We start from the raw sequence: 72089 nt of genomic DNA on the forward strand, positions 1-72089 counted from the left end.
TGATGGGAAACTCGTATCTAATCCCAGCAACGTATTTAACGACTTCTTTGTAAATCCAAGAATACAGGACTCAGCCTTGAGCTTAACGGAAGAGAATTTCGGCGACCATCCTAGCATAGCAGCAATTAAAAGCAAATCATACAACCTCGACTTTGCTTTTAAGGAAATCAACAAGAAAACCGTAACCAACTACGTATTAAAAATGAATACCAAGAAATCCACTGGCCCCGACGGTTTCTCTCCAAAGATTGTTAAACTTTCCGCTATAGCCGTGGCTACTCCGTTAACGTCTTTGTTTAATTACTGTATTCGCACGAGTACTCTGCCCAAAGAATGGAAAATGAGTAATGTCACCCCCATCCATAAGAAGGGCGATGTGACCGATAAAAACAATTACCGACCAGTCAGCGTTATCTCTGCAATCTCTAAACTATTTGAGAAAGTGCTGTTCGACCAGATGTACGCCTCCTTTGCACCAATTTTCTCGCCCAACATGTCGGGTTTTCTTAAGGGACACTCCTGCGCTACAGCGTTGATCAAATTAACAGATGATTGGAGACGCGCACTTGATGAAAAAAAAGAAGTGGGTGTAGTTGCTATCGATCTCTCCAAGGCCTTCGACTGCATTTGCCACAATCTGCTGCTAGCAAAGTTAAAAGCGTATGGCTTGCAAGAACCAGCCCTACAACTTTTAAGATCATTTTTGCATGACCGTAAACAAAGGGTAATATGCAATAATACGTGTTCTAGCTGGTCACTTTTACAGTGCGGCGTCTCCTTAGCCCCTTACTGTTTAACATCTTTATGAACGACATGAACGAATCTGTTTCCGTCTCTTCCCTCCGCCTCTACGCGATGATGGGAAACTCGTATCTAATCCCAGCAACGTATTTAACGACTTCTTTGTAAATCCAAGAATACAGGACTCAGCCTTGAGCTTAACGGAAGAGAATTTCGGCGACCATCCTAGCATAGCAGCAATTAAAAGCAAATCATACAACCTCGACTTTGCTTTTAAGGAAATCAACAAGAAAACCGTAACCAACTACGTATTAAAAATGAATACCAAGAAATCCACTGGCCCCGACGGTTTCTCTCCAAAGATTGTTAAACTTTCCGCTATAGCCGTGGCTACTCCGTTAACGTCTTTGTTTAATTACTGTATTCGCACGAGTACTCTGCCCAAAGAATGGAAAATGAGTAATGTCACCCCCATCCATAAGAAGGGCGATGTGACCGATAAAAACAATTACCGACCAGTCAGCGTTATCTCTGCAATCTCTAAACTATTTGAGAAAGTGCTGTTCGACCAGATGTACGCCTCCTTTGCACCAATTTTCTCGCCCAACATGTCGGGTTTTCTTAAGGGACACTCCTGCGCTACAGCGTTGATCAAATTAACAGATGATTGGAGACGCGCACTTGATGAAAAAAAAGAAGTGGGTGTAGTTGCTATCGATCTCTCCAAGGCCTTCGACTGCATTTGCCACAATCTGCTGCTAGCAAAGTTAAAAGCGTATGGCTTGCAAGAACCAGCCCTACAACTTTTAAGATCATTTTTGCATGACCGTAAACAAAGGGTAATATGCAATAATACGTGTTCTAGCTGGTCACTTTTACAGTGCGGCGTCTCCTTAGCCCCTTACTGTTTAACATCTTTATGAACGACATGAACGAATCTGTTTCCGTCTCTTCCCTCCGCCTCTACGCGGATGATACAACCGAATATATGGCGGACGAAAGTCCTCTTGTGCTTCAACACGTCTTAAATCAAGACATGGAAAAACTATCTACCTGGCTTAACTACAACTATCTTCAAGCCAACGGGGACAAGACACAAGCAATGATTCTTGGGAATTCAACATACAATTACGATTTGGAGTTTGATGGCACCTTAATCGATATCAAAGAACATTTAAAGATCCTTGGAGTATGTCTGGACAATAAGTTATCTTTCAAAGAACACACAAATGTAATGCCGAAAAGAGTATACGCTAAGATTGCCGCACTTCGTCGCCTCAAACGCTTAGTACCCATAGATATTTTATTACTTTTATACAGGAGCTTTATAATACCGCATTTTGAGTATTGTAATTCCTTACTGATTGGTATAGGTAAAACGCTCAACAAAAAAGTGGAAGACGCTAACTACTACGGTCTACGAACAGTAATGAACACGGGGAAAACTTCTAATTATGAGTCATTACTCAAACTGCTGGGCATGAGAACGCTAGAACATAGACGTATTGAACAATCTCTGATAATATTTTTTAAGTGTTTTAAAGAAAATGGCCCACGTTATATCACCAACTTATTCAAGCCCCGGGTCACGCCATACAATCTTAGAAGCAGCGGGCTAAACGTAGAACAACGCCCTTATAATAGTAGATTCTTCCACGGCTCGTATTCTTATATCATCTCTAGAATTTGGAATCAGTTACCGCCGGCAGCAAAAAATGCAGCAAACGTTCCAGCTTTTATCAATCATCTTAATACAATAAACTTTGGTGGCTGCCAATGCAGTTCTTGTCTTAAATGATTCCTTTACATGTTGTATTTTTATCGTTTTTTAATATTGTATTTTCAACGCATATTTTTTAAGATATTAATAGTATGATAACTTTGTATTTTTTAATATATAGTTTTTAAATCTTTTTTTTAACATGTATGTCAAACACTTTTATCATGAGCCCCTGGCTCGGGAGACTTGGGCAACCACTCCCCGTGTTCTTGACGTAAAATAAATTACCTTACCTTACCTTATGTGGACCCCTTTGTCGTAGACTTATTCAGTTCATAGGATTAAAAGCCTCCCATATTGCAGTCCCACATATATGCACATTCTTTACGCATCTCCTATACTGTTATTATCGACAAAGAAAGTAATTTAAAGCTATGGACTAAGGGAGACCAATTTTGTAATGTGCTTGCAAATTCTGGCGCGAAACCTCTGATCTTGTTTACAAATTTGCATTGCAAATTATTTCAAGAGCGCATGCCGACGCTGCTAATTATTCATCACAAGTTCAGTTTGCCACCACCTTCGCTAGTTCTTGCTTCGTTTATGTAACCACAATGGAAAGGAAATGTTTGCTGCTGGTTTGCTGTAAAAATGTGGGAAAATCAAAGACTGTTAAGTTAGAACAAGGAGGCAGATGAACCGCATGGTCAAGTATCGATATTGGAGCAAAACTCAACACAGAGGAGTAATTGTGACCCGAACTGGCCGTGGCGACAAATACACGTGGATAATTTTGGAGACTTGTTTTGAGCTTTGAGCTCATTCTGGTTGTGGCTCTTGACTGATTGGGAGTTTCTCAGGTTGGTAGAATATAAATGACTGCGCTAAACCTTAAGATTACCAATAGGCATGACATTATTGATATAAAATCGTATCTTCGCGCTCTTAAAAGCGGTAAATTAAGAGTGATAAACACACTATCAATCTATATTTCGAGGTTAAATTTATAGACTAAAGGCTTGCCAAATTAGTGTCACGTGCTTCTCAGAATAGACAATGATTTCACCCTTACCGCGTATCCTTGATTCACCTCAATGTTTAACTCTAAATCGCGTTTTTTGAGACGAGGTTTAACATTTTATTGCCATTTCAGGGATTGCAAAGAATCTGAGAGTCATGGCTTCACTTCGTTTATTTCTGTGACGTCTGCACCTTAAAGTGAGCATCCCTGAGCTCGTTTGCGTAAACCACTGTGATTACGCTCGCTTTTTCCATTTGTTACAGGAAATGGCTAATTTGATCATATTTTCTTTCTCAGGTGGACACAATAAAGTTTACGCATACAAGTGCTAAAGATCATGCAAGTCTTGCAAACAACAAGACATGGAGTTTGAGTATCAGGCGTTTTATGGACTAAAATGGTATGTGATAAAACGTTTTCTGTATTAATTTTGAAACGCAATTGAAAATAAAGAGTGTGTGTGGTATGACGGATTTTGGGATATAATTTTTGGAAATTTAAGCCGTGGAATACGCTAATGGGACATAACTTTTATAGAGCATTGCGAAGCGAAACAGTCATCTCTCTGATGACTAGCACTCAGTGAATTCGAAGACACGACTAAACAATAAACTTCCACTGGCGAGGGCAGTTCTTGTTAAGTTCTTTAAAAGAATCCAGTGCTACAATTTGTTTTAGTTCATAACACGACGATCAGATGGTAGTATCATCAGAAGGCTTAGTATTGGTAGACAAAGTTGGGATGTTTCAATATTCAAACACATTTAAGGTGGCACCTCTTTCAAAGGCTGAATTGGTTCAATTTTGTCAAAGGTCAATATTGAGATACAGTCTTATGATAATAATACAACGAGTCAAATATCCAAACATTTAAGGTGGCTCTGAAACTTCTCCACAGAAATTTCCTAAACTTTGCAAAATGTTGCATCTTATCACATTTATCACAATTTGATAACAAAAATGGAGCTCACCGAGCTCGTTTTCAAGTTTTAAGTGTTTGAAGCTAAAAGTAAGGGTGTTTTTAGGTTGTAATGTTGTTATGGTAAAGAATGACTCCGACTTGTTTACCAAAACAGTGGTAGTATTCATCCTTCAAATTATAGCTGTTAGAGAAGTGCTGAAAACTTTTGCCAGCCTCCTTAAGGGCTAATTAACCGATTTGTGCGCGCGCTGGCACGCGTTGGTAAGGAATTGAAAATTCAGTTCCCGTTACTTGCGTCAGCCTGAGCGCGGAAAATGTAAACAGTTCAACGGTTACATTTACGGTTACATTCGGTTACATTTAAGATATTTTTCTTTGTGTTTTACAAAATGCAAGGTATAAAAAGCACAAGCAAAACCGAAATAGGTGAAAAACGGAAAAAATGGTAACTTCCAGGGGGGAACTTCTGGTTTCTTTAAATGCTCAAGGAAATGCGGTTTTCCATTAAATCCAGCTTTTTACGACGTGTTACAATTTAACCAAAGTTGGAAACATGGCTATGCATTCCCTTAGAATCATCCTTTTTCCAGAAAATTACGAATTTGTCAAATTAAATTTTTCTGAAAATCGGACCTTGTAGAAATGGAACAAAATCTATGCACAGCGTAATAAAGATTAAAATTAAAATATTAAATCAATGAAAAGACCCCGATAAATTAATATGCTTGGGAGCCTTTACTTTTTTCAAAATTAATCACTGATTAAATGCCTCGTTGGCAAATAGTTATTACAAGTATTGTTTAAGGGTGTTTCATTGACGCTTATTTTTTTGCTTTATTTTTCCGTTCTATAGAGCAAGCATTGTTTATTTACAATAACGATTGAAAGGCCATCACTCACTTGGTAAGTTCATTGGCGTCTTTTTTTTTATATAAATCTTTGTTATCTAAATTTGGTTGGTGCCGTTCATAAGAAAAAAACTTGTTCGTCATAACAAAAGCTACCAGTTGAACATTGAAATTTAATGAAGACCAGCTATGATTTTTTGGCTTTGCTCGAAGTGTTTTGTTTCAATTACTTGGGAAACATGCCTAAGTATTTCAATCAGCACTTTAAAGAGTATTTCAGGCGGATCGTTATTAAGATTCTTCGTATTAATTCGAAATTAATGGTTACAGATTGTCTTTTGGTCACATGCATTTTTAGTTGAATCGGTGTCGCCATGACAGCAGTAAAGAGAACAGGTTGATTTCAATAAAACGCAAATTTTCCAAATTAAGATGCCATCACGAGGAGAAAGCGTTTCAAAAGCATTTCTAAAGTTTTCTTTCGAAAAGATTTGATTGAACACTGGTACAAGAAAATACAGTAATGCCAAATGTACCTTGGAGTTGATGTTTAATGCTCTGAAAATTTTGTCGATTATTTGACCCTATTTTACGAAAGACTTTTTCTCGATCAGATATCATTGGCGCCGGAACTCTGGGGCGCTATTTATTGTTTAATTTTGTGGAATTTGCCCGTAAGGAAAATCTGGAAGAGATATAGCGAATGTAATCAAACAAGCATAAACAAAATGTTGGAAGTGCGTTGAAAATCTGTCCCCATTCTTTGGGGGAATAACAATACAATTGTAATATCGTCTAATTAGAATAATCATGATTCAGTCTTTTTCTGCGTGTCAGTAAGAGAATCTTTGTTGATGTCATTGTTTACATTTTTCCCCACCAACACGTGACTTTGCGTGGAGAAGGCATCACGCTAGACACGAACTGACTACAAACATTTAATGAGTTTGCGAAACTTAGTAATTGGTGTGAGTTTTGGCTCTTTGGGTGTAATATTCGAGGAGAAACTGGCTTTCAAAAGCTGCAAAATTACTGGGTGGCAAAAGCGCTACATTCTTTTTTAAATTTTGAGTTTTTAAACCCGCGCCGTACGAAAAGCACATGGGGCTTAATTTCCTTGGGACAGATAATCGTGCTGTGACTTTTTTTTATTCAGAACTAATGTTTTTGTAGCTCCATCAGAAACTGTATCGCTTATGCTAATGAGGCACAAATTGTAAACAAAGATTCTCGTATATAATGCAGAATATTACATTTGTAAAAGGAAAAATAAAAGAGCAATGGTAAATATTTCCGCAATTTTTCGATTTCCCGATGTATTTTACTTACTACTTACTTCGAAGAGGTGCAATGTTTAATAATTTGTACTAATGTGTGTAGTCATTTAAATTTGCCGAATTTTTAATGTGTGGATTTCACCGGTTTGTTGAAATTATAGGCCACAAGTTAAACGGTGTATTTCATTTTTATTGTCGTACTGTGGATATGGAGTCTGCTTTGATTTTAACTAAGAATGGCATCCTACTTAATCCTGAACGCGCAACGTTATCCCAGATGGAACGTTTTAAGTCTTAAAAGGAAATCATCCAATCTCACTGCATTTTGTTTGTAGTCTTGTTATCACATTTAAGCAGTCTAAATTTTCACATGATTTTATAAAGTTCATTGTAAATCACTGTTTGTACACCTGTGGTCGGTTAACATTTCTAATGTTGTTTTCTTTTCTTGCAGGATTTGAGAAAGTGTATCGGGTTATTAAATCACTTTTGAAGTTGCCTGAAGCTGTCTTTGAGTGGTTTTTTCCATGCTAAATCCGTGTAAATATAAAGAACGGGAATGCTTGATGAATATTTGCCAAAGTGGAAGAACACTGAGGAGGAAAACCTCAAAGACTCTCGACGAGGAAAAAATTTAATAAACAAATTCTAAGTGTTTTGGCGGGAAATTATATGGCTTTAAAAGTGCCGAGTCTGAAACTGGGAAAAAAAACTATGTATTTTGGCGGGAAATGCTTTGCGCTTTTGAAAAGGACCTGTAGATAATTTAAAAAAAAACTAAGTCTTTCAGCGGGAAAAAAAGCTGGGCGTTTAGATGGAGTCGTGTAATGAGTCAAAAATAAGTCTTTTGGCGGGAAAAATCTGAACAGTTTGCAAACAGATTTCGCCCATCAAAAAACAGCATTTATTTTGATTTGTTACTAGACCCTGTTTAAAAGTTCAGAAATTTTTCCCGGCTCGGCAACCCTACATAGTCAAAAAATAGTAAAAGAGATAGCCTACATTCCGACTAGTTTCCAGGCCCCTTTCAAAAGCGCAAGTTTTTTTGTTTTTCGTGTAAATAAAGGAAGACTCATTTATTGATTACAACTGTTTGTTTATTTCAATTTTACTAAAATATTTGACTGATGTTAACTGGTTTACAAGTTGTTTCATTAGTTATATTTAAATAGAAATGAATTAAACTAAATACGCCATTAACAGAAGTCGCGTACAAGAAACTAAGTATGAAAATAAATATAACCTTACCGAATATTGTTTACCCGGTGATGTCATTCGACTAAAAAGTAAAATTTGTTCTAGTTTACAAGCCAAACTGATAACTAAGGAGACAGAAAACGTTGCTTCGATATTTGAACTAAAACGTTGTACTCCCCTTCTAGAAAATGTTTTGTTGAACTAATCAGCGAATTAAAAGCCCGTGCAATAAACGAAGTCGTGTAAATGTTGGTGAAATTCTGCATCAAGTGTTGATTTCATTAGTTTTGAAAAATACATCCGTCTAATTCTCGTTGCAAAAGGGCGACGTATTGATTTTTTAGCTATGTATAAAATAATGCGCACCCATTGATGAAAACCTGACAGAAATTAAGAACTGTAGGATGTAACTGGAATTGTGAACAGTAAACGTTGTTTTTGATATCCAATACCGTTTGCAAGGTACAGTGTAATAGCTTAAAACGTGTTTGAAAATACCTGGTGAATTCTTTCAAAGTGTAATTTGGTGTCACACGAATTAGAATGTAAACAAGGATCAAAATAATAATGTTTGACGCCTAAAAAATCCAAGCAATTGTACCGCAAAATAATCAAGATTCAATTGACTAAACGAAATTTCTTTCAAAGTTGTAATTTAGAATGTAAACAAGGATCAAAATTTAAATGATGTCTAAAAAGCCCGATAAAATATACTGCAAATGATCAACAAAAAGTGGAATCAATTTTGGCTCGTACTCTGAATAATTTAGCTATGGTTTACTGAAGGATTGGTGTGTCAAGCTGCAAAGTTCTGCTTCTAATTTGGTTTCACTCGAGTGACAAAATTTAGAAAAATTCCCAATTAATTGTTCTTAAAAATATTCAAGAAAGTTCCTTGAAGGAAAAAATCACAAAAAGTCAAATTAATTTTGGTAAGATTTCAGGATTCAACAACATGGGTGCGCACTTATAACTTAAAAAAGTTACTCTGTGTAAGTTCGATAGATAAAATCATCATTACTGGTTTCCGTAGAACCCCGGCTTTTAAAATTTGGTGTGAAAATATTGTGATAGATCAAGACAATACTCCTTTGTAGAAAATGTACTCCTCACTCGTCTGCGTGAAGATTTAGTAGGTGAAATGTTGCCACATTCGAAAGTGAAAGGCTTGCGTCTAGTACCTATACAATTCTCTATTGATATAAATTACTGTGCTTTACCTAAAGAAGTACAGAGAAAAGAAACGGAGGATCCAGAATCTACTTCATGCGCAAATTTAGCTATCTGTCGTCCATGATGAACCATGAGTATCCATAGGAATCCATGTGAGGAATCCGTAGCTGGGCAAAGAATGACTCTATGGAAAAATCAAGGAAATGCATCCATGAAATCTTTACTATCTTTTATTTTGCTATTGGTAGGATAAGCAAACATTATAATAGGAAAATTCCTTAAAATCTAGCTTTAAAGAATTAAACGTAAACAATAACAAATTTAATAACAAGAAGATCGAAAGTGGACGTGACATGTGGCGAAATAAATTATCCTTTTTCATGAGTAAATGTAAGCCATTTTAAGGAACCAAACTAGAGTCCAAAAAATAACTTGAATATATTATCCAAAATTATGATGCTATATAAATGAAATGGCTTTGAAATATTTTTCAGAACATTGAAGCCAAGATCGGAATCTTTCCGTTTTAAGCTAAAACGCGCTTATAAAATGGACTTACCCCCTAACTTCGATTGCCAGGGAAGCTTTGCAAAGGAAATTCTTACATAAAACGCAAAAGCGCACAATAAAAAGGATCTTCCCAGGGGCCAAGATTCATTTTTCAATCAACTGTGTAGGACACAATAGCTTGAAATTCGCTGAGAATACATACATTTTCCAAGTAAAGCTTTTGCAATTACTTAAGCCAAAGGATATTCTCAAACTCAAGTATAATCTCCGTAGTTTTAGTTCAATAAGCCCGGCAGACCGCTGGGCGAAATTCAAACTCATTCCCTTTAACGATTAGCCATGAGCTTACAGTCTGCAATATTGTTTGTTATATTCATTTTGATTCGCACATTTTAATTTGCTTTGGTTTCTGGTGCTACGAATTTTGAGGCAGCACAAAGTTTTCCCTCTAAATTTCCACGTGCCGAAATAAAATGCCAATTTTCGGTGTCAAAAGTTGAAGGAACACCGTCCTGTTTTATTTCAAATTCTCTGTAAAATTTTTTCCCGATTGATGCAGATTTAGGTAGATTGGTACGGTTATAAAAATTTTAAACCTGAAAACTGTTGAAAAACTGCGGCAGTACAATGATTGAAATAAGAAGGCAGATTTTTTCTGCATTGATTACATTGTTTTTGTCACGCTATTAGTTTACATTATAAAGCAAAAACCAAGGAAAAACGACCTTGCAAAGGTCATTCAAGGTCAGCCGAACTGCCAAGGTGTATTTTATCAGCGGTCGTTTTCTACGAGAAAATGTTTGTGTACGGTTGTGTCAGATGATATTTTTCATAGCCTCTTAGAGAGATTAAAAGTGATGAGGAAAAAAATTCAGACGTTTTCTCTAATACAAGCATTTCAAATTTCTTTACAGTAAAGAAAACCAAATAATTTTTTTTCATTCAACAACGATCAATGTCTCAGTCTCTTGTGGTTTGACAAATGAATATTCCATGACAAAATCCCTGTTAAAGCGCGCCTTTGCGTTCAAGATTCAGGAATTATGCGAGTAATTGACGGATTCGGCTAAAGTGAAAACATCCTTGTTGCGACCCAGTTAAGATCATATGATGATTTATTAAATCCATTTTGAAATCACTAGTTATCCTTGCAATCTGATTGGCTCTCAGTGATGCGATTTATTCACGAATCGCACTATTTTTTGCACTAAATCGCATCTTTTTCTCAGCCAATGAAAATGGGACAGTAAAACAAAACAACCAATCAGATCTCAAGATAAGTATAAAGTAATCAATGAAATTTTAGGAAAATTAAAGGCAAAAAGCCATTGTGTGGAGAATTTCGCAACTACTATTGCCAAAACTTTGTTGTTATTGTAGTTTTTTCCAAAAAAAAAAATTGACGAATTTAATTAATTACAGTTTCTGAATGGCGATTATGAGCTCCTTCAGGCAGAAGACCTACTTTAATGGAAGTTTCCAACTTTCAGTGTCCATTTTGACGAATAGTTTGGCGATTTTTCTTCAACATCTGCTCAAGATCCGTATGATACCGAGTCCAGTAAAACATAAACAAACGAAAAGCACACAACAACAAATTCAGAGCCATCTCAAGAAGGTAGATGTTTCCAGGTTTCCGGTAGTTTCAAACGAAGCAACAAAAGAGCTCAACTCTGTCGCTTTGAATAAACATAGTCTAAATACGACCGGCTCCACAAAACAGTGAATGAATGAATGTCTTCCGAAGCTGGTGCTAGTCCCGCCATCTTGGAAATATCTTGAAACAAATGGCGCCGCAAGAACTTGACAAGGTCCTGAGTATTGAGTCCTTCGCCGAGGTCACAAAAAGAAACGGAGATGATAACGAGCTGGACTCCCTCAAAATCATGCCATTAAACGGTATGAAAGAAAAAAAAAAACGTACCATCCACTGGGCATCGTGCACTTGAGGGAGTTTCACAAGTCAAAAGAAATCCATCGCAGAATTACGCAGGATGCACCTTCAAATTCCTTTCCCAAACACAATAAAAAGTCTCAGCCTCAACCACAGAAGAAAGAAAGACCTTCCATCATTGATTCAGGCGACGAGAATTGAACTTTTATACCTGAAGTAGACTATTTTCGTTCTGACTTCAAAACCGCTTGTTTCTTTGTCATGCTCGGATAAGTTTTCGTCACATGACATCCTTTTGCATACTAAATGAGACGTAAAAGCGTTTCCGGTTCCGTTTTTTTTTTTTTAACAAACCGGCTACTGGAACAATACACCAAAAATCTAAAAATTAAGGCGATAAAAATATGTGATTTCAAAATGGATCTAATAAAGTGGCAATTGAACTGAGTGGAGTGCAATTTGGTCTGAAATCATACTTGTGATTTTCAAATCACGCGTATGATTTCAGACCAAATTGCATTCCACTCAGTTCAATTACCATTATTTATTTGGGAGGTTACAATAGGCCATTTTCGTATTCTCGGTATTAGCGAATACTCCAAATAATAGCGGAGCTCTGGCGGCCCGAAGGGCCGCCAAGCGGAGCCCCATACTCATATAGGAAAGAAAAGGAAACCCATGAGTTGATTTTCTCATGGTTATCATGGCTAGCGGTATTGCTCGTGGGCGCGTACGCACGACGACGACGACGACGGTGACGGCGGAGTTGCCCAACATGGCGGCCATACTCCAAATAATAGCGGAGCTCCGGCGGCCCGAAGGGCCGCCAAGCGGAGCCCCATTCTCATATAGGAAGAAAAGGGAAACCGATGAGTTGATTTTCTCATGGTTATCATGGCTAGCGGTATTGCTCGTGGGCGCGTACGCACGACGACGACGACGGCGACGGCGGAGTTGCCCAACATGGCGGCCATACTCCAAATAATAGGTTGACAGGGACATGTAGCCTTGGTTTACCGTGTATTTCCTTGATATTGGACATCCATGTTATGATCAATTGACACATGTCAAAGCAAGGTATCCGCTGACCAGTATCACGTGACTATATCGCAGGCTCAAGTTTACAGCTCCTTGAGGTCACGTGATTTTTGAAGTTGACCGCTGACCAAGTGCTGGTTATCGATTGGATCGCGGGCTCATATAGCGTCAGCTTGTTGGAAACAGGGCAGGATTGTTCAGAAGCCGGTCTACGCTAACCCAGGATTAAAAGTTAATCGAATTATAAATTTTTCTTCTATACAAATGATTTTTGCTGTTTTGTTTTGTGTATATGGTAATTATCAAATCAAAACAGAAGGCCAAACAATATACAGAAACCTCACCGCAAAGTTACAAAACTTAAATCAAAATTCTATCTTTTTCTGGGTTAGCTTAATCGGGCTTTGAACAACCCGGCCCAGGAGCTACGCTTTTAGGCTGGCCTAAATCTATATACTAGGTTGACAGAGACATGTAACCTTGGTTTACCGTGTACTTCCTTGATATTGGACATCCATGTTATGATCAATTGACACAGGTCAAAGCAAGGTATCCGCTGACCAGTATCACGTGACCATATCGCGGGCTCAAGTTTACAGCTCCTCGAGATCACGTGTTTTTTTGAAGTTGATCGCTGACCAAGTGCTGGTTATCGATTGGATCGCGGGCTCATATTGGGTTAGCTTGTTGGAAACAGGGCAGGATTATTGGGTTAGCTTAATCGGGCTTTGAACAACCCGGCCCAGGAGCTACGCTTTTAGGCTGGCCTAAATCTATATATTAGACTGGAACTAGCTTGCAATGGAGGCTCATGCGGGGGAATGTCATTAAAAAGAGATTAAAGTCATTTGCATTTGAAAAGACTTCCCGCATTAGCCTCAGTTGAAGGCTAGTTCCAGTCCAATACCGAGAATACGAAAACGGTCTGTTGTTCTGTTTGTACATACTACCACGTAATCACTCGAGTGTAACAATTTCACAACTGCAACCTCCCAAATGAATCATCACGTAATCTGAACTGGGTAGCGACACGGATGTAAACACTTTAGCAAAATCCGTATGTTAGCATTCTAATACGAAAATCAACATGGCGGCTATCGTACACACGGCCAACTGAAGGTCATTCAAGGTTAGACAAGCTGCGACCGGAAGATTAAAAGCAGGCAGCGTTCACACAAGCGAAAATAAAATAGAAGGTTTTAGTCATTGTGTATGTAGAGGCTTTTTATACGATACAGAGGCAATTTTGTATAACAGGATTATAATATCTTTTTCCACATAGCTGCTTTAAATTTAACATCTTTGTCCATGCGAGACCGAGAAAAGTGACTTACAATGTACGCAGCACTTGACCTTTAAGTATTAAATTCGTCATCAAAAGAGTTTACTCTAAGAATATTGAACACTTTTTTAAGGAATTTTAGAATCACTTAATCAATACAAAAAGATGCATCAACTTACCACTTGCACGCCAATCTTATCAACATGTTAACAGATCAATAACCACTCCACTATGCAGCAGTCTGAGGAAAAAGAAACAAAATGTATCTAGAAGGGCAACTCACGAGCAATAACCGACGTACAAGGGGGAAGAGCGGCGAGGGGGTGGGGGGGGGGGTGGTGCTGCCACACACGAAATAACGTTTTCATAAATTTGAGAAGATACCTTATTTTGTGATGCTTTTTGTGAAACTTTCAGTAATGTGTCAACAATTTATCCAGGTCATTTTTCATTGTTATAGCAACCGCGTTTTGGTAACCAGGCTTAGCCAAATTTACCTTTTTAACACAATTTCGTTTCCTTCTAATTTTTTTGAGCAGCATTGAAGGATTCGAATTTTTTAACATCCCATTATCCCTTTGAATTGATTTTTCATCGATCTAATACGTTCTGTTCTTATTTTGCGAGAAGACAATGAAAACCAAGGTTACGTATTTAAGATAAAATAACCACATGTGACGTTGCTGAGGTCATAAACAACAAAAACATCTCATTTTGCAGAGCAAGCTGAGCTCCATCTATTAAAGGAAAAAATATTTTGATTGTCTTATTACAACGAAAACTCAAGGAGAGGTTCCATACACACCCTCTCCCTTGTCCTTGCACTAAGGTGGAATCATTGATTTCCTTGTCGTCGGGTTGTAGAATTGTTTAGTTATTTGATTGTCTCCTCCATGAAGAGAAAAATGGTAATAGCAGGAAAGGTTGATTCTTCTTCACGATGTAGCTTGTAACTACTTCAAAACGATAGAGGGGCCCATTTTATCATTTTATTACTTTAAAGTTTCAGAGTTTGTTTTATCACCTTGTATGTTTACTTACCATAGTTTTACACTGAAGAAATACTTATACCTTAATTTATTAAATTACTCTGACTTAATTACTAATAGCTAAGCGTTTCAATGTTACCTTATTAGTTTGAAAACCAAGATGTGAATTATTTTCCACTAGTGATGTGGTCTCATTTTTCCACGTTAAGATTGTCCCCTATCTGTGACAGGGGTGTCTTCAAAACCTTCCATACCCTTTGAGACGAAAGGATTACTGGTAACTCTTCTCCTTTCTTTCCTCAGTCTTCTCCCTCCCTTTCCCTCTCGCTCCTCTTCAAACCCTTGGTCTTCGCTTCCCACTGGATCTTGACTGTTATTATCTTCTTGTTTACGTATCGTATTGTCGTCTAGATACTTAAAAAAAAGGTATAGAAAGAAAAAAAAAATTAATTCAACACTTACCATCGTAGCCCACCAACAACCCTTGCCAGCGACGCAAGCCTCGTGCCTAGCTGTTTCAGTGGAAGCCTCCCTGAATGTTCATCGAAATTGCAGAATGTTTGTAGACTTTGTCAGCTTTGACCATCCCAGTAAAACAAGAAACAGAAAATTGAATCATATGACTGAAGAAGATTGGTGTTCATTTCTAACCACATTACAAGCAAATGTACAAGGACAAAGTAATTCTCACCATCAGCATTCTCATTACAGGTGTCGCAGAGGCCATTAAGAAATCGGTGAAGTGCCATCTCTTTTACTTTTGCGAAGGTCAACAAACCTGCAAATAACAAAAAAAAAAGGTAAAAACTTGAGCCTTATGGCGAGATTTGAAATTCTAAAGCTAACAGAACGCTTCAAAATTGAAAACGAATTATATACTCTCGGATTTTGCGATGTAGTATTTATTGTATTGCAGGCGACTCCAGTGGGAAATGTTTATTGCGGACGGGCATAAATATTTCGTCTCTCTTGAAGGCGGTCTGCCCTCAGCGTCATCGTATATCATGTCTTCAACGGAAAGAATATTTGCTCTTAAACTCCAACAGGAATGGGCAGCTTTTCTCAGAATTAGGATAATTCAAGCGATTCACAAACACAATACTAATTAGCCGTTAACAAACAACACTGCATCAACGAGCCACAAATATATGTACGGTAGATTAATGTAGGCACCGTGTACAGGAAAGTATAACGAACTTCCGTTTTAGTACTAGTTAACAGTTGTTTCTTTAACTCTACCAACCTGAAATATCATCCGACGAGTTTGTGCTAGCCATATTCCATCAATATTTGAGCGGGAATAAACCTCAAGAATTAAACACGTGTATCGCCTTTGCGCGCAGATTACTTGACTTTGTTTCACAGTCAGGATATCGTTGTTTCGGACAAATTGTCGGGGAATAACCATGGAGTTTGTGTAATGGCCTTCCCTTTCTGTGTAAAAATAAATTTTGTTTCCTCATGGAGACTTAAACGCAGCAAGAACTAGCGAGGTCGTTAGCAAACTGAACTTGTGATGAATAATTATGAACAGCTTGCGCTCTAAGAATAATTTGCAATGTAAATTTGTAACTGACATCAACTTCACGCCAAAAACAATTTCATTCCCAATTTTTTTTCATTGTTATCTTAAAGACCTGATGCGGTTCGCACACACGACATCCCAGATATCGGACGAGAGCCCAAACTTTTATGCACAGAGACTCACGGAGAACTGAAAAATGACATGATTTGCGTCCTGCATACTGCTCGCATTGACCAGCGATGTTACATGCATCATGTGAGGATATAAATAATGAAAAATGGTAGAACTTGAAGCTCGAAGGATAAACGTGACAGATAAAATGTTCGTTATGTCATTATTTGTGCTCTTTTCCTTGCAAAACCGGGTCTCTCACGGCTGGAAAGATTTTGACCCATGAAATTATCGAAACGAGATGTTTTGATCTTGAAATATAAGAGGTGGAAAAAGTTGGACTTTTCCACACCTCCCTGTTAAAAACCAATACATGTGTCCAGTAATTATTTGCCTCGCAAGGAAGTTTTAACAAGTTGCCAACAAATCGTCAGATTGCCCCTATAGCTTGAGAGAATAAGACAAAATATTTTCTCTATGCTAAAGTCTTGTCAGGGGTCTTTGGTCGGATATAGATTTTAACACAAGGCCGTATTACGCGTGCTCTAATGCTAATCGTCTTCTTACGTGTTTTGTGAGGGATTGATCGATCGATTCATTCAATATGAAAATTGATGTTGTTACTGTGGCGTTAAGATGTGGAACATTATGCCATGTCTTATGCCATTATGCCATATCTTATATCTTAAATATTCAACAGGACCAGTTAATTTAAGATTAAAGTGCGATATAAAACTAAATCCGAAAAATAACGTTATCCACTCCTTTTAACGCCAAGGAAGGGCATTCCTTTTTCGCTAGCTGTTCCTTGTTGTGGTAAGAAAACAGTAACGATCTTCTCCAGCATGCAAAATTTAATGACACAATCTGACAAACATTCCAGTATTTTTAACATTATCCTCGTATTTCCTTACAGCGATTAATTTTTTTAAATTTTCTTTCAGGTTGCTCCCTGGCTAATCAGTTTCTTTCAAATTCCAGGCGTTACTTCGAATTCTTCTGTTCCTCTTTTACAAACGCCATTCATTGCGGTAAACATGTCCCGAATGTTTCTTTTCCGCTTCCACATCTAAAAATTAACAAAGAACTTTGGTACACTTTTTGCTATATTGACCATAAATTGCCATGAGTTGAGAACTTTACTGCTTTGACATTACATACACGATGCATGACGCTTAGCTTAATTTCAATTCCACTGGTGTGGTGATTCTATCTGATCTTTTTTACCGCTAGGGGCAATTACGGTAAATTATCAGTAAGCTCACAATGAACAAAACCAAACGAAATTTTCATCACACAGAGAGTTAAACTAGGTAATAGAAGTCAAGGAAAAGTGTATATTACCGAGATGGCTGATCGCTTCCCAAATGGCCTGCCCATATTATAGGAAGGATTGCGAACTGCGTTTGTTGTGGGCAAGATGCACGAGGTTACGAACAAAACAGCGAACAAAAACAACTAGCGCCAGTTAATCAGTTGTCCAAAGAGGCGGTCCACATATAACTGACCATTTTTACCCAGACTGCAGCGTGGGAGTTGACATTACGCCACGACTATTCATAGCTTTATGTTAGTGGTGAAGGCGCCAAGCCCTTGTGCAAGAAACCTTAAGTGAATGGTGGAGTGGTGATTGGGAGGAAAGAATCAACTGAAGTAACGCAGGCGCAAAAGTTGAATTGAGTTTTAAGAGTGCCTGCCTGTAAAAATCAGACAAATTCTTAATTTCGCGGCAAGGGTCGAAAATTCGATTTCGCTCATATTCTTATGGTAGATAGGCTAGGGCATGACAAAAACCACGGGATAGTTTTTTTGGCAAAATATCCTTTTATTTCAAAGAAATATGCAAATTACCAAATGCCGTTAAAATCGTCATTTGACGCACCATTTTATTAAGCAAGTTTGAGAGCCTCGCATGCAAAACCACATCATTCTACCGTCTTTAAAACACTCAAATATTTTTGCGCAATGTTTAAATGTGTACTGGGTTGGTTTTAGGGAATGCTGCGTTGTCTTTTTGGGTGCACAATAATTAAATATCGAAGACATGTATTTCATTCACTTAAAAGTACTTCCTGAATATAATTGATTTTCACCATGTGCGAAACCTTCAAATGGATTAAGCTTCTGGTGGTTGAATCGCAGAAGGATGGTCTACAGATTCCTGTAAAAATTTCTTTGGGTAAATGATTGTGAGCGACGCGAGAGCTTTTCAAAGTACGTCAAAAATGCAAATATTTGACCATCCGTCGTCAAATTTCAATTTACGGGTTAGACGTATATTTTAGCATGCGCCACATGACTTGACCTATAATAAGCTGAAATAGACACAGAGCTGATAATTTCGACTTGTTCTAACCTCATTTGTTGCAAAAGGCAGGTCCAAAGCCGATTTGACGTGTTTCTAGTCGAGCTCTCACTATTCGTCGCACATAAAGCAGAAGTTTGCTTTTGTTTGCACAAGATTAACGTCCGATGTACATCTCCAACTGTCAACCTATTATTCGTCGAATACCAGGAATCTGTGACCATCTTTCTGCGCATATGAACATCACTGCATCTAAGTCAAAAACGGCTGAGTCATTTGTAGATAGTTGCTTGCTTTGCACCGCGCCAAAATGATAAGTTTGATCAATTGCTGACCATTGCTGATAAGCGTGTCGGCGCAGCACAATTTTGCAGCCGTTATTTGTTCGTCACGTAATGCTGTCACGGCATGTGCTGCACATTTTGATCTATTTTGTATAGAGCACTCTCAGGATAAATGAACGCCTGTACTCACTAGAATTTAAAAAAAAAAATCGCCATGAAACAAATTATAGATCAATGAAGCAAGAACTAGCTGAAATAAGAATAGGAAATCACAACGTGTCTAATTCGTGAGAAAAACAGACTAAGTTTAATTAGTAATTACGTGAGTAAATAGCCCTGGCCATGCCATTTTATTTGGTGTATTTTGTTTGCCTAGTGGTGAGGCATTGGTATGTTTGTAACAGAAAATAGAGGAGGACTGTTGTCAATACAGTCCAAAATTATTGTCAGTAAAATATTGTAAATAAAACACTTATTGACCGGTTACCTCCGCGGCCACCATTTGGTCGTTCCGATAAGGGTTTCATTATTGTCTTTACCCCTATTAAGCGGCCACCCAAAATTTAAAAACTTTGTTTTGGAAAGGGCGATGGCAGATAAGAGTGAAATTGAAGGTGCATGACGAGTGATAATTCAAATACACGTCTATCATGATTGTCTTGAATTGACTCCATGTTCACCAAGAAATTTATAACCCGATAGTGAAAAATTAAATATTCAAGGGTCAACAACCTCTATTTAAGCGGCTAGCCCCATTAAGCGGTCACCACCCATTTTCCCGGGGGTAGCCCACTGTATTACATGTAAACCAAAAATAATTGCACAGCGCGAAAAGACCTAGGTATGAGTTTAGCGTTACAGTATTACGCAGGGCATGTAGGTAGCGGTGGTCGAGTAAAAGATAACAACAGGGGCAATGGTAAACTATTCATTCTTTTCATTTCTTAATTTAATCTCTTCCTATTCAACACGATTGTGTGCTCCCAGTGGTTCCAAGCATTACGGAGCCTTACGTATTAGGATAGAAATTGCCCTACCGCTACCCCCCAAAATGGAATGACAGCATTGCGTGACGAACAAGGAACCGCAAGGATTCAAGCCATCAAACCATGATGATCAAACGTAATCTTTTGGTGTAGTGCAAAGCAAGCAACTATCTACAAATGACTTAGCCGTTTTTGACTTAGATGCAGTGGTGATCGTGTGTGTCGAAAGAGGGTCACAAATTCATGGTATTCGACGATTAAATAAGTTGACAGTTGGCGATGTACATCGGACGTTATGTAAACAAAAGCAAATTTCTGCTTCATGTGCGACGAATGGCGAGAGATCGACTAGAAACACGTCAAATCGGCTTTGGACCTGCCTTTTACAGCAAATGAGGTTAGAACAATTCGAAATTATCAGCTCTGTGTCTATTTCAACTCAACATAGGTCAAGTCATGTGGCGCATGCTAAAATATATATCTAACCCGTAAATTGAAATTTGACGAGGGTGGTCAAATATTTGCACTTTTAACGTACTTTGAAAAGCTCTCGCGTCGCTCACAATCATTTACCCAAAGAAATTTTTACAGGAGTCTGTAGACCATCCTTCTGCGATTCAACCACCAGAAGCTTAATCCATTTGAAGGTTTCGCACATGGTGAAAATTAATTATATTCACGAAGTACTTTTAAGTGAATGAAATACATGTCTTCGAAATTTAATTATTTTGTACCCAAAAAGACAACGCAACATTCCCTAAAATCAACCCAGTACACATTTAAACATTGCACGAAAATGTTTGAGTGTTTTAAAGACGGAAGAATGGTGTGGTTTTGCATGCGAGGCTCTCAAACTTGCTTAATAAAATGGTGCGTCAAATGATGATTTTAACGGCGTTTGGTAATTTGCATATTTCTTTGAAGTAAAAGGATATTTTGCCAAAAAAAACTATCCAGTAGTTTTTGTCATGCCCTAGCCTATCTACCATGAAAATATCAGCGAAATCGAATTTTCGACCCCTGCCGAGTTATTTTCCATTTTTATGGACAGGGACTCTTAAGGGGTAATACACAAGAGTACCGTAATGACTTGATTCAGCGCCTGGGGCGCTAAGATACGTTTGATAGCCGAACGGAGGGGGCTTTTTGGAGAGGGGCGCTTATTTCTTTTTTAACGTTTACATCTAAATGTTGAACAGTTCTTTCTGCATTGAAAACAGCAGATAGTTAGACTCAAGAACTGTAACAGTAGAGTTTCTTATAGTCATAATGTTCAATATTACGTTTAGATGATGAACTAGACTTCATATTTCCTTCGTCTAATCAGCCAGTGTCTTGCTTGCTGCTTTCATCTTAGCGGCGCTTGTAGGAAGGGGGCCCTAATTGGAATATCGAAGCTCATTAAGAAGCGGCACTCAATGTGGAGCGCTTATCAGAAAAAAGGACGCTTATTAAAGGGAGTGTGTTAGTTCGAAGCATTACCGTTTGCCATGGTTTACCAAAAAAACTTGATTCTTATTTGCATGTGGGCTTCATCTGGTTACTCTTTTTTTTGGAACTTATATCTTATTTGTGGATTCCTAAAAGAAAAAGAAGTTCATTTTAAAATCGGGATAAAATTGCGCAAGACATTCTTTGTTTTTTAAAAGATTTATAGCTATGCTAAAGAAGAAATGGATTTCTAATTGCTGGGTTAACAAGCTCTGACATACAGACAAGTAATGGAAGTGAAACATCTGCTCATTCCAAGAACAAAACAAGCGCTAATGTAATGCTAGGGAACGCAAGCAAAGCATAACAGCGGAGTGGGCTGTAATGATAGGGAAAAAAGATATTAAGAAGCACATTTTTTCGGTATGTGCGTTAGATGTCTTGGTACATTTCCCAGTTGTCAAAAAAAGATAAGTATGTGATATGACAAGATGCCTTTTTTAGAGTTCGATACTTTCAATTTCTGCTAGTGAATCGAAACATTTTAAATAATGTCATGTACTAAATGAATGTAAAAGAGAGTCTTTTTTAATCCGGCGTCGTCATCTGTTGTGGTTCATGCGCTTTAAGAGGGAGGTATTATTAGTTTCATAATATTATTTTTCAACGGAACTGAGATAGTTGAGAAACTGTTCGACAAACAGAAGCTTTTTTTTCATGGACAAGGTGTAAGAATGCCACGACGTAATTTTTTTCCAACGGCAAGAACTTATACGAATTCAAATATAAAGGTCTCTGTGTTTCGGTTTGCCTGTCAAGTTTTCTGATAAGAGGTTTCAGTTTTGAACCTGTTCGGTCTTATGTTAATTAAGAATGACTTTATATAGAATTTAGTCTCCACTATTATTCAAAATATAAGATTGCGTTGCGAAAACTCGTTCATAAATTTTCCCTGGAAATGTTAACCAAACTCTATTACATAGGTTTATTCACCTTACGCCGGAGGCTTGTCTCTGATCGGGTATAAATTTGAATCTACGGATATAACACACCTGCTTTAACGCTAATCAATCGTATGTTTATCTTTTTTGGTGAAGATTTAGAGATTCAGTCAATTTCATGATTTGTCTTGACTGCGTTGTTACGATATAGAATATTATGTCAATTTTATGCATCTAATAGGAAAAGTTAGTTAAAGGTCAAAGTGTCACATCAAAATAAATCGAGGAATTAACATTATCCGTTATTTTCTAACGTAGAGCATGCTATGGTCGCTAGGGAAAGCTTGTGGCAAGAAAACAGCGACGATCTTTTCCTGTATCACTTTGCGAACTTTAATGAAACAATCTGATAAACATTCCAGTAATTTTAATATTATAATAGTATTTCAAGGCGATTTACATTTGATTTTTTCTTTAAGTTTGCTCCTGGTCTAATTAGTTTCTTTTAAATTTCAAGCGTGGCTTCCAATCCTTCTGTTCCTCTTTTACAAGCGTCGTTCATTGCGGCACAGATGTCCCGGATGTTTCTTTCCCGTTTCCACATCTGAAAATTAGCAAAGAACTGTCGTAAGCTTCTTGGTGTATTGGCCACAAATAGGACTCTACTGTTTCGGCACCACATACAAGTTACATGTACATAATGCTTAGATAAAATAAAATTCCAATGGTTTGACAACTATATCTGATATTATTTTTCCACTGAGGGCAATTTACCAGTAAGTCCATAATGTACAAAACCAAGCGGAAGTCTGATCACATAAAGAATTGTTAGGTTTGAAAGTTAGGGAAAAGTGTATATTACCGAGATAGCGGATCGCTTTCCATTTGGCCTGCCCTTATTGTAAGCAGGGTTGTGAACTGCGTCTGTTTTAGGCAAGATGCAGCAGGTTACAAACAAAAGAGAAAGAAGCAGTACACACGTGCTTTTGTCCATAACTGATGAACACCCTGTATATCCAGCTCAACCAACGCTAGTTAATCAGGAGTCAAAAGGGGCGGTCCATATATAGCTGGCCATTTGTACCCAGACTGCCATGTGGCTATTGATAGTTTTATGAAGTGGTGACCGCGCAAGCCCTTGTCCAAGAAACCTTAAGTGAATGGTGGAGTGGTTTATGTGGGGCAAAGAATCATCTTGAAAAATGCAGGCACCAAAGTTGAATTGCGTTTTAAAGGAGTAATACATAGAGGTACCTTAATGATTCTATTTAGCGTCTGGGGAGCTATTCACTTTTGGTAGCTCAAGGGATGGTGCTCACTGGTAGGGTGCGCGTATTGGCCTGTTGAAAAGAGGGCGCTTATTGGAAGGTGAACGCTAAATCGAAGCTGGAACATTGTGGTGCTTTTCCAAAGAAAAAAAAAATTTTTAAGCATACTGCTTTTATCTGCTTACACTGTCTTCTTATTATAAGTTAATTTGTCGGCTGAAATCATGTGCGCGCCAAAGTTGAATTGAGTTTTGAAGGAGTAAGACATAAAAGTACCATACTGACTCGATTTATCGCCTGGGCTTCAATTTACTTTTGGTAGCTAAAAGGAGGGCACTTATTGGAAGGGGCGCCAATTGGAATAGGGGCGCTTGTTAAAAAACGGCGCTAAATGTGCAGCGCGTTTAAAAAGATGGCGCTTACCGGAATAATAAAACTAAATCGAAGTAGTAGCGTTTGTAATGCCTTTGCATAAAAGCTTTCATATAAAAAAAATTGTTTCTTATTTGCATATGGCATTCATATGGTTACATAGTCGTCTTATCCTTGTTTTTGTAAAGTCTTCTTTAATATCTAGAATCGTATAAGCTAAAGTTTTTTATATTAAAATGCAGATACAACGGCGCATGACGTTCTTTATCTTTATTTTAAGGTTTCTCACTATGCTAAACAAAAAAATGGATTGTTATTTCTGCGCTAACAAGCATCTACAGACAATTAATGGAACTGGAACATCGGTTCATTCCTAGAGCAAAAAAGCTCTTAAGCAAATGTTATGGAACTCAAAAGCATAGCGTCACGGCGGGGAAACTTTAGAAAAAACGATTTCATCAGCAGCACAAATACTCTGGATGTGCTAAGGTATCTTGATACAGTTTGGAAGTAAGCAAGAAAACTTTGTAATATGACAACATGACGTTCATTTTAGTGGATCGAAAAAGTTTGAAATACCAGGTAAGTGGAAAAGAGAGTCACTTCTTAATCGGCGTCTTTCTTCTATTGTGGTACAGACATACTAGCGGTTTTATTAGTTGTACAATTTTATTTTCCACGTAGCTGAGATACTTGAGAGACTACTCGACAGACAGAAGAAATTTTTGCATGGAGAAGGTGTAAGAATGTTACTACTAGGTATTTTTTTTAACTAACGGCAAGGATTTTATAGGAATTCAAATATAAATGTCTAAATGATGCATCAGGTTACAAGCAATAAAGAAAGAAGCAACACAAACGTTACGGAATTTAAGCGAAACATAACGGCGCAATAGTGATGCTCATTAAATCTTTATTCGAACACCACAGGGCACGGCGCCGTTATGCTTCGTTTGAATTGTTAAAAACGTGTGCTACTTCTTTCTCTATTTTCTGTTACATCATTATACGTTTATATTTGAATTCCTATAAAATCATTACAAGTGGCATCTAGCTAGATTGAGGACAAAAAGCAACTTAAAATAAGGAGACAGTGGAACAATATGCTTATAAGAAACAAGTTTTTTATTTAATTGTACGGGGTGGCCCATTCAGCTCGAAGACTGGTATCCATACTGGCGCTGTAAATATTTTCAAAACGTTCATTAAAAAGTTATGCGCAGCTTTAAAGAAATGTCCTTCTCCCAGAATAGAGCTTCACTTCTGGCAAAAAAAAGCCTTAAACTCTGCCTTGTGGTATAGTTATAAGGATTACAGTCATTAAAAGGATTACAAGACCTGCTTCGATTTAGCGTTCGCCTTCCAATAAGCGCCCTCTTTCTAATAGGTGCTACACATTAAGTGCCATTGTTTAATAAACGCCCCTGTTCCTATAAGCGCCCCTTCCTGTAAGCACCACAGGCGCTAAATTGAAGCATTACGGTACTGTTATGTATTACTCCTTTAAAACTCAATTCAACTTTGGCGCCTGCATTATTCCAGCTGATTGTTTCCCATAAAAACCACTCCCCATCCACTTGCACACTTGTTTCTTGCACAAGGGCTTGACGCCGTCACCACTTACACAAAACTATCAATAGCCACGATGTAGTATGGGTAAAATGGTCAGTTATATATGGACCGCCTCTTTGGACAACTGATTAACTTGCGCTAGTTGAGCTGGATATACAGTGTTTTCATCAGTGATGGACAAAAAGACGTGTATATTGCTTCATTCTCTTTTATTCGTAACCTGCTGCATCTTGCCTAAAACAGACGGAGTTCACAATCCGTCTTATAATATGGGTAGGCCAAATGGGAAGCGATCAGCTTTCTCGGTAATATACACTTTTTGACTTTTATTACCTAGTTTAACTCTGATTTGTGTGATGAAAATTTCGCTTGGTTTCGTTCATTGTGGGCTTACTGATAATTTGTCCTGAGTGAAAAAAACAAACAAACAAACAACAAAATAGAACAGATAGAACCACCAAACCACTGGAATTTAAATTTATCTTAGCGTTATGTATCTGGTATTGTTCATTGTTGGCTTTTTTTTCATGCACAAGGTGTAAGAATGTCACTAAGTAATATTTGTAAACGTCTCTGTGTTTCCGTTTCCCTGTCAAGTTTTTTGGCTAAAATATGTAATTTAGAACCCATTCAGTATTATTTTAAATAATTATGGCTTTAAAAAGATTTCAGCCTTGAAGTTCATTATATTATTCAAGATACATATTGGGCTATAATTTTTCCGGGTACATTAGCTAATGTCTGTTTTAGAGGTTCATTGTGCTTACACTGAGGGCTTGTCTCCATTTAGGTTCAAATTTAACTCCACGATCATATTAAACCTTGTCTAATGTTAATTTATCGCTCGCGTATCGTTTTTGTGAGGATTTGGCGAGTCATTCAATTTCGTATTTTTTGACTGTGGTGTTGCGATATAGAACATTACGTCAATTTTATGCGTTTAGTAAGGAAAAGTTAGGTTAAGATCAAAGTACGACATCAAAATAAATCCGGGAAATGTAAATTTCTTCTAAATGCAGACGTTATGACACAATCTAATAAACATTCCAGTACTTTTAATATTATACTTGTATATTAAGGCGATTTACATTATTATTTTTTTCTTTACATTCTGCTCCTCGTCCAATTAGTTTCTTTTAAATTTCCGGCGTTGCTTGGAATCCTTCTGTTCCTCTTTTACAAGCATCAGTCATTGCGGCACAGATGCCCCGGATGTTTCTTTCTCTTTTCGATATCTGAAAATTAACAATCAACTGTGGTAAGCTTCTTGCTGTTTTTGCCATAAATAGGACTCTACTGCTTTTGCATCACATACATGATACATAACGTTTAGATGAATCTAAATTCAAAGAGTGTGGTGATTTCATTTGAGCTTTTTACCGGTCAGTGTAAATATCAGGAAGCCCAAGGAACACTCCGCAAAACTAAACGGTATTTGATCAAACAGCACTAAGTAGGTTTGAAAGTTAAAGAGAAATTCACATTACCGATTGAGTGGATCGCTTTCCATGGGGCCTGGCATTAAACTGAGGACCTTGAACAGCGTCTGTTCTCGGCAAGATGCAGCAAGTTACGAACAAAAGATAGAGAAGCATAATACACGCCTTCATGTTCATAACTGATAAGCAATGTGTTTATCAAGCTTTACTTGTTCAAGTTGATCAGGTGCTGAGAAAGATGGTGCAAATATAAATGATCTTATTTACCCAGACTGCAACGTGGGAGTTGACACTACGCCACTACTATTGATAGTTTTATGTAAGTGCTGACTGCCTTTAGCTCTTGTGCTAGAAGCCTTAGGTAACTGGTTGAGTACTTTATTGAATGGAGGGCATCAGCTGACTTATTCAATGGAGTTTTAAAGGAATAATTAGTTTGTAATGCTTTCGCAACTTGAGTAAAAAAAGAAAACTTTTATAAATTGCTTTTTGTATGTGTGTTCAGCTGCTTCCATTGCTATTTTGTTCTTTTTTTTCCCCCTATATTTTAGGCTGATATATTTTTCCAGGGTTATAAAGCTACGGTTCCTAAAGAAAGAGATGCTAATTTTAAAATAACACATTCTTAGTTTTGACCCTTCTTACTATGATAAAGAAAATGTGAATTTCAACGGCACTGACTAGCATATACAGGCAAGTACTGGAAATGAAACATCCGCTTATTCCAAGAAAAAAGGCCATTGAAAAAATAACCACGGATTGGACTATGACTTTAGGAAAAGAGATGGTATTAGGCAGTACAATTGCTCTGCATTTTGCAAGTCGTCAAAGAGGAAAAAGTTCGGAACACATTTTCGAATAACAATTAGAGATAAAAAACGACGTTTCGACCTCTCTGAGATCGTTTTTTAAATTTTAAAAGTGATTAAAATTTTTGCATACATGAGTAAAATTATAACACGAGAATTTGAAAAGCGATAAACATAAGTGAATATGCACTAAGCGTTACAAAACGTTAGTGCCAAAACTCTAAAATACAAAAAGCTGGATGAGCCAATAATAATATGTTAAAACCTACAAATGATATAATGAATATTAAATATAAAATACTCTGCGCTGTAAAAATAGTTGCCCGGATAGAGTCGGACTTCATGTTCAAAGTTGACTCTAGGTCTTTTACAAAAAGCATCTCATAAATTGAGCAGTCAAGTTTGCTCTATCGAAACACCACGTTCATTTTCCATTAGTGGATCAAAAAACTTGAAAGTCTCTTTTTAATAGTTTTTATTGTGGTGTATGCACTGTAAGAGGCAGGTTTTATTATCTTTGTAATTTTAGTTTCCAAGGAATATACTCGAGAGGCTACTCAACAATCAGAAGAGGCTTTTTCTTAGAACGCCGCTATGTAAATGTATTCCCAAAGGCAAGGATCATATAAGCCTTGACATATAATCATCTGCGTGGTAAAGAAAGTTAGGACTGTCTCTACAAGTTGTAAAAATGACTTCAAAGATTGTCATTTATTTTTAAAGAGGTTTATCTTCGTACATCGTCTGCATCTTTTGCTAACTTCTTCGTGGGCGCTATATTAATCCTAAGGGGATTGTGTTTTTAAAAATTTCATAATTAATAGCCACATATCTAACTTGGCGCGGCTCATTTTTGTTTGAAGTCATTTCACTGTGGAAAAAAAAAGAAAAAGAAAACAACACGATACAGCCAATTTCTACGTTTAATCAAGAGTTCAAACCGCCGTGGTTTGTGCATTTCATTGATGGAGCCCAGTTTTTTTTAAGCTGCAGCTGGATCCCACTAATTCGACCTCGGTTACGTCGAATTCCCCGATACGGCAAACTAAAAACCATTTCCCTTGGTTTTGCTCTTCGGGCATTTACCATCGGCCATTTCGAGCTCCCACTATTTCGAACAATTTTTCGTCTCCCATGAGAGTTCGAAATGGCGGAGTTTAATTGTAATTTTAATAGACCTCGGCCTCTATAATGGTCGCTAAAACTACCTGCTTCTATCGTAACACACCCCTCCAGTAAAAACAAAATGTTGAGCACGTCACAAACCAGGAAAAATTTCAAGGGGAGCACGTATTAAATTCATTTTACTTCCTTTTTTATCGAAAGACACTCAAGAGACTACTAAGCAGCCTGATGGAGCAATCTTTGAACAGTTGTTCACAAGGGTTGTCACTTACTCTGAGGATGACTTTACTTTTGAACGCATTTCCGTTTTATGGTAATTGTGGGTGGCTCTTGAAAACTTTTAGCCTTCACTTTGTTATGACTTATAATGTTCCGTTGTTGAATCAGCCTTCTCAAAGTTATTAATTATTCATCAAGTTTAAACAAAGTAAATCATGACCGTGACGGTGTTTGGATATCTGATCTTAATTAGCAAAGATTTTACGATTTTAATTCTCCGTTTTCTTCTTAGTTTTAGTTTCGATTGAGAAGATATATCAAACACTCAAGAAGTGTTTGACCACATTTCCAAAGACTTCGAAGTTCGTCAAAAATCCAAACGTCTTTCGTGTTTGATATATTACTTGAAATTCCTCTCTTTATAGTTCATTTACATTGGAGTTTTGGCACTAAATACACGAAGAACCTTTTTTATAGTCTAACCGCTAGTAAAATAATCATAGGTATCTATTTTATCTGAGCCCAACCGGCCTAAGCTCATATAAACACAGAGCCTTTTACATTAAATAAACAAATGCGCCTAAAAGAACGTCTTGCGTCTAGACAAAAGGAAATTTTAAAAAAATTAGTCACATAATTTTATTTTTATTTTTTAGAGATATCGAATATAAAAAAAGTACTACCATCATCCACGGCTACAGGAACTAAACGTCCGAGTAAAAAATAACGCCCTGAGGCAGTAAAACACTTTAATATCCTCGGACCATTTTCAAATCACCTCAGACTCTTTGCAAATGCGCACAACTATATTACTTGTTCATAAAACATCAAACTGTATAAAGGGGAACAATGTTGCTTGATGTTTTGTATATTCCATTATCGTTCACTCCCTGAACTCTCTCTCTTCTTCTCTTAGAAAACATGTGCCGTGTTTCCATCGAGTTATGGAAACACGAGTAGAAGTTTGGGAGAACGAGAAACACAAGCCGACAGGTGAGTGTCTTCACAGCTTTTCCGAGTTCTCCCAAACTTCCACGAATGTTTCTATAACTCGATAGAACACGGAGAACATGTTATCTTTTAGAATTCACGGGAACTAAAAAAGAAAACAGCTTGTTTACTTTGATCATCAAAATGTAAAGTCTCTTTGTTCGCGTCATCATTACGCTAACATCTTCGAGTAATAGAAAAACGATCTTTAACCAATCAGCGCTCGTATTTCCTTACGGCTGTTTTCTAAGCATTGTTTGAACACAGGCAGAAGAGACAGTCTCTGCTCTCCTTCCTGGATTAAATCCCAAATAGATTTCGTGTTGCTGTGCGTCTGTACATTAATTGATAACAGATGACGTCATCATGTAGTGAGAACAAAAAAGTGGCACACGAGTCGATAGCTGAGTGTGTCACTGATGTTCTTACCACATTTTAAATGACATCTTCTGTGATCTATGACTGAACAGATGCACTGCAACATGGAATCTATCTTTATTACACAATCAAGAAACAAAAGCAAATGTTAATGATGAATGTACATGTCTTTCCTCCAATTGCTCATAAGTAAAAACCACTGAAAATGCGAGAAAAATTTGGCTTATTATATAAACTTAAATCGATACGTAAAAAGACCGGGAGTAGGACGAAGGAGATCGTGATTTATAGTTATGTAGAGGAAACACTTGAGAAGCGTTCTTTTGTTTCCTGTATTGTAAATTGCTGGCCGCTGATGACTCTGACTGTGTTATGTTTCGTTGTATTTATCATGAGAATATGTCCATTATCAATGTTCATTATCAATGGTTTCTGTCTAAGTTAGAATTCCTGGGAGGTGGGGATACTCCCTTATATGGGCTTTATAGGTATGTGTGGCCCCAAAGGGTAGGTTTTTTCAGCCGCTTTGGTCATAAATAGCGTATCGATTTTGGCCATTTTGGTCTTAAATAGGGTATGGTTTTAGCACTCTAGTCTTGAATTGGGTATATTTCTTGGAAGAAGATACTTTTTCATCATTATCAATACGACCGTCAACAAAAGCCCTTCATAACTTACTATTAGGGCAACTGTGCCGGCAGAAACGGTAATAAATAGGGCATCGAATTTTTGGCCAGGTCATAAATAAGGTAGCAAAAATCAAAGATTTTGGTCATAAATAGGGTAAGGGTTTTGGGAAGTGGGCCGCACACCCCCATCTAACTTTTCTAGGAGTAACCCCCCAGGTTAGAATATTGTTTCCTTTTTAAAATATCCACCTACGCCCTTGTCAAGTTATCAGGAGTAAGCTTTCGAGTGCGTCAATGCATAGAGACTGCAGTATTACAAATAACACGATCACGTTATCACATAAACTCTTGCTCTTAGGCCATCGTAGTTTGATTAAAAATTTAACACAAATAGCGGCGATAATCACTGCACATCAGCGCATGTGAAAATGAATGTTGCCTTGAATACGAGACATGCTGTTTAATCTTAAAATGAGTACGTTGGTGTACACTGTTTATAAGCGCTGTTTTTTTTTGTTATTTTTTTTAATAATCGCGCTAGTCATTGGAGGTGAGCCGATGACTTTCTGCAAATCGTTCAGACGCTAACCATGGCACTACAGGATCTAGAAACGAACCAGATCATTTACTGGGTTCATATGCGGCATACATTTCCTGCATGTTGTAGGTGTCAGTAACGTCGAAAGCGTCAAGTGTAAGTATGAATAAGATGGTAAATAGTCGTACTCTAGTAAGTACGCGTATTCAGTTTTTCAAGAGAATGGGACAAGAGAAACAGTATGATGACTATTTCTAATATCAAGGCACACTTTGAACTAAAATTCAGTCTTTCTGATAAAAATTAAATGTTGCGTCAAGAAATCTGATGCAAAACTACCCGACAATGCTCCTAATTTGAAATAAATCAAATTAACTTTTTGTAAAAATTTTAGCTTCACCTTCAGCTAGCGATAACTCGAAAATTAATTGTTAAGTAAACAACAAATGCCTTCTGTTTTAATAAAACAGCCCTTGTTCAACTAAAATTGCGATTTTTTTTGTTCGGAGTAGTGATCTAGTCTCGAGAAAAACATAATCTTAGCGTCATTAACAAATGTAAGGTGAAAATGTTTTAGAGTGTTGTCGCATTTTATAAAAGCCTCCCGTCTGATGTGATCCACGGGAGATAGCAAAGAGATTAAGCTTTAATCTACAACCTTTCACTGGTCTTGAAAAATCCAATAGAATAATAAAAACCTTAAAAAAAATGAAAACAAAACAGAAGATTTGGCCTTCAGGCAACTGACTTTTAATGCGGGCTCGAATGTTGATTAAACTTCATGTTCAAAATAAAGTTCTCAACTCAGAGATTCACATTTAAAGCTGTTTCGCATTCATTATTAATAAAACACACACAGTGACCTAAATGAGTGTAAATCACTGAAGGTGGGGGAAAATCATTGGAGGACAGCTACAAATGTAAACACATTTCCCCCTAAAGCGTATTAGTGTGGTATTGCACTTTATTCAGAGCCCTGTTGTGCTACTGCTTGAAGGGGAATTTTATCTTGGAATTTCAGAAAACTTTTAAGTGGCCGATTGCTTTTAATCTCAAAAGGATAAAATGTATCGTTTGTCGTATTTACTATTTCAAGGATTCTTTTTATTCGCGATCCATGATGAATTTATTCTTCATAATGGTAAGGCTTTCGTTTGTTTTTTCACTATTGAATGATCTTATTTTCTGCCATGCATGCTCAATTTTTAATATCTTTCACTGTACACTTCTATTTGATTAAGCTTGTGGAATAGAATTTGTAGCAGACTTTTTGGTCAGTCAGGCTCAGTCGTAGAAACAGTTTGAATCCATTGTTACTCTTCTTTCTTTACTACTTCCTTTGTCTTAATGAGAAAGGAAATTTGATTAAGAAAGTCTAAAGCACGGCCTTTTGCTACAGAGGCAACGAACTCATTGATTGACAGTTTCAATAGAATGGGCCAATGTACAACAGTGGCTTTCTAAAGCATATTTTCAAGGAATCGAAGTAGATGAATTCGCTTCGTTGCGCTGTGTATATTGCTGGTGACTGACGCCACAACTGAATTTAACACAATGCATCCCAGAGAAGTTATTGAACCTCTTTCACTCCTCATGTTACGCCAGCAAACACGCTGGAAACACATTGCTGTTTTTGCAAGAACGTATACTTTTGTCATACAGGTAAATCCCTTTTATTGTAGTAAGCAAGTCTTCGAATGAAGATGAATACAATTTATCAGTTATCTTGCAGGAGAAGTTATCTTGACTTTCTATCAAATTTCTCCAAAATTCTAACTCCGATTTAAAAGCCAAAGCCAACACTCTTTGCTTGTTTTGACTACACTAAGAATTTATGGAACCACAAATATATATGGCCAAATCCAGGAAAAATGTATCTGGGTACGAAACGTTGATCTTAACATAAAATTGCATTTGTACAACAAATAACAAGCAACCCTACATTTACATAACCATCAGATAAAAGAAACTCAAACATTTCTCTACCATACGTTGCATTGCATCTAAATTGGATTCGAAAATTACCACAAAAAACATTACGCCACTAATATGGAGATTGTATAATTTGCACGTTTACTGATACTGATGGATTTGTTGTCACGTTCGAGCTAAAAAAATAGTGGCGTTTCGCTTATTTGATCTGAGTTATAATTCTGATTTAGCTTAATGATATTCAACAAGTATAAACGTTAATAAGGACAAAACGTCAACTACAAAAGTTTTGCTTACCTCCTATTGAGAAAAATCTCAAATGGGACTTTTCTCGGTTTTCTGTTTACGAAGTGATATGATAGAACCAATGAACGAACTTCATTTAAACTTCTCTTTGAAGGATGGTCCATACCTCATCTAAAGTTAGAAAATGCACGTGATATTTCAAATCAAAATACCGTATTCATTTTTCAAAACAAATTACAACGAATATAAAACACATATTAGAAGGTGCGTCTCTGCTTAAATGTTTAATAGTAAAAATTGCAACAAAGGAAAATAAAATTGGACGCACTAATATGCAAGTGTGAAAACTGTAAAACCGAAATTTCATTAAACGTACTTATGTGTTGCGTGACATATCTTGTAAACCCATGTAAGTGTTTCAAGTTTGCTATTGTTCTAGCCTAACTTTTCTACTTTTCTGGCTTGCTTGCTTGCGTTCTTTCTCCTTTGTCTGTTTGTTGGTGATGATGCGTGAATGGACGCCTCTAAAATGTCACCGATAAGACAAATTAAGGACGTTCGCGCCAATTGTTTCTGCGCATCCTTATTGCGCACGCAAATTCACACGCCACCTCATGCATGAGAGCGCGCTAAGTAATAAAATGAACAATGATAGAGTAGATGGCCATTGCTATAGCTTTGGCTGGATTTAACGATCTCGGACGTTCGTTGACTCCTACTTTTCTTTCCAGAAACAGATTTTATTTACAATTATCTCCACATTGTCCAAAAATGAACAAAAAGTCAATGTGGGAAGTTAAAAATAAATTTCAACATTTCTCTCCACGGGTCATCGAATCCTAGTGCCATGTTGCGGCTGCAAGGCGCGTGAAACTATGGTCCCTAAATGCGAACTTGTTCTTTAAGGAACCTCACCATTGACTATATAAATTCACTTAATAGGTCCACTTAAACAATATTTGGCAGAGAACATTTCACTTCAAAGATCTAATTGCAATATGTTTTGGCTTACAGATACTGTGGCCTTATTCGCTAACGAAGCCCGATTTTTTCAGATTTAGGGTGTTCTTCCAGGCATGCTCTCTCCAAAACGAAGTCGGTGACCCCCCTTTTTTTACATTTCTGACATAACTAACTCATCATCTTTCATCATCTTACAGTGGTAAATGTTGGAAAATTTTCGCGCAAACGTCGTTAAGGCCCCGGTAAAACGCCGAACTTTACATGTGGCAAACCTAATGTCGCTATTAGATACATATATCAAGTTCGCCATGTAAATTGTTTCGACCGACACACATGCATTTGGGTCTACCTTGCCGTTCTATTCGCCCACGGCAATCGAGAAGAACTGCAAAAGTTTGGCCTCGATTCAGACGACGAACGTTACATGCGTCGAATCTAATACATATATACATTACGGATACATAGTATAAATAACATTTTTGAGTCGAATTAACAATTAGGCTCGACGTCTGAATCAACCGCCGAAAGCTATTGTATTTGAGTCGACTCAAAGGAGTGTAAGGTTCGGCACATGTAAAGCGCGACGTTTGAACAGGGCCTTACAAAAATAACATAAATAAATCAAACATGTTAAACGAGGGTAGCACATTAAGAGTGCCTGCCTGTAAAAATCAGACAAATTCCTAATTTCGCGGCAAGGGTCGAAAATTCGATTTCGCTCGTATTCCTATGGTAGATAGGCTAGGCATGACAAAAACTACTGGATAGTTTTTTTGGCGAAATAGTTTTTGTCATGCCCTAGCCTATCTACCGTAGAAATATGAGCGAAATCGTATTTTCGACCCTCGCCGAGTTATTTTCCATATTTATGGACACGGACTCTTAAGTGTGCCCCTCGGATTACCGATCAAATTGGATTCAGAATTGTTTTTTTTTTTTATGGAGGGCAGAAACTGGCGAATCGGGTGAAAGCCCCTTTCAGCAAGGGTGAAAACCAACAACAAACTCAAACCACATCTGACGCCGGTTTAGGAAGGGGCCCGTATAAATTGAATGATTGTCCTTTCAGGTGCAATTCATCAAGCGGACGCCCGAATAAGAGTCAAATTCACCTGCCAAGATGACGTTATGAATCTACACTGCCAGTCACCGAGGGCGATAAAAATTCATAGCGCAGAGTATTCCAGAAAGCAAAACAGCATATGCAATCGCGGTAACAGCGCTAAATATTGCAACCCTGTGGATAAGATGAATTTAGTGAGGAAACTTTGCGAAGGACAGATGACATGCAATGTCAGTGTGGACAAGAACACTATGGGAGATAAATGTCCAACAGTATTTAAGTATCTTGATGTCGTGTACGAATGCAGTAAGTAAACGTTGTTTATATCACTTCTATGATGACTTTGTAGCTAGATTAATATTTGTTAAAAGCTCAAACGATAGCATGGCACATGATCATAAAAATATAAGCAACAACAGCAAGTTTGTTTGTGTCCAACATTTACATTATTCTTTGCACCATTAATAATAAGAAATAAGGGACAAGAAAAACTGGGCAGTAAGGTAAAGGTTACGTCTGCATACGAGCCAAGTGGCCCATTAGGCCAGAGCTTATCCCGGTTTCTGTAACATGAAGCGACTAGGGGTATTTCTACTCCCTCCCCCCCCCCCCCCTGTATGGGATGCTAGTCCGTCGCAGGGTTACCCCTAGCATTAAGTTCGCCGTTACCCATGTATACACCCGGGTGGAGAGAGAAGTACTGTTAAAAAGTGTCTTACCCAAGAACACAACGCAATGTCCCCGGCCAGGGTTCGAACCAGGACCGCTCGATCCGGAAACAAGTGCACTAACCATGAGGCCACCGCGCCCGTCTGTATGTACCTGTTATCAGGTACATACAGAACACGCTCACACAGAAAGAGAACTCACGCTAATGGGCTAAACAAGCCGGAAATAATAAACTGAATCGAGGAATGTGAGTAGAAGTTCTATTTAAGAATTAGATGATGAGCTCGAGATTTCTATGAGGTGATAGCTGATGAGGCCAAAGACCGAATCGACTATCACCTCATAGAAATCGAGAGCGAATAATCGAATTGTTTTAGTAGAATTTTAACTGAAATTTTCTTCAATTAACGATTCCAATTATTGCTGGTCTTAGTATTAAGCTACACGCTTTAGAGAATTCGCACGGACTGAATATAATTGTCACTTTGACATTTGCCGTTGTGTACGCATGCTTATCAGTTTCTTTCAAAAATTTCGGGCTTTTTTTAATTCAAGAAACCGTAAGTACCCTCCTTTTAGTCTTCTCAGGAAATTGATTATCCATTTGTTTCTATATGTTCTTTCAAAACTTCAGAGAAACGAGGAATCGTTGCATTTTTGTCGTCCACACCAAGCCACTGCACATTTATTGCTGATGGTGTGCAATGGCTCAGTCAATCAGATTACAGCATTTGCATTAGTATACTAGTAGAATTCTACGTAGAATTCACGCGTAGAAATCGAGGGCGAATAATTTCATTGTTTTAGTGTATATTAATTAGCTCGTTGTTCAGAACGCTAGCTAAATCCTCTTTGCAAATACGTCGTTTTGTTAACAAGCGCACACTGCAAGGCTACTCGCTGTCTACAACACAATAGATAGTGAGTAGCGTAGCGAATCAGAGAACGGCATGCGTGATGGAACGCTAGTAGATTTATACTAATAGTTGATAGAACTTGAAGAAATGAAAAACAGGGTAAAAGTTGCTTCCCAGTACGGTAACAATGAATTCTGACCAAACAAATGCCAAAAAAGAACTCTCGATCGTTATTTAGATAAATCATCCAACAACTATTTATAATTAATAACTTTCTGTTTTATCCTGATCATAATTCTTCAGATTTTCATTCTTCGTCCTTTCGTTTTAACTTTGACAGAAACACTTCCACCGACGACAGAACCCCCGTCAACTATGGTGCTAACGAGGCCCTCCACCTCGCACCAATCTCTAAACGGGTCAACTGGCAATCCAACCCGAGATACGGCTTTTTATTCATCGACAAACAAAGAAATTGAAAAAGAAGAAGATTCAACACCAGTTGTCTATGGTTTTGTATTGTACAACGGGGAAGGCGTTTATACCATTTCTAGTGTCTTAATTGCGCTAATTCTGGCTTTGGAGATTTTCATGTGAATTAATCTTTTCAGCAGCAGTTAACTACCATCTTCTCCCAGCTACAACTTTAGTTGCATTTTATATTGCGTTCTTGTTGTGTGACCCCATAACTGATGGTCCTTCAACTGCGTACCATTATTGTGTCCTAATTGTGTACCTCCCTTGCATGTAATGGCTTGATGTATCTTAAAGCAGCTTTCTAGCTAGGAAATACATTGTGTAACACGACATTACAATACCACGATTATTTCTAATTTAAGCATTAACAAAGATAGTTCCTTATGAGAGGGCTCAAGGTTCTCCCAGTTTCAGCGGCAGTAATTCATTGTTGAATTTATTGACGTAATAAAATTATAATAGTCCTTGGTGAAAAGGTCGACGTCACGATGGCCGATGATTTACGAACGGTTTCTGTTACTACAATGTCAGAATAAGCCTTTCCTAAAAATGCCTTAATAATGTTCGATGAGCAGATATATTCTCACGTGAAAGAAGTAGTTATTTCATACTTTTTATTCTAGAGGCACAATGCAATTACGAACGCATGTAGCCATCTTGTGTTTGAGTACTGCTTGTTCTAAAAGTAAGGAATTGAAGAATCTTATTTCTCAAATCAGTGGCAACCAGATTACAGATTAATGGCAAATTCCATCTATAAGACACGCCTGTAGGAATCATGGTACTGTAGTTGCATTCATCACCTTGGACTGGATATTTGCTTTGATGAACACAAACACCATGTCGAGGAAAAGGTTGTTGTTATTCATCGTGATAGATGCAATAATAAATTGTATTATCGTTTGTCACACGATGTAGTCACTTTAGATGTAGATCGCGACGTTTCGACTGCTTACTGCTAGTCTTCTTCAGGCGATAAGGTCGACTGATTGCACGGTATCATTTATATCACAAAGGTCGGCTGTGATTGGTGCATTTCGATCCTCCTATTGTTCCATTGTTCCGACAAGTAGCTGTTCCCTCAGTGGTCCGCTGTTGTACCGTTCTCCTGTTGTTGTGTTTTTTGATCGTGGGCATCCATGCTTCAGGAATTTCAATTCCACTATCCCTGTTGATGTTATTAGGGTGAAGTCTTATGTGAATAGCTTCCTTGACCCTGCATGTGTACCAGTGAGGATCTCGATCAATAAACTTGACCTCATTCCAGATAGGATAGTGGCCGGTCTCGTGGGTGTGTTCAGAAACGGCGGAGGTCTGGGTACGGGCGAGTCGTATATCGCTGTCGTGTTCTTTGATCCTCTCCTGCATAGATCTCCCTGTTTCTCCGATGTAGACTTTGCCGCACTCACAGGGAATCCTGTAGACAACACCATCTTGTTTAGCCGGGTTGACGGTGTCCTTTGGTCGCACTAAGTGTGACCGAAGTGTCGTGTCGGACTTGAAGACGGTGCGAATACCTTGTTGTTCTAGGCAGCGGCGGAGATCTAGAGACTCCGAAACTCGTTGGACATAAGGTAAAACGGCGGTGGATTTAAATTCCGCGACGGGCTCTCTTCTTGGGGTTGTTTGTGCCTTTGTGATCTTCTGTACAAACGAGGAGGGATATCCGTTAGAAACAAGTACAGATGGCAGATGTTTCTTCTCTCCAGCGATTACTGATGGTTTGGTGACGAGACGTTTATCCCGGTCGTACAGACACCACCAGTGTCCACAGGAAACCTACACATACTGATCGGTACCTAGCGTATAACTCACACCACCCTCAGTCAGTAAAGCGCGGTATTTTCTACAGGAAACCTACACATACTGATCAGTACCTAGCGTATAATTCACACCACCCTCAGTCAGTAAAGCGCGGTATTGTGAAGTTTCTGTACGACCGGGCTAAACATCTCTTCACCAAACCATCAGTAATCGCTGGAGAGAAGAAACATCTGTCATCTGTACTTGTTTCTAACGGACATCCCTCCTCGTTTGTACAGAAGATCACAAAGGCACAAACAACCCCAAGAAGAGAGCCCGTCGCGGAATTTAAATCCACCGCCGTTTTACCTTATGTCCAACGAGTTTCGGAGTCTCTAGATCTCCGCCGCTGCCTAGAACAACAAGGTATTCGCACCGTCTTCAAGTCCGACACGACACTTCGGTCACACTTAGTGCGACCAAAGGACACCGTCAACCCGGCTAAGCAAGATGGTGTTGTCTACAGGATTCCCTGTGAGTGCGGCAAAGTCTACATCGGAGAAACAGGGAGATCTATGCAGGAGAGGATCAAAGAACACGACAGCGATATACGACTCGCCCGTACCCAGACCTCCGCCGTTTCTGAACACACCCACGAGACCGGCCACTATCCTATCTGGAATGAGGTCAAGTTTATTGATCGAGATCCTCACTGGTACACATGCAGGGTCAAGGAAGCTATTCACATAAGACTTCACCCTAATAACATCAACAGGGATAGTGGAATTGAAATTCCTGAAGCATGGATGCCCACGATCAAAAAACACAACAACAGGAGAACGGTACAACAGCGGACCACTGAGGGAACAGCTACTTGTCGGAACAATGGAACAATAGGAGGATCGAAATGCACCAATCACAGCCGACCTTTGTGATATAAATGATACCGTGCAATCAGTCGACCTTATCGCCTGAAGAAGACTAGCAGTAAGCAGTCGAAACGTCGCGATCTACATCTAAAGTGACTACATCGTGCGACAAACGATAATACACTTTATTATTACAAACACCATGATTCAATCGTTTTTTTTAGATATACTAATTTTTCAAATTTTGGTGCTGAGAAGTTGTTGCATGCCAAGTGCAGTTTGAGCCCAGAACAAAGGACATGAAAAATTCATCTTGAAAACGGGGCTTATTTTTAACCTGCCGTTTTGGAAATATGGTACTTTTAGGACAGCAGGCTTTCTTGCTAACAACATCAAAAAGAATATAAAACTAACTTAATAAGTAAACACGTAAATCATTAAAATAGCAGTTGCACATATCTAAGAACCTCCTCATGCAGTACTTTTTTAAGCAACAGACCACGCGTTTTTATGGTTTATCATGCCTCTAAACCATAGAAGCTTGTGGTCTATTGCTTTTACATAATTATTCAGAAGACACACGAAATTTCCATGAGTTTACTGGCACAATAAACCATAGCTGATTGACCAATCAGAGCGCGCGCATTCATTAGATTATTATATAAAACAGCTCAAACCTAAAGGTCTAGTTGGTGTAGAAGGTGCTAAGCGGCATTAATGAGTTTTGCAGTAGAGGTCGAAAATGGTTTTCGAAACAGTTTTGTATTGCCCCGTCGAGAAGCAGTTTGCTAACACAGCTAAAAAATTCACTTTTTAATTTCTCGGCTGCAAGTTTCAGAAGCCTTGTAGAGTCTGGAAATTATTTTCTCGCACTATTGTATCAGTAACTGTTTCAGCAACTTCAGCATATTTGTTTGTCCCTTGCACAGTATACATGTATGTGTTAAGGTAAAATTTGTTGCCTTTGCAAGGGATTGAAATGAAGTTTGCTCATTGTAGCAGAGACAACTCCTATCATTCTCAGCTTAACATTTTTTAAATGCGCAATACTGGTCGCCATTGTCAATGATAGCTCAGATCCAGTTGACGCTGTCGTGCATCCAAGTCAGTTGTTCGGTTGATGGAGAAAGGATAAATTATGCAGCAAAGGGTGTTTTGAACGTATCGTTAGAGAACGCCGGATGACGCGGAAAAGTGCAATTATAAGAAGAAGGACAAGCAGGCGTTATGTGCAAATTTATGTATCTTATTTAAAATATATATTCTTGTAATGTAAAAAGCTTGTAATTATCATTTACTATTTACTATTAAAACGTGTACGCGTTTAAGCTCGTAGTGTAGTCCCATCTATAAACAAGGCTGAAAAAATTAATAAACCTGAAGACATTTTTTACAACATGGTGTCACTTAACACGCGACTTGGAGGCGGTAAACGATTCTGCTTAAATATTTCAATTCAAATCCTTTCCGCTTTGGGGAAGTGATCAGTTAACGAATTTATGATTATACCTACAACTAATTTCAAAAGACCAATTAGTACTAAGTTGCTTCCACATATTCACATAGCCAATGTGAATCCAAAATGAAGAATGCATTTGGAGTTAATTCTGGTTAAGCAATAATCCAACCACAGGCCATAATGAGTGAATGTCCTTTGATGTAAGGCTAATGCCAAGTAATGGAGTCCATTAATTTTGAATGTGGACCAGCTTGTTAGTTTTATTTGAGTCGATAAAAAAGCTGACCGTATAGCAAAATTTGGACCCCTAAGGAAACCAATCATAATTCTCATTTTCATCGCGGAACACTTCAGCAATATAATAATTCGGAAAAATAACAGATTACAATGGAAAAAAAAAGATGAAGTGGTATAAAATGATGCATAATTTATAAAATTGCTAAATAATCTATATATAAATGTCAACATGTTATGTTGCTTAATTATCAAAGTTTGTCTCTGAAAACATACGGAGAAAGAGCATTTGCAGTAGAAATACCTAGACTATGAATACCATTACGTTCAACATGAGGACTAATAATTCCATTCATATTAAAAATAATAATAAGAAGAATAAAATAAAATAATAAGCAAATCATTTGAAATCCTATCTTTTTAAGATACATTTCTTTTAATTTTTCTTGAGACTTTGTTATTCAAATTTTTAAATATAAGCGCTTTTAATCTTTAAAGTTAATCCATTAAATTAAAAAAACAAAACACTTGAAATCATGTCTTTTTAAAAGCGCCTTTTAACATCCATTTCTTTTAATATTTCTTGAGGACGTTTTAATTTACATTTTAATCCTAAACACTTTTAACTATGTTAACTCATTTTTATTGTGATGCGCCTTCGGCAATTTGTAGACTGGGGCTGTAGAAGTGTAATTGTTGTTATCACGTTTTCGGGTATTTATTCGGGGCCTATGCCGAGCCCAAGAAACAAGCCTCGACGCTAATAGCAGTGCAGGAAGCCTGCACGAGAAGTTCGTATTTTTTTCATAATTTGAAGTGGAAAGTACAACTCAGTGTTGCATTGGCTAAACAACCATGGCTGCTGGTGGCACTCTCCTGGTCATTCTTGTTCTGACGTCAGTGAATGTAATGCTTGCTAAGAGGCCGAACTCCCCAAATCATCGTAAGACTTTAAATATCCTTCTTAAACAGAGCGAATTTCTTCGTAGTTTTCAGGTAGTTCACTATTGGTATGGTATTTCTATACATGAAGAGCACTATATTGTCGCTATTGAATGTTCTTGAAAATTCGTAAAATCGCGATTGAAGCATGGATTGTATATTTTTCTTGACTTGGAATCGGCTTTTTTGAGTTTATTTTTTAAGAGTAATAGTCCGCAAGAGAGAATTGGATCTTATCAGTTTCAAACATATTTTATTACTTGATTTTCCCACAACAAATATAGTGAACAATGAGAAATGACAATTATCTACTTTAACTTTCATGTAATTTTACCAAAGTATTCTCCCAGTCTGGCTCGCTGAACGTTTTAGCATTTATACGAGATGTATTTCCCGTGTTGAATCCTTTACCAAAAAGCATTCCTTGAATTCTACACGGTACACACGAAATAACGTATGGAATAAAAAGTCGACGTTTTTTAATTTACTTTAGCTGTCATGTAGCATAGACTCTAGCGAGTATGATCAAAAGGAACTTTTTTGGCAGGGATATTCAACTGTCAGTTAATATTGTCCAGAAGTATTGCAAAAAAACAAATGTCAATCAAGCACCCTATTTTAAATTTTTATCATCAAAAGAGGTATCTAGTAAGGTAATATATATGTATTTTTTCAGTTTACTTAAGAAAAAATCTATTAAGGTAATATTATTTAACAGCGCCCGTTTTAGGTTTTCATGACGACGAGTACAATAAGATTGTATAGGAAGGCAAGTTTTTTTTGTTCCTGATAAAATGTTTCTTCATGGAAGGGACAAAATATAACGAGCTTTTAAATCAATCAATCAATCAATCAATCAGTCAGTCTGTCATTCAATTAATCAATCAATTTGTTGTTGATATACCTTATCACGGTTTTCGATGCCATCTTGACGAGTAGGCAAAGCGGTCAGAAATTACAGTGTTTGTATGGGAATCCGTTGTCAAATAACTTTTTCCAAACTTGAATTTTACACAATTTGTGAATTTCAAAGTTAAAATACTAGGTAGAAGATCTTATTCGCCAAGTTTGAAGGATTTAGCTCGGCTAGAAGACGCTCGGCTAATTTTTCTAATTTTCCATACATTTGTCAGTAAATTTGGCTGAGTGGCGCGGTTCGCGCGAAAAAAAAATTACAAGCAAATGTATGGAAAATTAGAAAAAATTAACTGCACGTCTTCTGGCAAAGCTACTGGTTCTGGATTAAACATATTTTAACTTTGTCATTCGGTAATTAAGAGCACACTTTGATCTTCTGGGGTACAATTGTAGGAGATTAACTTTTCTTGAATAATGACAACACCTGATATCAAAACAATCCGTACTTATACCTGAATTTATTCTTCTTTGTTAGTATTAATCTGCGAGAACGCTACGGGAAATTTCTCTAAATGTGAGAACTATCCAGGTATAATCAACATCATGAATGTGGAATTTAAAGAGGAAAATGAAGATTACTGCGACAATCAACCCAGCCGAAACAGAAGTAAGTGCTTCGCCTCAGAACGTGACGAACAAAAACTGACATCCATTCTCGGAAAAATATGCGATGGCAAGCGGAAGTGCAAAGTCCACTTGTCACATGGAGTTTACGAAGGCATGGATCTTCCCTGCCGAGACCTGAACATTAGGATACGCATTGGGATATTCTATGACTGCATATACTGTAAGTTAGTATGTGTTCCCTCTATATGCAAAGTCTACGCTTTTAAGCTGAACCAAAGTCAAGAAGATGATATAAGATAACATAATTATTTTATAGCAGGAGTTTAGTTTCTTTTAACATACGTCCTTATTGGTTGCATTATGGTTATGTTTCAATGGCTAAATCTGAACGTCACCCTGCGGGTGAAAATTTTGCAATAGTCACCAGCTCTCTTACTAACAAGAGGTTACTTTGACTCGAAGGTAATTCTTGCCTAATTACTTTACACTAAACTCTAGCTATGTAACAAAACACTGAATTACTGTTCCATTGGGAATCCGTCAGTTTTGTTTTCACTAAAATTTTCATATTTTACGAGACGAAGCGGAGTGGATTCTTGGGAAAACAAAAACATAACTGTTTCCCAAGGGGCTAGTTGTTAAGAGGGAGTATGACCTTAAATATGGGCATTAAGTAGACGCGCAGATAACTTAAAAAAATTTGCTGCGCATTCGAAAGTGGGAGACAGCACAATTTAATTAGCCGTAGAAATGTGAGTTGCTTTATGAAGTTCACGTTGTTTTTATACGCGAAACCACAGGCAGTAAAATACTTAACAAGGTTGATTATTTCCGAAAAAGTCGGATGTTCTAGCTAAAGAAGCAAAATTTTTGTAACTTGGAAACTTATATTTTTGTACAAAACATAACTTTCAGCCCCCAAACCTTCCGGGTCGCCTTACAAGCCAACTCACTCAACAGCAGAACCATCTACCACGGAAATCTCAACTACTTCCTTGTCAACGCTCCCCAGTTCTACCTTAACCAGTGCCACGGTAGAAGTGTCCACGGATGCGAGTAGGGGGACCTACGCTGGCGAAACCACGACAATACAAGTATCAAACACAACAAATGTATGGAAACGACGGCGTCCCAGAAGCTGTAACTTATCCGAAGAGATTGATGGTACCTCGGTAACTCAGCTCAGTTCCGAGGGCAATCTTCAGTTTCCCATGCCTTGCGGCACAGGCTCTTTACTTGTTTATATTTATTCCTTGATGCTCACGCTTGTTTCATGACCTGGCGTGGCACCACTATATTATTTTCGCGCACAGTAAGGATGAGCAGAAATAGTGTCTACATTTGTTCATAAGTATCCTCAAGGAATTACAATTTGTTTGAATCTAAAAAAAGTATTGCTCTGACTGACTAAAATCCTTCTGGCGGGAAAATTACAAAATATATTTTAAAGAATGAATAAAAACTAGATAAATAGAAAGCTGAAAAATATTTTGACGCTTATCTAAAAAGCTAAAATTAATCTCACGGGAACTTTGTTAAAGCCTAAATTTTCGGCCAAGTGTTGCCTTGAGGTAGAAACTGTAGATTATGCAAATGACTCTGCTTTAAATTCTGGCGATGGGAACAGAAAGTTGATAAAAAATTAGTCTTTAACAATTATTTTTCTTAATTTTATTGTTTGAGATCAGTTTTAAAATAGTTTACAATTCGAAACAAATAGAAGTTATTTTGCGAGGATGCCTTGAATATAACGTTTTCGCAAGTATAGCGACGTACTCTAAATTTTATAATTCTAAACGAAGCCGCGATGTAGCACTGTTATGGAAAATACTTAGTTTTCATTGCAGCGAGAAATAGGTAGTGAGGTAAAGCACAAATCCCTGGAAGTAGTCGTTTTTCTTATCAGCGCAGTAACGGATTACTGCTCTCACCTATGTTAAAGTAAAGATGTTTAAAATTCACCAAAGTGTAATTCAAAACCTGGATTGCCTTTTCAGCGTTCATCTCAAGGACCTCTCCTTTTTTCTTTTATGTCTCTGTGTTCAGCTACGCCTATGGCTATGATTATTGTTTGGATAAGTTCGTTTTTTAATAGTAGATCAAGAACTGTACTCTGATAGAGAGTGGTGTCCTTCGTTATCCTAGCTCGCTTACCATAGTCACTGATCAGGCAAGTAATAAAATGCTTGTGTTGTGACATGTGGCTTACTAAAAAATATGCTGTTATGCAACCCAAAATAATGTACCAATGCTCTCTCTACTTTTTCCACGATGTTGCAGCACAGATTTCTCGCTCTTTTTCCCAAAGATACTACATGTAAGGTTTTTCGAAAGGTGGAGGCCCGGCGAAAAACTTGAGTTCAAAATTTTGTGGCTAACAGGAATAATCTTCAGCATCACCCGAAGAATTATTAGCGTTTTCCATATTTTAGGAAAAGAAAAATAGGAATTATGTTTTAAAAGTGTCAACATCCATGAAAAAAATTGCTGTTTGACTTAGAAAAAATACCAATAGACAAACTGTCGTCAGCGTGCAATAACTGTTACCAGCTTGAAGCCGGGTTTTCACTAAGACATAAGCATAAGCATGAGCATCACGGCAGTGAGGACGGCCACAGCACAACACAAGCACACGGTAGTGAGTACATGGATAACACAAGCACAAGCAGAACAAAAAGTTTTGTTATTCTTGTGCTTGTACTTGTGTTTGTGTCAAGTGAGAACGCTCTTCTATAAGATAACTATAAGCGGAAGCGGTAGTCCGCCATCTTGTTTTACTGTATCGAGGAGGCATGGAGCCGAAGATGAGGCAATTATCCCGCGCATGCTGACGTGCGTATGCTTGTGTTGTGGGCGTCTTCACTACCGTCATGCTTCCGTTTGCACTTGTGTTCGTGTATTAAATGAAACCAGGCTTAACATTTAATTGGTATTGGATACTTTTTAAGAGTACACATGTTGACATGTGTGCAAATGCAAACATTATAAACATTATGATAAAAAAATACATAATTATACCAACAAACTCGATCTCACAGTCACAAGGTTTTCTTACGTTTCTGTCAAATTCAACAGTCCGTTCGTTGCCAATATGTGTTTAACAAACCAAGTGTAAAAAAATAGACAATTACTGGAAAGGTGAAATCCTTTACTAATTTACACAGGGTTATAATAAACACACACCTTCATAGTTAACAGTAAGAGTTTAAAAACGTATTACAGCTAACGATAACCCTTAAAAAGTTCAAGTTGTTGAACTTGTTGGGCAAGGAACATTTTGAGTGACTATTCAACAGCAATCATGGCATTTATTAGCCTTGACTTACCCGAATGTCCGATGTTGATTGTTATAAGTTATGGACGACTATGTTATGAAGTCTTGAATACGCGCTTATGGAGAAAGAAAGATAGCGTGCAAGTTCTTGCATATTTCTGGGAGAGGTTTTCATAATGGTATTATAAGTTACATAGGGTTCCTTATTAACCGCACAAGGACGCTCTTTAAATGGCACTTACTGTGATAACGTTACCGGGATGCTGTGTGACATTAAAACAACGCTTCAAGTCAACTTAGAATCAACAAAACAACAGCATCTGGTGTCTTTCTCACGAAGGTTGTTTATGTTTTGTACGCTTGACCAAAATCAGTTTGTATTAAGAAGAAAAATTAAAATATAAATACAAAAAAAAGTAACAACAAGGGCAACAGCGTGGTTCTCGATTGGTGGAGCATAATCCAGTTAATGGAGTTTATGATTGTTTAGGATTTATTGGATGAACACGAAGACACTTGTTTATGGTAAAACTCAATTTTGTTTTCATCAAATTAGCGCCTGTGTCGCGATATGTAACTCTTAGGCGAGATCTCTCCACGGATTGTATGTCGTCAATTTGTTAGTCTTTGTTTTGATCTCAAAATCGACGGAACTTTGGAAAGCCTCCATATAGTTTAGTGTCTTTATAATAATTTATTCAAAATCCATCCATTTTAATTACGCGGAAATCTCAAAGTAACACTTACAACTGAGAATAAATTGCTTACAGTCCGTTCTCAAGCAGTTAAAGCTATTTTCTTGGGAAGCATACACCCAACACTCGGTTCTTGGTTGGACCTATAAACATACATGTTTTATTCAAGATACAGAAAAAAAAGAGAAATAATACAAGAGATGGATATAATATACACCAATAAAGGTCAAGAACTACAGAAGGTATCTTGAAAGAAAAGTTAAGAGGTCAACCCCATGTAAAACTCCGTACAAAATAACTATAAAGGAATTAAGATCCTTTATTAAACATTCAAATCCAATTTAAGCTTGGATTAAGATAACTGAAGGCTGTCAGCTTCCAGAATGTCTCTTGTAGACGTGGTAAACTTTGAGTTAAAGTATAGTTTAGAACACTCAACTTCCGTTCTAATACGTGTTTTGTTTTGAATTCCGGCTTAAGATTCAGATTTGCAATATTCTTGAAAGGTGCAAGTTGATAAGAAGGTAGAACTTTTATTCGCCGCGGAGTGAATTAGAGACGGAGCTAAAATGTACAGTGTCCGCTAAAATTCCCAGCTGTAGTACTGTCATTCCATGAAAATGCAAAATCATTGCACGGAGGCGATTGACAGTCCAAAAGTTACCGAAGAATGAACAATAATCCTTCGAATAAACTCGATAGGAAGGAAAGATCACTTTTTAGGGATTAATTTTGGCAGATGACGATAAATTTCTTTGTCTGCTGTCGCAGAAAAGTCTAAATTGTTGACACAGATTTAAGACTGCCACCGATTTTAATATATAATTCATAAAGAGTTAATTGGATGCGTCAATTTGAATTTCATGACCGGAAAAACGCATGAAGGGATGCTAATAAGAACAGTAATGCGACTTTGGATTCGGTGCCATCCGTTTCTTGCCAGCTCGGTTGCTTTTGCGCAAATTTAAACGCGGTAGAGGCAAAACGTGACTAAAAGAAATTTCTGCTCCACAGCGAGACTACGTCCGATAACCACTGCCAAAAAATTATGTTTGACTGGCGACGTTGCAGTTGGATTTTCTTGATAACCGTTACGTTTACCGTCGGTGGAATTCGTGCTTCGAGAGCAGGTATGTTCGATGTTGTGCGAATCATTGAAGAGATAAAATACCCGATATTAGAACCACTGAGGTACTGTTAATCGTTTCACCTGATAAAGTTCTGTAAGAATGCTCAAAATCGTGTGTTATCTGTGACGCCTTGAGAATTTCTTTAAAGTCTTTTCATGTTAGATAAGGAATTGTAAATATTTACACCAAGCAAATTTAGGAGAAAGCGGTTGTATTGGACTTTGTTCCTACAAAATTGCAGCTCGATGTTTTAGATCGTGGTTAATAAATCGATCAAAGAAAATTCAGTTGCAGCGCTGATAGATGTAACCAGTTACTTTTTCCCCTCAAAATCCTTGAAAAGATATATTTATTGGTAACAGGGAGACTGTCATTTTTCAAATTCATTTTCCTTTGATGTGTCAATAACCTTGTTTTGATTTCGGATAGACAGACATTTCATTGTAATATTATCTGATGTGTTTTACTCCGACACTACATGTACCTTATAAAGTTGACAATATGTCTTTCCTTTAATCTTACCGACGAAATATTTCAACAACTTAATGAGCCGCTCAATCTGCAGAATGAGCTTCAAAATTTTATTCAGGACTTGTTCAAAAAACTTGTTCAAAAGGCTCCTAGCAGTTTCTTACTTAAGGATAGGATCTTGCTGGTAAAATAAATACCATGGTTAAATCTAGGAGATTTTCTTAGGATGGAAGATGGTTAGGTGTAAATCAGTGCTAAAACTTTATCAAAGCTAAATGACGACAAAACTTCGAATCCTATTAATTTTTGATGATACCGGGAAGTTTTTTTAAGGCAAGGTTTTTACACTACCCAAAAATACTTATTACTGCACAAACCAATATATCATTATAAACAAAAGAGAAAACTTTTTTTCTTCAAATCCTTAGAAAGAGAGCGTAATTACAGCGTTATATCTCAGTCAAAACAATAAACTAATTTAACGGTTAAGATTAAAGCTGTGTACCACAAAAGAGATTAAGCACATTATTTTTAAAGTGTTTGGAAGAGCAAAATCCTTTTGTGGTTGCCGAGTAGACAAGTAGTAAAATGCTTATACCGTGACATGTGGCTTACTAAAAAAATCAAATAGCTCGTTGTTATGTAACCCAGAGCTAGGGATGTAATGATGTCCTGATGCTCTGTTATTTTTAAACTTTTTTCACGTCGCAGCACAGATTTCCCACTCTTTTACCCAACGATGCTATAATAATACTATGTAAGGTCGATTTGGAAAGTCTTAAGTCGAGAAATTTCTCCCGGAGGTTAGTGTAGTTTGTTCGAGCGTTGTTTTGTTCACATTGGGGCTCAATGGTCTTGATGGTCACGGAATACATTGTTTGGGTCTGATGCAAAGAACGATGCATGCCAAACGCAAAATGAGGGAGATTTTCCGAGGATTAGACGTAGACTAATTCTATATATTTTTGTCCTCAACATCATCGCAATTGTATGTCGCTAGTTAATACTCTTCAACTTTCCGTTCATAATCAGATTGTTGTTATTCGATCATATTATAGAACATTTAATGAAGTGTTTGTTGTTTCGCTTTACCTCCTCCGAGGAACCTTAGACTATTAAGATTTCATATATTGTTTTGTAACCGCTCTCGTGAATAAATTTATCCATACGCAGTTTCAGCCTGCGTACCCTTCTTCAAACTACTGAGACCTCAATTAGAGCTTGGGCTACTTAATTACGTCATGCATTGGTGCAAAATAGGTCCGGCAGAGAGATGGTCCTCACGACTGACACGATAACTGAATTTTGACTGACATGCCAGATTTAAATATGACTGTTAGAAAAAATTGTTTCAATAAAAAACTGTTTCCAGTAGAATGGTACACCCTGTGCGCAGCTTAAACAGTTAACAATTGAAATTAGCTAATGTATTTGAATAGCCAGTGTTTTTATCTCGTTAAACTGAAGCCAGTTTGGGGGATTAATTACTATCTTTTACTGTAATGTAACAATCGGAAATTTGGAGTATGGAAACCTTGGAAATAATAAGAAAGTTGGGTTTTAAACATTTGAAAGAGGTATTCGCAGTTTCTCTCATCCAGTGTCTTATTGGAAGACTTTTCGTAAGTAAACGTTTTAACAAGAACTAGAATGAACAGGTACAGCACATTTTAGACGATGTTAAGCAATATTTCGTTTTCTAATAACAGTAATCTATCTTGAAACTGGCAGATTATTTCCTTAAACCTCTACCTCAATAAGTGTTAGTTCACATTATAGTATCCGGAATTTGCTTGATTGTTTGATATATTGATTGTTTGACTGATTAATGACTGACTGACTGACTGATTGATTGTTTGTTTGTTTAGTTTGGTAGGTTGATTGATTGATTGATTGATTGAATTCCCATGTTGCTCTTTGGGCCGTTTATTGTGGCGTGCGTGTTTCAGTATGGCTACGTATTCCAAAGGCGTCATACATGAGTGAATAAACAAATTAAGAAATAAAAGAAGGAACACATGAATGAATGAATGAATAAATGAGTAACTAATAAATTAATAAAAAAGGAGCAGATAGTAAGTTAATGATTATTCTGTGGTATTGTTCTCACAGGAATGGACTGTTTCTGAGTTACCTTTTAGCTGTTTCCAAACGGGCTTAGCATTAAACTGCACATCACCGCAATTTTGTTTCCTTTTTAATTCAAGTTCATTTTAAAATAAAAGGTATTGCTGATGTGCTCACCTTGAAACACAAGTGAAAGTCAGCTCAGAAATTGCGCCATGGGGCTGTTTGAACCAAAAAACTTTTCTAAGTACGATATAAAAATGAAAGTTCCTTTCCAGATCCTAGACTGGTCCACTCGAAGTACGTCTGTGAGCGTGACGTTATACACTTGGTCTGCAGCCCAACAACTGTTCTTGAGATTCTAGCGGCAGACTTCGGCGAGTCCGCCGCTCTCATCTGTGGAAAAAGCGAAGAATCAGATCAGTTATGCAGACTGTTAGAAAAAACAGAAATAGTAAAGACGAGGTGTGATAACAAACCACAATGTTACATCTCGGCATTGCGTTCCATATTTGGTGATCCTTGTCTGGGGTTAAACAAGCAGACGGATACGTCAATCTATCTTAACGTCATTTACGCATGTGGTAAGTTCCCTTTTTCAGGGAGAGACTTGGCAAAGTTCTTACTAGGTGGTAAATAGAAGTAACATCGCAAACAGAATATAGCATGATATGAAGCTATATGACGAAGAAAGAATACATAGCATATTCTCTTTTATGGCTATCTCAGGAACAGACAGCCTAAGAACACTGCAAGCTTAAATTGCTTCTGGCTGGTTTGAGCAAAAAATGATGAGAGGCGATGTGCCATCCTCTTGTTGAACTTCATTTTGATGCGTTTATGCATTTTTTTCATTAAGTTACTTCTACACAGGAGTAATTCGATTCTCCTTATTCCATCCGAATTCCATTTTGTTTCGCTTCATTCTAATTTCTTTTTGTTCATTTCTTTCAGGAGCTATTTGTTTAGAACTCCTTTGGCTTTAAAATTATCTCATGTTATCGTGTTTGTTTCCGAACCAAATTCAAAATTTTCTCCTATTTAGATTTGGTAGAATTCTACTAGTATGCTAATGAAATGCTGCAATCTGATTGGCTGAACTACTCGTAAACAATCAGCCATTCCTGAGAAGACTAAAAGAACGACATTAAACGGTTTCTTGACTTTAAAAACTTGAAATTATACAAAGAAAACAGGTGCGCGCGTAATTACTGCAAATTTCCAATGAAAATTAAATCCGCGCGATTTTGTTAAAGGGCAAAGCTTGTTAATGCCTAGCAAAATAATTAGAAACCGCTATTTGCGTTAATTTTGGTTAGAATTCTACTAAAACAATTAGATTATTCGCTGATAATTGATTCGGCCTTCGGCCTCATCAACTATCACCTCGTATAGTTCACCACTAAATTTTCTCCGATTCTTATTGGCTTAACTTGATCACGTGGTGCAATAATGTTCGTCCGCGGAGAGACACTACCAGACCATAGTGGCCGTCCGCGGAAAATACCCGGATGTATAGAACTCGTCCGTGAAAAATTTTCTGTAAACAAACGGGTTTGTAGAAAATAAACAGTTGAAATTGTATTAAGTGGGTTTTTGTCTGTTTTCTTTTATCAAATTTTACATCTGGCTGTCACGGCTTTCATCAGGGAAGAAAATTTAGTGGTGAACAATAAAGACAATAGACAGTTTATGTCTCGGAACTATCGGTCTGATAGTTGCCCCTTGGAAATTTGATGTTCTTAAAACTAGTATATTTGCCCTCGAAGCTTCGCTTCTCTGGCAAATATTTGTATTAAGAACATCAAATTTCCGCGGGGCAACTATCACCCGATAGTTCCTCGACAGAAGCACTCTATTGTTTAAATAGAAATCTCAAGCGAATGATCTAATTGTTAATTAGACCATCCAGTAACGTTTTATTATAAATCACTTTAAAATGCAGGGCTTATGTCAACACCCTCTGCAATTCATAGCGTATATACCTTTTCAGTTTTTAATGCACTTATTTCCCAAATTCACCTTAGTGAAAGCAGCTAACTCTGCGAGATCTACTGAGATAACACCAACGCAACCATCAACTTCATCAACTGGCATCTCCATCACCGAAGATAACGCCACTATCAACACCAGTCTTAACACAACAGTAAACACCACTCAACCAAAGTCTACGGGACCGACAAAGAAGACAAAGAAGACGGTTCCCAACATCCCATCAGAACAAGAGGGCCCCAAGACACAAAAGGAAATACCAGTGTTTGATCCAGCAAAAAGCGTTGACCTGGACGTTATTTCTGGTACAGCCAGTGGGATGAGCTCTACTGTTGCGGGATTTCTCATTTGGAGTTGCATTGTTAGTATGATCTCGAACTAACAGTGTTTGGGGGTGCTGTGCGCGCGGATATTTCGATACGTTGTTGAAGAACGGCACGGCTCAAGTTTAGGCAATTTCAGTCTACTTTTTGCTACTCAAAACTTCTCTAAACTTGTTTTCGTAATATCTGCAGCCGTTGCATTCATTATACTTACAGCAACGGCGTTTCGCCTAAATGTTATTATATGTAATTAATTACAGATATCTTAATTAGTGCTATAACATCTTTTTGACAAAATATTTAACTTGAGAACACAACTGTAAAATGTTTAAGTATACGACAGGTTTACGAAATTTAAGTAAGCCTGAATTGTTGAAGTCCCCAATGAATACGCCCGATTTTGAAAAAATTTTGCTTAAAAAGGTACATAGAAAGAGAACTAATTGATGATCAACGTCCAGGTTACGCAAACATCTTGCCAGCTGAAAGTGATTCTTCTTGTATTTTCGATTCCTTCTCTTTGATTATTGTCGGGATTCTGATTTAAGGAATCTATCAGTAGACAAAAAGCTCTTTTTCTAAATACAAAGTGCCGCCACAATTGAACGGGGTTATTGCAGAGAAACGAAGAACCTTCAGTATGCACGATTTCACGACTGCTTAGGAGGCCAATCTCATCCATTATCTGAGTTCTGAGGTTAATAAAAACACATTAATAGATGAAATCTCTTCTTGCCACCGAAAAATCTGCAAAGCCTAGATGTGCTGGATAACGTACTAATATTATTGTTGGTCTTAATGGTATCAAACATATTTGATTTGCAGCCAATGGGTGTAAAGCATCTGTGTGGTAGGTCGAGGGAATAATAAATGTAAGAAGCTCTAAAGCATGAGTAGAATTAATATACGCTTATTTCTCCCAACTATTAGAAGTTGTTGCTTACTTCTTTATTCATTTGATTATAGCGAAGTAAGGAAATATGTGCATAATAGATCTCATCGAGAAAAAAGAACGTCCTTTTAATGCTGAAAACAAACTTTTTCAAGCATGTGAAAATCGGAGACCCAATGTACATAACGCTAGATTACCGTCAGGTATTGTAAATGTTAATCAGTACTGTCTTCAAATAAACTGTGAGCAAAAGTAAATAAAGGCTTTCATGTTCTTTATTGATGGCTAAAATGATAACTTCATCTATCGATATACTGTTAATAAAGCTGGCTGTAATATATATGTACATACATGTCGTCTCTTTTGTGGTTTGTGAGTCTTTGTAGCCCTATCTTCGATGGGACCACGGAAACAAAAATTATAGTAAGTGTGTGATATTTTAGAACCCCTAACTTTGCTTGAATTTAAGATAACTAATAAAATGTTGTATTTCGTTTCTTTGCCATAAAATGCAGTGAGCCCAGTGCGAGTAAAAATACCATTCTTTCATAACTGGTCTAATGGTTGGTCATCTGCATCTTTAATTAGATGAGTTGTACGTATTTTTAAAATCTCAATTACAGCGGTCGTAGCCCTGGTTTATCAGAAGACAAGGAATGCGGATAAAGTACCTTACAAACAATATATTTCGCGTCAAAACACGACAAAGTTTTGTGGAGTTGCATAAATAGATACAAGCGCAAACTAAAACACATCAAAGCTCATTGAAGCTTTTGTCGTGTTGCCTCTCTATTATCCAGATTGCGTTGAAGAACGTGGAGGGGGCTCATCATATCCTAGATGTCTCGTAAATTAAATCGGCCGATTAGTTAGCTAGCCGAGAATGAGGAGTACTCATTCGCTTGTTAAGTAGACGCGGCTACAATTTTTACGGGACCTCACGCACGATGAGTTCGTGAAAGCAATTTCTTCGTCGCATTTACAAGAATAAACAAAATCCCGTCAAAGAGAAAATCTTAGCCGTCCTGACTGTCTTATTTTCGTTATTTAAAGCTAACGAATGCAAAAGATTACAGATCGTCTCACCTTTTATTCCGTTAACTAGAACTGCATTATGGCTTTTGACGCAGAAGAAATTCTCTCTCATCTTGCACTGATTAGATCTCCAAAGCACCTTAGAGCACCCCACAGAATAAAAATAGCACCATAATTGTAGAATAAACATGATGAAACAGCGTGAAATACAAAATCTAAATACAAAAACCGACAGAAAAAGTTTTGATTAGTTCATTAAGCGAAAAATCCCTCTGATTACAAATTAATTCAACAGTAATTACTTCACAACAAAGTGGGTTTTCTTTGGTCATCATAATTATTTCAAAACGACTGACTGAATAGCAACCAACCACAAAAAGGAAGTTGCGCAGGTGCAAACATCTAAAATATTCTGATATGTCTGACAATTCTTAAAATAGCTACTGAACAAGGTAAAAGCTTCACCTTGCATTTTTGGAAACAATAGCTTGTTTTGTTAAAATCGCAAAGAAACCACCGTCGTTGAGTCCATTCCAAATTTCTTTCACAGGTACATGTTGTGTTTAAAATGCAGGTTTCTTACACTGTTATTCCTTATTACTGCCCACGTATCTTGGTCTTCCTACAAGCACAAGCACGAAAACTGCCACCGAACCATAATTGCTTCCAAATCCGTTGAGTGATTAAAGTCAGTATCATCAAAGTGCAGAACAACTTTCCTTCTAGTCTCTCATGGTTTTCTAATAGTTAAAAAATCAGGTTACCACAAAGTCGAAACAGAAAGCGAAATTAAACACTGCCAATCAAGCCACAGCAATCTTATTCCTGACTCCACTCGCGAACTAAATTTTAGGTCTTAGCAGAATCAGGAACAAGCGTTTTCCTTCGGTTTCTCGAAGGACTAGAAGTAGCTGCTAGAGCTTAGCATTTCTGATTGCCTAAAACTGTAAACTTTATGATGTAAACAGCTGTATTAATCTCTCGAGTAAATTATAAAAAGCGAGCGGAAGAAATATTTTGCGAGTGTTTCTTTTCCAATATTTTCTGTTTGCAAGAAATTACGCGTGTAGCTTCGAGAGGTTCGTATTGCACGTGATGAAGGCTAACAAAAAAGTCTTCGCGCTTGTCGAATTTTACCATGCGCTGTAGAATGAGAGCTTTTGAATTTTATCTGCAATTAAAATTATAAAAGAAATGCCATTTCTTCTAAAGGAACGTACATCCAGTGAAAAACGTGTTTAAAAGTTGGCCCGAAAAAGAACAAATAATTCGCCATGAAACGAAAAACCAAACACACTACACTTTCGTGAGACCACAGTTAAGCGTTTGATTTCGTTTCAGAAAACCATTATTTTCTTTTAGCGGAGCAAAACATGGTGCGGTTTGATGTCCTGCCAATAACTCTTTCTGTACCGTTTAGTTGGCGGTATCAAAGTTTGTCCGGTCTTTTAATCTTCAGAGGCCACAATATTAACACACAAACCGTGTAACCGGAATACCTGTGCAATTATTAATAGGAGACATGTTATGTGGCTTGCTTGTTGGCTTTGTTGGTCAGCAGGTATCTCACGCGGGTCTCACGTACAAGGAAGGATTGAGCTTGTTCATGCGCTCTCGTTTTAGTCTAGTCGAGTTTTGGCCGGGATTCTTGATTTTCGTTGCTTTCCAAGTTCATTCTTAAATTCTAATTGGAACAGGAATGCCATTTACAGTTGCAAAGTACACCAATACTTTAAGAAAGTCGATTTGTTTTTTATTTCTGGTTTGTGGGCTGTTGACGTACAGAAAGCATTCTAATCAACTGCTTCTTCTGTACGGAGGTGAGTTTGCATAATAAACATTAGATAAACGCAATCTTATCAAGAATTGCATTTGAGTTTGGACTGGGATAAAATAAGATAATTTGCTTACAGACAGCTGTATTAGGACCCCCTTAGGGTTTTTTTAGCTCTAATTTCTACTCACTTGTTTGTAGATTTAGTGGAAAAAAAAAACATATAGCATATATGTTGTTCTATTCAACTGTCCTGTCACATACATATTCTTAATGAAGTACTACAATAAAAGAGCAAACTTATGCCTGTTGAAGGTTGCCTGTCAAGTGTGTCAGTAAACTCCGGAGCTAAAGGAATTCACGGAAAAGAAAATCGACATAAATAGATGAAATTAAAATAGCTGTATATCAACATATTGCATTTGTTTTTCCGGAGCCCTCAAAAAAGCAATCTAAGAAAAATCAGCACAAACGGTACAAAATGGATAGAGATCCCTGTTATATCTATGGTGACCTCAAACGCCCATTTTGATTATCAACATTTTAAATATATGTTTCTGGAAAACAGGGCGAACTTTGCTTGATTATTTTAATGTTCTATGCCTATAGTCTAAGTAACCCTAAAATTGCCCTTACACTATACAAAAAAAGCATAGTGGTGTCAAGAATAAGGAAAGGAAAGGAAAGTTGCAGGATAAAATCCTCGTAATCTACAAAGGAACACAGAAAGATTATCCGTAAGCAGAACTTTGGGCTCTACTGAAAAGGTTGCTTTGGGCCCGGAAGGGTTTCTTTCAGAGCCTGAAGATCGAAGATTTTCTTCCTTTGGAGCAGGCAAAAAATTTTCATTCTCTTACTTTGCAGTCTTAAGGCAATACTGTTTTTCTGTCTTGAGGTCCTGGGACCCTTGTTTTTTAGGAGAGAGTCGTGATCATTTTTAACTTGATGAATGAAGGAACTCGATACTAATGATATTAGAAATGTCAGGGGTGTCTGCCGAAAGCAACATGAATGTCTGAGAGAAAAACTATGCCTAAAAAAAGTTGACTTCTCTCTTGAGTAAGAGTGCTCTTGAACTAACTTACTACGGGTGCCTTACGCGCTCTTTTCAAAGTTAACCCCGCCCCTACCCTCTCTAGTAAACGACGGTAATCCAAGGCAATTTACTAAAAAAGTATCAAATTGTTTGAAGTGAATTGATTGTTCCGCCGTACTTCTTTTTAATTGATCCTTTTCTGTGGAGATGTGAGCAGCCCAGCCTTGGATGCTCGGTACCGAATTTAAGATTTGAAATAGGCTGACCCCATCGTTATAAGCATCCTCCCCTTCCCTTTCTAAAGGTCTTAATGCCGTCCGATGCGTTTGTGATAATTCAGTCTATCGAAATGCAAGGTATTGTGCATTTCAAATAAGAAGAGCAAGTTGAGAACAATACCTACCTGTAAATCAGGTTAACAAGTAAATCAAAATGGGATCAGCACGTATCGACAGTCTCAAGCAAAGCATCTAAAGTACTTGGCGTTGTGCGGCGGAACTTACATAACTATCCCAGATCGGTAAGAGAAACGGCGTACAAGACCTTAGTTCGAGCAACCCCAGAATATGGAAGTGCCGCATGAGATCCCTATTACGAGAAGGATATTCAGAAGCTGGAGAGAGTTCAGAGAAAGGCAGCACGACTCTGCGCGGGCAACTACAATCCTTACGCAAGGGTGACAGAAATGCTGCGGGAACCTAACTGGGAAACCTTAACCACTAGAAGGAAAACCGCCAGATTATCTTTTATGTATAAACTCTCCCACAATCTGACGGATTTTTCAGTAGAAGCCCACCTAAAATTAACCAAATAATGAAAGAAGAACCCGTGGGAGCCACGCATTTAGGTTTGTAGTTCCTAGAGCGAAGAGAGATATTTCTTCCCACGAGCAATCAATAAATGGAACTCTCTTCCTGAGGATGTTGTGAATACAACGTCCGTAGATAGCTTTAAATCAAAGTTAGTTAATTGTTATTAATATTCCATTGTATTATTTTTATTTAGATTTTTTTATTTTTTATTTTTTATTTTTTAATATCCCATTGTATTGTTTTTATTCAGATTTTTACAGTTGGTGTGTCACAATTTTTACCGACTTAACTAAGTGTTGTTGCGAGCGTGGCTATGTTCTTCGGTGGATTAAAACATCAGAGACAGCAACTGGAACTCAAGTTTTATTCGTACACGACGAAAACTTCTACATCACAACATGGACTCGTGTAACAACTCAATACGGTGCAATACATAGCCTCAACCTGGTGTTGAGCTTACAACTACTTCCGGTCTACATGAAACACTTCCGGTTTACATAAGTTGAGTTTGTATCTTAACAAGTGTAGATGTAGATATGTTAGGAAGCTTTAGTCAACCGTTTAAAAGTTTAGTTTACAATGTTTTGAAACAACTGGAGCATTGTTCTCAGTCGAGTATCTCCAGCATGTTTGTCTGTTTAGTAAATGTAGGTGAAAAGTTTCTCTTATAAGAATTTAAAATATTTTCTTGTAATGCAAAGCACATTTTGTTTTACTGTCGTCTGCCTTGTTTGAAGGTGGTGTAATGATAAAAATTCTCAATGTGAATTAGATCTATAAAATATGTTTGTACCTTCTCTTTCTTGGCATTTCCACTCTAAATAACAGTTGGTATTAAGCTTGACGAAACCAATGGTTCTATTTTTTCAGGTTTGAAAATCTAAGAGTTAAGTTGCCTCGAACTTTGCAGTCAGAAATGATTTGATTTGTAAATCAGTTTCTGATTGCAGTACTTACATTCAGTCGACCCACAATTCTCTACGTTTTAACTTGAAAAGGGTCCAATTCGCAATCACTCCGAGGCTTTCGGGAGAAAAATTGCAAACTCAAAGTTTTTTTGTCCCTCAGTTCCCAAAAGAGACTTGAGTACAAAGAAAAATTGCAAACTCAAAGTTTTTTTGTCCCTCAGTTCCCAAAAGAGACTTGAATACAAAGAAACACCACGAAATATTGATGTTTGTCTTGAAAGCTTCTGAGCCGTGTTAGAATATTGATATATCGAACTTGCTATTACAAAAACCTACAAATTCATTTGAGTGTTCAAAGAAAGGTTACTACTTGTCGGATTTTATCGAGAGAAAACAAAATTCACCATAGGACGTTGGCTTTAAATCATTCTTCCTATAAGTACTTTTTCAGTCTAAGAAAACCCCACAAGCAGCCCTACTTTTGATATTTATCAATCTACACCTCTTATAATGAAACGCTGTTATAAATAACTTACGTGTATCCATCATAAGCTGTAAAAAGGTTGCCATGTGATTTCTATACTGAGGTTTTTTTAAGGATGTATTTTTTTTTTGTTATCGTCTGATAGACAGGTTTGTGTGGGTTTTTTATGATACAGACTTAGACATTGTCATCAAATAGAATAAAAGCCGGACTGTCTTTATACCCGTCGAGAATACTCAGGCGCTGAAACGTGTTTTCCGTTTGCTCTGTGAAGGTGCTAAAAAACAATACTCTTTTTCAACAAACCAGGAGAGCTTATTTGCCGATACAGCTGTTTCCGACTGCGATTACCTTTCAAAGCGGATACGGCGTGTCAATCGCGTTTTAACTACGCCCACAAGCACGCGGAGCATTTCGTAATTCTGATCATGATTTGAATAGACATCAAGGTCAGATCACATCCTAAGAAGATTGATTTGGAATTTTAAACCCACTCGCTTTCAAAGAATCTTATTTAAAAAAAAAAAAAAAAAAAAAAACCTTTAGCTAATACATCAGTGCCACAAGTAAATAAATGTAAATAAATGAGAACCAGATTTTTGATCATTAATCCTGAGAAGGCGAAAAACATCCTTGTCACTTTAGATTAATAAGATGATAACTTTAAGCCAAGGTGCACTCAAACAGGATCAGTTTTTTAAACTGTTTTGTTATATGCACATTTTCAACAGGCCACGCACGCGTTTACTTAGAGTGAATGGTAGATTACTTAGTATTTTAATCGTATGGCAATAGAGTAAGACAGTCACACGAGCGAAAAACACAAATGGATATGTGCAATTTGTTTGAAGAATACCTTCAATAAACAAGTGGCTTTACGTTAAGTCTATGGTATTCACTTTTAAAGTCTAAAGCGAAACCCAAAACAACTTAGAAATTAGCAATACTGTTCTCACGAGAAGATTAAATGAAAGATGTTAAACGAACGCTCAAGAGAGCATGCCGTATCTGAAGAGCAATATAGCGCAGAGGTTCTAAACATTCCAGTTTGCGTTATCACACTGTAATCATCCGCATCTGTTTTGTTTAATTATTTGTATCATGTTAGTGGTTCGTAGTATCACTGAAATATATCAGACCCACCGAGCTCCACGGCTGGAATCGAAGCCAGAAAAAACGATCTGCTCTGGCATAAGAAAGGCAAGGTGTCTTCAGTGAATTTTTTTTTTTTATTTACAAAAACCCAACCACCTTTGATTAAAAACCGACAATACCGCTTCAATCAATTGTTAAATCAAATCATTTATACTTAGTTTCCTAGACACAACTATTCCAGACACGGCCAGTCTATGTTATCGAAAGCAAACACGAGATTACGCCACATACAGCATATTTCCACCATTTATCAAAGATTGACGGCAAATCAACAATCAGGTGCCGCGCATGCGTCCCGACATCAATTACGCTGCTATTAATTTGTGCTGTCGACAAATCGCAACGAGAAATGCAGCAGGCCATAGTTTGCAACTCACTGTTACGCAACTGCTGATCCAAGTCTCGAAGAGTGGCACCAAAATATACGAGTAGTGTGGTCGCAACGCACGTGTCAAAACAAAAACTCGCCATATTGTTTCCTTGGTCGATCAGAGCTTTCAACATCACGCCGCAGTGCTAAACAACAGACCAGGGCGCGATGTGCAAGGGGCCACTGCAACAAGCTTTGCTTTTGTTTTTGTGTGGATCATGTTTTCTTATTTTGGGTAAGTACGTTGAGAGTTTGCTTCGGTAATAGTTTTAGCGCCACCGGTGTAGTTTTGGCGGAGTGCTTTGGGTGGCATGCTGACTACACTAACTGCGTTATCGATCTCCGAATCGAAATCGAAAAAACAGCAGCAGCTGGTTGTTCCGCGTGTCAGAGCAACGAGGTTCTGTTTACTCTGTGCAAAACGCTTGTTTGATACGAATCTTTTCCAGATGTTGTACAGGAACGCGTCCATTTCCATCATTTAACTTTAATGTCATGTACGAAAAAGTATTGAAAATTTGAATTGAATTTGAATAATTGCGCAAGTTTTTAATAATCTTGGTCTTGAGAATAATTTTGGAATAATGTGGATTTTTAGTACTAAGATAGCCTCGCTCCCGAATATACTCGACAGTCACAGACACGAAATAAAGCGGGCATATTTATTTATTATCCTTTACAGAATGTGATTAAATATTTATTCGACTGCGTTCAATAAGGAAACCGGTCGATAGGAAAACCCGTTTGAGGGTATTTCCGCAAAGCGATTTGCACAAGGTGCTGTGTACTTGAAAGGATCCCTGAAGGGCTGACTTGATTAAGTTTGTATTAGTTAATTCAAAGCTGGCTCAGAACGAAAAGCACGTTTAATTAAACTTTGGACCAGGAGAATTATTGTATTCAACTAGAGCGTTGTCTTCAATATTCAACGCACAAGTGAAAAAAAAGTTGATTTATATCTCTCTAAGTTTATTTCTGGTAACATTATGTACGTGCTTGCAATATATATTTGGCTTTGAGCCTCTTCTCTAAACAGAAGAATTTAATCCTGTACAATCCGGGTCACTTAGCTTGAGAATAGTGTATTGTAAATAAAGGATCGTGTTTGTTCAAGTTTCAGTGGGTCGTAAGGAAAATAATATTTTACTGCGCCGTTGGATGCCTGAAGTATTTTATCCAATGCTGTAGCGGCAGTTTTGATAAATCTTGAAAAGTTTTATTTCTTAACAAGAGAGGGCGGAGAGTGTTCTTATCTCTTTGTGACGGATCTTTGGCAATTATCAGTTCGTAATTGCCACACAACAGCCACTCTCTTTAAAGGAAGATTAAAAGCTTTTGGATAACCAATACCGAAATCTTTTAAAAATCCAGGTGTGATATCATTTCTTTTGCTATACAGTGGCAGCTTTGTCTCTGGCGAAGATCGGTTTTGGGAATTGACCTAGCGCGATACCTTGTAGAGAATATTGACTGGAGACAGTACATTCGTGGGGTACTGTATTGTGAATACTCTCAGACTTCGCTTTGGTAATTAAAATTCTTTGTTCCATCTACAAATAATCTTTCGTCTTAAAATAATTACCCTTTCAATGAAGAATAATTCGCTTTTGATCCTGAAAGACAGCTTCGCGGGAAATTCGTTCATCGAAAGACAAAGAGTAATTAAAATAGTACCTGTAGAAATATACTCGATTCATATGCAAATCTACCAACGCTTTTGAGGCGGTTAACGTAAACAAGCTGATGTTTCTGGTTGAGTTTAGTACATGCTTCGCGCCTCAAATGTCAAAACTTACACAAAGTGTATTTACTTTAGGTAAATATATTGCTCTAGGTCGGGACATAGTTTCTCGTCTCAACTAGGTGGCAAAATTGTCGAGTGCTCGCTCAAGTATTTTGAAACGTTTTTTGAGGGAGAGCAGATAGTTGTTGCCCCTGCACAATGAAAAGAAGTCTTAGAAATTAAACGAATAAATAGAAAATAACAGGAAGTTCTAAAATTTTACCCCCTAGCTGCCAGTGTGTTAGGAATTCAGTGATAAACGCCCACTATTGGATCACTCCACGTATATAGTTCAAATAAACCTCCTACGAGTAAGCTGCTGAAGAAACCAAACTACTATGACTGATTTTAAACTTCCTTGAAGTACAAATCATAGTTGCAGAGGAATTAAGAAAAGAACGCAAACAAATAAGCTTATGTATACTTTGTTTATCACGAAATCCAGAACCGCTGTTTTTAAGACCAAACTTTGAGCGCATTCTTGGATGACATTAAATTATGTGACTTTGTTCTGTTGTGTAATGTAGTTCCCAAAGGTTGAGTTATCTATTTAGTTTTCAAAATTCTTACAACGGATGGACGATTTTTTTTTTTTGCTTTAGAATCTTGATACATCATCAAGCAAACAAGTGACGAGAATAAAACAAAATCATTTATATAGTGGACTCTGTCTTCATACAGCAACAAAAGATTCAGAAGTAGCTTTTATGATTACCGTACTTCACACTTATGACTGAGTCTGGGATTTTCTGAACTTTTCGTGCCTATCATATCTCTGTTCAGTTAACGTTAATTTAATTTCCATCACTTAAGCGATCGAACGAGTGATATTCGCCCACTTTACCGACAGTTTTTGAATTGCTTTCAATTGAATCTTGTTAAATGCAGCGCGATTATTTAGACGATTCAGCAACGTTTACACCTTTACTTTCCTCGCGGTGTATAAGGTCAATCTGTAGTCCTTGGACACTTTTGAGCTCATTTCTATCGAGTTCCATTGAATTGAAGTTTTCCAAATTACGTTTCAAAGCTTTCTGAAGTGAAGCTCTCGCAAAGCGTCCACTGTCGGTTGTCTCAGACATTTTTGCCTGTTTGTTTGTTTGTTTGTTTTTTTGCTTTGATATGGAAGCCTTTACCTCCGTGGCTCTGTTTCTGGACAAGTAGAAAGCGAAAACCTGCCTCTTTCTTGAGATACAACTGCTCTTTCAGAGGTAATCAACGGAAGCATTCGTCTTCGACTATGAGCTACTATGTCAACGTCGATGTCTGTGTCTATAACATCAAACGTGGGAACCAAACAATTTCTTTTACAATTTGTCTCTTTTTCCGTTTACAATTAATTAGCGTCAACGACTTGAAAACGAGCCCTGTTGTACTGTTGATAACCTTTGGTCTTTATTATTCTTGCCAAGGAAACGGCGATGTCAGGAAACATATAGTTGATTTAGCTTTCGACAAGTAGTTAAAATCAATTTGTCTGTGCAAAATATAAAGATAGTAAACTACAGTAGAGAATAGATCACGAGAGCTGGAGTGTAACCTCAAAATTTCAAAGTGCCGACCGTTGCTGGCAGGTCAAGAGTGATTGAGATACGTTTTCGAGCAGGGGATCGTTCTAGACATTGCAGCTTGGGCAAACATTTTACTCATTTTTGCGTTTTAAGTCTTTAGTATGTGTTGCAACATTGCATAATCTTATGCCGGAGGAAGTGTGGAATTACGCTAGCGACAAGATCAGGATTTGCTAAAAAAGGAATCGTGCTAAATTTCTCGTGATACTTTGGGGAAGTGATTTGAATATTTGACCATTTTCTGTCATCCTAATGGTCGACGGGTTTGAAATCAATCTTCTTATACTGTTCAGTGCACCTTCAAGAATAGATAACATTTTTACGGATTTACATCGTTCTGGATTACTTCCAAATGCCGGTAAGCGCAGCCTTACTAAAGGAGCTAAAGATAGGTGTTTGCATTCAGCTAAAGTTTAGTTATATTAAAAGTTTTGGGCTTATCCCTATATGGTTGTGGTCGGGTTTAAAGAACCTTAAAATTCTCTAGGTATATTTTTTCTTGCAAAGACGTTATCAAAGGAAGCAGCCGACGCAACGTGCAAGACAGCATTGTTGGCGTTGTCTTTATTTTGCAATTACTCATGACAAGAGATTAGCGTCGGTTTTGAAAGGTGCCCAAATCGTGTGTTTGATAACCTTTGGCCCTCATTGTAGGTGAGGGAGCCACGATCTCAGGAAACAGATAGTCGATTTAGGTTTCAGCAAATAACTTACCATAATTAATTGTTTAGGTTATTTTGTCTGTACCGAAATAGGAGAGATCAAAGGATAAGTTATGAGAGCTATAAGAGAACTCAAAAGCTCGTAACATACAGGATGCAGATATATTTTAAGAACAAGACGAGAATTTCCTAAAACGCACAAAAAGTGGGGTGCGCAAGAGATCAAAGTGGTCATCTATATGCGATACTTAAGAACAGATATTTAAAGGTTGGAAAGAACACATGTTGGGAATAAATTGGTCAGTTCAGAGCTACGATAGGCTGTAGGGACATTTGCTTACATTCATTTGTTGCTAATTTGTCGGAGGCTTAATATATATATATATAAATCTTCACAAACACCAGCCACACATAAACGATCTTCATGAACTCATATATACTATCACAAATGAAGACAAACTGCACAATTTAGTTGCACACCTATATTTCGACTGCCTACTGTTGTAGGCAGTCGAAATATAGGTGTGCAACTAAATTGTGCAGTTTGTCTTCATTTGTGATAGTATATATATATATATATATATATGCGGGGTAAACGTCTAAGAAAAGAGAAAGCCAAACTAACGCTTTGCAGATGGACAACCTTGAACAAAATAACAACTTTTTCTCAAGGAAGTGCAAATTAAATTTGCGTCATTATTTGCTTATCAAGAGCATGTAAAGTTCATGTTTATTATTATATGGCTTTATCAAGGAACGTAAATCAAAACGGGGTGCACAATCTTTGTTGCAGCAGTTTGAAAGAGATATTTTTTCTTGAAACCCCAAGCTATTTTTTTGGCATTCCAGAATCATATTTTGCTTAGCTTCACTGTAGTACTATACTCACTAATTGTAAAGCTCTTAAGGGCCCATTAGCCGATCTTTTCGAGCCGTTGCTAAGGAAAATTTAGTCTCATATAACCTCATCATTTTTAGTTAATTCAGAGTTATTTCATGTGTTTCAACTTTTTCATGATCAGTAACACTAGTGATGACGTCATCAGGCCACGCCCATGGTCATGTGACTAATACAGAAAAAATGCAAAGGCTCCCAGGCAAATTACTTTCTCGGGATTTTTTTCATTGATTTAATATTTTGATTTAAATCCTCATTACGCTATGCATCGATTTTGTTCCATTTCTAAAAGGTCAGATTTTGAGATAGTGAAAAATTCGTAATTTTCTGAAAAAGGCATGATTTCGAAAAAGGAATGCATAGCTATGTTGCCAACGTTGGCTTTAATCGAAATTCGTCGAAAAAGGCTGGATTTAATGAAAAACCGAGTTTCCTTTAGAATTTAAAGAAACCGGAAGTGCGCGCGATATCTATTGGAAGTTACCCTATCAGTGCGTGCGCAATTTACACTACCAGCGCTCTTGTTTTTCTGTCTTTCTCTTATTTTGTCTTTGCTTGTACTTTTTATACTTTGCATTTTGCGAACCACAAAGAAAAACATCTAAAATGCATGCGAATTTGCAAGTTTTTGAGTTGTTTTTATTTTCCGCGCTCAGGCTGACGTAAATGACCGAAAGTGAAATTTCACTTCCTTAGCAACGCGCGCGAGCGTGCGCATGAATCGGTTAATGGGCCCTTAATATGACTGTTGCTAATCAATGGCGGAAATTCTTATTTATTGAAAACGGTTTTCTTGCGATCTCTAACAACTGCCGACATTTACTGGCAAATGCTACTCAGTTATTTAAGTGGTTTATAATGGCCAGTTTCACTTAATACAGTTCAAGGTAATTACGCGAATATTTTTCTTGAAAATAACTGAAATATTCTACAAATTGAACTTCGCTTCTCTTGACTGTTTAACTCGGCCTCTCTTAGCAGTAAAGGCTTGTGTAAAGGAATATGTAAAACAAAGGACCTTGCTTTGCCGTGGATAACAAACGTGTCGGCATCCCGGGGATATTACTGAATCGGCTGACCATAATTTCTTCAATCAGCCCTGCTTTGGTTACAGAGAAACGTAATTGATGTTCAGTAAACAATTCATATTTGACAACTAGGTAACAACTCTAAAAGTTCATTAAGCGACAGTTGTTAACATCGGCAATCGTTTTTAAATCCGTGCTAATCGCATTGCATTGTTATGCTTATAGAGTCGGTAGTTTTAGAAAATTAATAAAACTTGCAGTTTAAGGTAAAAACAGTAACGCCTTAGGAACTGATTAGGTGTAATAAAATCCAAATGGAGACATAACTCACTCTCGTTAGCCAGCAATGTTCCTTGCTAATTGTCAGTCTGCCCTGTATTTCTTTAAAACGTTTGAAAACGTATTATTACAATAGGAAGGTATCCTCTGGCTGACGATTGTATTTATTCTCACCACCTGCCTTCTTGGAAACGTACTGAGAAATAAGATTTCGATCATCTCTTTTCGCTACTTCCATAATCAAAGGTGAAGTGAGTCATTTGGAATCTAACATCTGACTTTTTGTCAATTCCAGGAACCTTTGCAGTGAAGTCAAAATACGTGTGTCAAGGTCAGAGGTTACGCTTGCGTTGTGAAGGCGACTACATAATCCGCATACTTGGGGCCAAGTATGGACGCTTGGAGCCTGGAAGCTCCATCTGCCCACATGAGAACATCACCGATATGAATTGTCGAGCGCCTGATGTACTTCTCAAAATGACTGTGAGATGTGGCAACAAACGCAAGTGTACCGTTAAAGCAGATCACACAATGTTCGGAGATCCTTGTCCTGGGACTTTCAAATATCTGGACGTCATCTACAGATGCAGTAAGTTCATATTTATTGCCTCTATTCTTTTAATTCTTTAATTTTCCAAGCTCTCTTGTCAAGAGGCAGGTTTCTCTCGTACCTCCGTTAACAAACAATCCTTTATTTGAAAGTGTTCATTCGGATACTCAGTGACAACAGCAAACTAGAAATATATTCAGGTAAGCTTTCTTATATTTTCTCAACTTGCCGAGTGGAAAAGGTTATCACTTAATTTCCTTCCGCTTTGCTCTTACTCTGGGATGTTTGTACATTGAGAGAATTCTAACATATACCATACAGATAACTGTAACTAGAGTTGATCCTCATCTAACTTTGTAAGTGTGGGGCAGTTTCAGAGTCGAGACGCTAAAAACAAGGTCATTGTATCCAACCAATCATAGAAATCAAAGCATTAAAGGAAGAACAACCAATCAAACTGGTGCGAAAATTGAGTAAGCTCGATTAGCTTTGGTTTTGTGTCTCATCGTTGAAACCATTCCGTTGCAAAGTTCAGAAACGGTAAAACTGATTGTAAATCCATTACTCATTTCATTACAACTGAAAACCACTATAACTTTTAACTGACTCCGTTTAACAGTTCCTGGCGATACATGGACCCCAACGCCAACGTCAAAACAGCCAGAATCAAACCACCATAGTAATCGGACAAATACAGAGACACCGAAGTCACCAACACCGAAAACAACACACCCTGCGAGTACCAACGCCACAACAGAAACACAAGCACCAACTTCAAAAAGCTCAACAAAAACTGTCAACGAGACAATAGGATCAAACAAAACTAGAATATACCTCACTACGATAAAGCCTACCACTTCCAGCTCGAGAGGAAGGCTGTCTACTGGGACCACGGAACAATCACCTCCAAAGGCGCCAGAGTCGGAGGCCTCAGAGAGCCGAGGTGAGGGGTGGGCCTTTATAGCCCTGCTGAGATCTCTGTACTTCACATACCTGTTAATCAAAGGTACGCAATTAAAGAACCTGAGCGCTAACGTTGCAGTCACATGAGTCAAGACAGTTGTAATGAAATATTTGTTTCAATGTTTTCTGATATCTTGTTGAAGTATAAAACAACTCGGTTCTTTGTTTCAAAACATTTCTTAGTGGTTTCTGGTGTAAGATGAAGAGGGCCTCTGCATAGAAAGTGCGAGGAGATCGTGCCGGACCATTAAACAATCGTGACGGAAAAGGAAATTTGGGCGAACATGGCGAAAATATACTGTTCTAAGAGGAAGCAAGGCTAATTTGTTTTGATTAGGAATGCAATTAGTTTGAAATTGTACGGGTGTTGCATACTTGAAAGTTACGTCAATTTTATAGGGAAGCTTAATTTGAACTTGAACAACATACTATTCCAAGGCTTTACTTTGTGCCCTGTCTTGTCCCTTATACCCAAATTGCTGCAGTAAATGTAAAGTGATCTACGGTCGAGGACCCTTCTGCCGTAAATCATCTTGTGACATAAGCTTCGTCGGTGAAGAACATGTCGTTTGCAGAATGCAGTTCTGGACAGCAGTGGAAGCTAGACAACCAATACATAGTGGTAAAACATTCAATATCCGGGTCCCTTTTAAATAGAAACAGGGCATCCTATTCCAAAGCTTAACGTTCCTCATTTGTGTCTTGCTTCCTTATAGGGATTATCAATGCATGAAGTGCATGTGACTGTGACGTCAGTGCCAGGGTGGCACTGTAGAGATATCAGTTGATAACGTGTGTATTTTGTGTTGGTAACACGTTAACATTCTTGTTTTTGAAGTAAAATTCATCATAAAATTCTAAAAGTAATATTAAATTCGAGATTAAAACTAAATACAAAAAAATAAATAAATTGAAATTGTTCCTATTCAATTTCAAGCGACCAGTGATTGAAGTCCTTCTAAAAAGAAAATGAAATATATCATAACCCAATTTGTTGTCCGTTGTAAAACAAACATTTCTAGGGGTATTTTTAAAATAGTCGTTGCCAGTAAAAGTCTGACATAACACTGTTACCAGCTTACAGTCCTGTTAAAAACGACTGAAACTAATCTTTTAAAAAATGAACTGAGATTTGATTAGAATATAATGTAATATTCCTATACCTGGTCCTGGTTCTCTACTGTGCCACATTCTGCGTCTAAGGTAAAACAATTATTCCCTTTAATTGTAAAGAAACCATTAGGGAGAAAAATCATGAAATAATTAATAGACCAGCAAAACTTAATCAAAGCCATAAAATGTGTCGCAAGAACATTTTTCCTTAAACTTTCCTTAATTTTTCATAACAACGGAGGAAGGCTTTTTTCCTAAAGGTTTCTTATGACTGAGCTTGTTATTAATATTTGTTTACCTGTATTATTTTTCTGTACCTTACAATTAAACACACACTGATGAATAGTGCTT

The 72089-nt window shown here is 37.5% G+C and overlaps 4 protein-coding genes and 3 long non-coding RNA genes across 8 annotated transcripts in view; 5 read left to right on the plus strand and 2 right to left on the minus strand.

Moving 5' to 3' along the window:
- The first annotated feature begins 2807 nt into the window (after positions 1-2807).
- LOC145483050 (uncharacterized) lies at positions 2808-7607 on the plus strand. The gene is made up of 5 exons (XR_014048867.1): positions 2808-3321; positions 3615-3679; positions 3780-3882; positions 5258-5307; positions 6984-7607. It is a non-coding gene; the product is annotated as an uncharacterized LOC145483050 (long non-coding RNA).
- Positions 7608-8472: 865 nt separating this feature from the next.
- Positions 8473-15125, minus strand: LOC145481437 (uncharacterized). Its single transcript, XR_014048642.1, has 3 exons — positions 15075-15125; positions 13803-13864; positions 8473-9083 (listed from the first exon to the last, which is right to left on the minus strand). It is a non-coding gene; the product is annotated as an uncharacterized LOC145481437 (long non-coding RNA).
- Positions 15126-15159: 34 nt separating this feature from the next.
- Positions 15160-15890, minus strand: LOC145481804 (uncharacterized). The gene is made up of 3 exons (XR_014048689.1): positions 15856-15890; positions 15304-15390; positions 15160-15188 (listed from the first exon to the last, which is right to left on the minus strand). It is a non-coding gene; the product is annotated as an uncharacterized LOC145481804 (long non-coding RNA).
- Positions 15891-35923: 20033 nt separating this feature from the next.
- Positions 35924-40626, plus strand: LOC145480405 (uncharacterized). The gene is made up of 2 exons (XM_081458686.1): positions 35924-36044; positions 39476-40626. The coding sequence occupies exons 1-2, from the start codon at positions 35924-35926 to the stop codon at positions 40417-40419; spliced, it is 1065 nt and encodes a 354-aa protein (XP_081314812.1). The 3' UTR covers positions 40420-40626.
- A 2102-nt stretch (positions 40627-42728) lies between these two features.
- LOC145481382 (uncharacterized) lies at positions 42729-46021 on the plus strand. Its single transcript, XM_081459867.1, has 3 exons — positions 42729-42989; positions 44382-44693; positions 45389-46021. Exons 1-3 carry the CDS (start codon positions 42902-42904, stop codon positions 45748-45750), a joined length of 762 nt encoding a protein of 253 aa, XP_081315993.1. The 5' UTR covers positions 42729-42901; the 3' UTR covers positions 45751-46021.
- A 2704-nt stretch (positions 46022-48725) lies between these two features.
- LOC145481381 (uncharacterized) lies at positions 48726-54610 on the plus strand. The gene is made up of 3 exons (XM_081459865.1): positions 48726-49572; positions 52389-52694; positions 54138-54610. The coding sequence occupies exons 1-3, from the start codon at positions 49491-49493 to the stop codon at positions 54482-54484; spliced, it is 735 nt and encodes a 244-aa protein (XP_081315991.1). The 5' UTR covers positions 48726-49490; the 3' UTR covers positions 54485-54610.
- An 8128-nt stretch (positions 54611-62738) lies between these two features.
- Positions 62739-72089, plus strand: part of LOC145481420 (uncharacterized) — a 14256-nt gene continuing 4905 nt past the window's right edge. The window contains exons 1-3 of one of the 2 annotated variants that reach the window (XM_081459901.1): positions 62739-63126; positions 69408-69701; positions 70282-70668. In XM_081459901.1, coding sequence (XP_081316027.1) covers positions 63060-63126; positions 69408-69701; positions 70282-70668 — 748 coding nt within the window. In that variant the 5' untranslated portion in view covers positions 62739-63059. The remainder of the gene's footprint in view (positions 63127-69407; positions 69702-70281; positions 70669-72089) is intronic. The other variant, XM_081459902.1, reaches the window with a different exon arrangement.

The sequence above is a fragment of the Orbicella franksi genome, chromosome 3, assembly GCF_964199315.1.
Source record: "Orbicella franksi chromosome 3, jaOrbFran1.1, whole genome shotgun sequence".
Taxonomy (NCBI): Eukaryota; Metazoa; Cnidaria; class Anthozoa; order Scleractinia; family Merulinidae; genus Orbicella; species Orbicella franksi.

Coding starts and splice junctions, on each gene's coding strand:
- LOC145481382 (XM_081459867.1), top strand. CDS start 42,902: ATGGCTGCTGGTGGCACTCTCCTGGTCATTCTTGTTCTGACGTCAGTG. Junction 42,990..44,381: donor GCCGAACTCCCCAAATCATC/GTAAGACTTTAA, acceptor CTTCTTTGTTAG/TATTAATCTGCGAGAACGCT. Junction 44,694..45,388: donor ATTCTATGACTGCATATACT/GTAAGTTAGTAT, acceptor CATAACTTTCAG/CCCCCAAACCTTCCGGGTCG.
- LOC145481381 (XM_081459865.1), top strand. CDS start 49,491: ATGTTTGACTGGCGACGTTGCAGTTGGATTTTCTTGATAACCGTTACG. Junction 49,573..52,388: donor AATTCGTGCTTCGAGAGCAG/GTATGTTCGATG, acceptor GTTCCTTTCCAG/ATCCTAGACTGGTCCACTCG. Junction 52,695..54,137: donor TAACGTCATTTACGCATGTG/GTAAGTTCCCTT, acceptor AATTCACCTTAG/TGAAAGCAGCTAACTCTGCG.
- LOC145480405 (XM_081458686.1), top strand. CDS start 35,924: ATGAATTTAGTGAGGAAACTTTGCGAAGGACAGATGACATGCAATGTC. Junction 36,045..39,475: donor TGATGTCGTGTACGAATGCA/GTAAGTAAACGT, acceptor TTTGGTGACGAG/ACGTTTATCCCGGTCGTACA.